At 34.3% G+C, this 61692-nt stretch overlaps 2 protein-coding genes and 2 long non-coding RNA genes across 4 annotated transcripts; 1 reads left to right on the top strand and 3 right to left on the bottom strand.

Annotated features, from left to right (window-relative positions):
* Positions 1-3518: 3518 nt before the first annotated feature.
* Positions 3519-6094, bottom strand: LOC128186189 (uncharacterized). The gene is made up of 2 exons (XM_052855959.1): positions 6014-6094; positions 3519-5915 (listed from the first exon to the last, which is right to left on the bottom strand). Exon 2 carries the CDS (start codon positions 5865-5867, stop codon positions 4194-4196), a length of 1674 nt encoding a protein of 557 aa, XP_052711919.1. The 5' UTR covers positions 5868-5915; positions 6014-6094; the 3' UTR covers positions 3519-4193.
* Positions 6095-19486: 13392 nt separating this feature from the next.
* Positions 19487-20437, bottom strand: LOC128186018 (uncharacterized). Its single transcript, XR_008243878.1, has 3 exons — positions 20141-20437; positions 19805-19914; positions 19487-19684 (listed from the first exon to the last, which is right to left on the bottom strand). It is a non-coding gene; the product is annotated as an uncharacterized LOC128186018 (long non-coding RNA).
* A 2030-nt stretch (positions 20438-22467) lies between these two features.
* Positions 22468-24371, top strand: LOC128184490 (uncharacterized). Its single transcript, XM_052853998.1, has one exon. It carries the CDS (start codon positions 22505-22507, stop codon positions 24170-24172), a length of 1668 nt encoding a protein of 555 aa, XP_052709958.1. The 5' UTR covers positions 22468-22504; the 3' UTR covers positions 24173-24371.
* A 12219-nt stretch (positions 24372-36590) lies between these two features.
* LOC128184738 (uncharacterized) lies at positions 36591-39937 on the bottom strand. The gene is made up of 2 exons (XR_008243775.1): positions 39806-39937; positions 36591-39208 (listed from the first exon to the last, which is right to left on the bottom strand). It is a non-coding gene; the product is annotated as an uncharacterized LOC128184738 (long non-coding RNA).
* Positions 39938-61692: the final 21755 nt, after the last annotated feature.

The following is a 61692-nucleotide window of genomic DNA, read 5'->3' as shown; positions in this document are numbered from 1 at the left end:
TGTGATGAAAGCCTGTTCCGAGACAGTTAGATTATTCTAACTAAGCAGAGTGTAGTGAAATTAATAGCATTTTTGTAGTCTTAAAGCATGGTTATGTAAATGTCAACATTCCGGTGTGTCGATGAATCTGTTTCGTAAATGTCCAATATCATATGCAATGTCAACCCGTGCACGCACGGGTCAAATATCTAAAATGCCTATACAGTCTCCTCCAAAACGGAATTAAACAAGCTCTTGACCACCACTTTAAAATTATGTCAAATTGAATATAGGTATCGGGATTACTTTTTACATTATTTAACATTGAATGTCAAGAAATTGTTTTAAATTTTCTACGTACCGGTAATTCCTTCAAAAGCCGTAAAATCATTTATGACGACAGAATGGTTATAGCATCACAAAATTTAGTAAAACATATCTTACATAAATGAAAATGAGACTGAAATGAGAAATGATTGTTTATTACAAGTACTAGATTGTCGTTTAATTGTTAAATAATCATGAGACTGGTGGCTATTTAGTTTTTCCTGAACAGCGTACTGACTCTTCATTAGCATTAAACAAAACACAATGCCACATATATAAGTAAAGAATTAAATAATGAAAACAAATAAACATTTTAAAGCAGATTTGAAGAGCGATAACGAAAAACGAAAGATATGTCAGCTATGACTCACTTACAAGAAAATTCTATTACTAGTATGCATTCTCCGGTACAGAAACGACTGAGAAAAAACGCTTCTTATCCTCTGTAAGTAAACTTATGTTTACCGTTTGGTTGAAGAACGTGTACTGCTTACATTGATAAACAAATAGCAGCATGGAAATTTTCGTCTACATGTAGTCTGTTGTTATTTCTATTGCTGAAATATGACCATGGAGTCCAATTGCCAAACAAGGGTGTTATGTATTGTTTGCATTCACTAGACTTAACTGAATCGACCAATTGCAAGATGTTATGATTCACACTATCCTATCAATATATAGATTGTCATCTTTGGTTGGACAAATACATGCAACTGCCATAGGAGCGACATCAAAGAATATCTTCGTCTGCGAATCTTCCAACATGTTTATTTTACTGAAATCATTTCTAAAGAAGACAATATTTGCATTTTTAACAACACAATTCTGGTTTACTTCAAACATTTTAGCTTTCAATATATCCATTTCGTTGCCACCCTCGTCATATTTAACGAAAGCATTTTTACCACTTGAATACGTCAAGTGAGCAATTAAAACAATCCCATCTTTATCCAAATTGAGATCCCTAACTATCTGCATAGACTCCTTTTCAAGTGATTTTAAGATATCGACACGGTTATAAAATCGGCCTAAAAGTATTTCTTTGTCAAACTGCCCTTCGATCGGATTATTTTATCATTCCTCGGATTGAAAATTAAATTGTGACATATTTTAATCTATATCAGTGTAAAAGATAAGTGCCATTCTCTCTTTCAAATCTTTATCTTGAATGTTGGCCATATATTTCCGCATATTTTGAGTGTAGCTTTGTAAAAAAGAATTCTTTGTCTTTGAGGACGTTGTTTACTCAGGGTTTGAGTTCTCAAATTCGAATTGTTCTAAAGTTCAATGTCATGTGTTAAATGTGTTCTAAACACTAAAAGTATTTATGAAATGAATTATTATTGACAAACCATTCGATATTTTTACTATATTATGGAATTAGGCTCAAACGAAGTTGGACTTTATGTACACATACAATTAACCGTAGGTTTAACGTTTTGGATACTATACACATACATGTATATTTACATCAAGATAAATGAAAATCATTACCGTAAACCAGTCAACGAAAATGTTTGCACAAATGAATGACGATGCGAAACATTATACACACACTGCCCTATTGCGCCTCAAGATCTTAAAGTATGGTTAAGGTTGTAAATTTCTCGTTTTATGAAGACAAATAAATTTTACTTAAATTTCCAATTGAAGATTAAGGGAAATTTACTCTTTTAATTTTTATTATAAAGTGTTATAGTTGAAATAAACTAAAAAACTTAAAATGTTTAAATATTCTAAGCCCGGAGTTGTTTTTTTTTATTGTTAATCCACAGAACCCTTGTTTACGCAACATTGTTAATTTTCTTTCTCATTTTATTATATTTGATGCATGATTTTCAGAGTATTGGTATTTTGTTGCATTAAAGGGACATGGTCACGATGTTGGTCAAAAATTATTTTTCCGATTTTAATATTTACAATGCTTCAAAAAGGCAATTTTAATAGGCAACAGAAATTTGAGTGTCATTTATTGAGTTATAATCGAGTTACAGAGATTGAAATCCCTCGCTATGTAAACAAAGCGTTTGTTTACATTTTGAACGTTGAAGTAAAAATTTCAGTTTTAAGCCTTAAACGAATGTGTACAACGCAAGGAACTGTTTATCTATGCTTAAAATAAATAAAAAGATAGACAAGTAAACTGGAAAAAGATTTTTTACTGGTATATTGAACCAATGTAAACAAAAACAGGGCACGAGCCTTGTTTACATGACAAGGAATTGTTAGCCCTTTATCTTGCTTGTAAATCTACAAATGACTTCTCAAATTTTATCTGATTATAAGAAATGCATTGCTAAAGCATTGTAATTAATGAAAGCATAAAAATAGACTTTGACCAATATCGTGACCATGCCCATTTAAAAATAAGAAAAAAAATATCAATTGAAATTTTACATCTCTGCCGATTAATTAAAATTCAAATGTTTGAAATGCTAGTGACACAGAAAACAAACAACCATAAGGACATACTTATTTTTAGATCAATACTAAATAAAGTGACGTATTGTAAAAACAATTTAATATAGCAATGGTACAAAATACTATTTATCTTTTAAAAGATATACCGGTAGTAGGGCACCTATGATTTGCTTATTACATTTGAAGAGTAAAATCGCGTCATATTTTACTTATTATAAAAACTTAGTGATGACATAATTTAAGTGTCAAAAACTATTGTAAACTATTTTATGATATGACACCGTAAAACAAGAAATTAGGAAATTTGACACCTTTTCTCTCCATATGTAAACGCACTGGATCGGTTTTATGTCGATTTTAATGCCCATTTTTTTCTTTCAAAATGAAAATGTTCTTATATTCATTTGCATTTCAAATATCAAACATAACCGAGTTATACATGCCAAAATGTTCTAAGATTCTAGTTAATTCGGTAATTAATAGAGAGTACAATGGGAAGTATTTTTCCCGCAAGGAAATTCAAAGTGCGTGCATGTTAAAACCGTTTAAACATATTGAAACGGTACGCCCAAGAAGGTACACATACAAATACATTTTCAAAAGAAATGGGCGTAACTTATGTAACAATTGACATTCAATACAAAGTTTAAAACGAAAAATGTTACCACTTCATACGCTTCATTTAAACAATAAGATGCTCACTTTGGTGATTCATTTGGGATATGAAGGTAGCGACATTGCAGAAAAAATACATAACCCGCGTTAGCGGGTTATGTAATTTTTTTCTGCAATGATCGCTACCTTCATAACCCAAATGAATCATCAAAGTGAGCATTTTATTGTTTATATTAACATCTTTATTTTAACTTATTAATAAATTGAGCGTAAAAAGTAAGTAAAATTCACTAAATTACTGTTAATGTACAAAAGTACGTTAGTTAAAAGAAACAGCCAAATCGTCTCCAGTGAGACTTCGAATCTGACATCATCATGGTTAGTTCGTGCAGTCCGTGATTTTTCATCGGTAGTTGTAGGTCTCGACCAGTCGATAAACAGGGCGTGGCAAATTCAATCCTGTCACTTTCTTGTCAGTTTCAGCCGCCGTAGATTTCGACCAATCGATAAACGGGGCGTGTTGATTTCAGTCTGGCTGTTTCTATGGAGCTATGAATAAACTATAAGTTTCCGTAAGAAATAGAGGGAATAATACTTGGTGGATGTAAATATTGTACAATGGCACACAAAATAATATAAAAATTGCGTAAGATAAAATTCATTTTAAATGTACATAGTAAGTGAAAAATATTCAGTTATCAAATTTACACAATGCCACCGAAACTGCATCTAGTAGAAACTGTCAAAACATTAGGCTTACCAATAAAAAAAAGTCTTGTTAGAGATTAACCGAAACTTAACAGTACTATATGTATACATGTTCAGAAGAACATTTTAAAACTGAACAACGACTAATCTAGATATTTCAAGATTCTTATTTTACCATCTCCCCAGCCAATACAGAGGTTATTTTGGCGGTCTATGCATAAAGAAATTGGACAAGCCTGTGGTTCGCCCGGAATGGTTATCATGGTAAGAAAACCACCGTCCTTATCCAGGACATGGATTCCATGGTTGTTTTCATCTGCAATGAGAATCTGACCAAACTCATTGGTACATATCCCCCGAGGTAAAAACGAATGAGATAAAGAAGCTTCTTTGCCTTCGTAAGTAAACCTATAGTTTCCATTTTGACTGATAACGTTTACAACCTGACTCAGATCTGTGTCACCTGATAGACAAATGTCCCCATTGACATTTTTGTCAATATATACACGGAAGTTGGTACCCGACAAAAGTGGTTTTGGAGTCCAATTTTCCATCATATGTGTCAACAGTTGTTTGCGTTCACCCTCAATACTGTACCGAGCAATTCCTAAAAAATTGGCCTTTGAATAAACTATTCCTACCAATATTTCACCATCGTTGGTTAAGCAAACACAAGCGATCCCCATATCTTCGAAGTCGATAAATAATTTATGCTGTGAATCTTTCAACATGTACAGTTTAAAAGTATCTTTCCTGTAAATTGCACATACTCTTTCGCTGTCAACGATGCAAAATGGCTGGTTTCTAAATTGATTGATGCTAACATGAATTTCATCAACACAGACGCCTTCCTCATTATATTTCTTATAAGTACTTTCATTCGATGAAAAAACCCAATATAACCCTGAATCAAAACAAAGTGATTTAATTTGTCCTCGGTTCAGGTGAATAGTCTTAATTACATGAACTGCTTCTTTTTGCAGAAGGTTGGTATTTCTAGGACCCTTGCATACAAAACCAGAAATTTTGCGCATAATATATTTCTCTATGCAGCCTTTTGAATATGTTAACATTCCAGGGCTTGAAAATGATGGGCACTTTTGGGGTATAATATCATCCGTTGAGCATATGCTATATAAAATGAAAGATAATTTCTCTTGTAAATCTTCATTTTGAATGTTAGCTATGTATTCTAACATACTTTTTATGTATGTTTGTAAATCATTTTCTTGATCCTTCAGTAAGCTAAGGTCAGCTGCGGTTTTCACATCAACACTGTTCAACAATTGTTGTTTATACGCTTCAAGAGTAGAAACAACACTTTCGTAATGATATTCGATTTCTTTTTTCACCATGTCCTTGTTTTCGGACACTTCTTTCTGCCTTTGTCTGACCTTCTCCAGATTTGATTCATATTTTGGAAGCTCAGAACGAACTTTGGATAGTTTCTCTTCAAGCTTCTCTTTCCTGTATTGAAACAGTTGAGTAAATTCAATCAGATTGTGACCATTATGCTCCCCAATAAGACATTTCTCACAAACTGGTACCTTACATTTTTGACATCCAATACTTGCACGAAATTTGGGATGCCACTTGCATACGTATGAAGAAGGACATTCAGGGGACAAAGTCAGGGATTCAAAAGTTAACAAAACAATATCGTGGTCAAAGGTGGCCTTGCTTTTGGAATGGATATCTTTGCATCTATCACATAGCCGGTCATGACAAGTTCTACACAAATGTATAGCATTATTTTCACATGTGTCGCATTTGATTGCTGTCTGCATTTGGTGGGATTGTTCGGACGCAGTAGCCATTATGTACACTTATACGCCACCGTACTTCTAGTATCGATATCATTTCATCTGAAAGAAGGGAAATTCTCTAAATGAAAATATCTCTAATATTTGATAAGGTTTGGAATATTATATTCATTTTTTACATCAATGATACATTAAATTACCGTAAACAGGCCATGGAAGAGGTTTGCAGGAATGGCCGACGCTGCAAAATAACATTGTCCTATTCCCCCATTCAGTTTTGCAAGTATGGAAATACGTTAAGTGCAATTACCAGTTAAATTTTTTAAATGCACAGTTTTATACAAAGGGAAATGAATTTAAATTAAATTGGCAATGTAAGTTCAATGAAAGGAATTTATTCATTTGAAAATTGAAGATAATTGGAAAAAAACATTGTTCCAATATTCTAAATCATAATTGTTTTAATACTGTATGCCAACCGAACTCTTTTAGTTCTATCTCTCTTTCTCTCTCTAGCATCGTATTTGATGTATATTGAAGCGCTACTTGTGTAAATTTTTTTTTTTTAATTTTTATTGTTTATTTACATTTGTTCTTAATACAATAGCAAAAGTACTTACTACATAATTTTTCAACATAGATGTATAGGATCTTTAAATATAAGTAGATATGCACATTTTCATACAGAGTATTCGACATAGGTCTTATAAGTAAAAAAAAGATATTTGAAAAAAAAAACATAAGAAAAAAAAATGTGTAACGTGTTTTGGGTTCGGTGATTGAGACCAGTCTGGGGAATGTGTTTATTTAATAATCATATATGAATACCGACATGAAACTATCACAAAAACTACGAGTCAATATATACAGATATAGTTGTAAGGATGACCTATCCTTAAGCATGCAAAACAAATAATTCACAAGTTATTTATAAGGGATGGGGCTTGAAGATCTGTGGGTTATAACCCGGGGCTCTATCCGAGGCACAGGTCTCAGCCTCGAGACCTGCGAGATCTGTCCTGATAAGGCTCTATGCCTATATCACATGTACAGGCCTGTATCTCTGCAGCCGACACAAGCTGCAGCCAGGTACACTCAGCTAATAAAATACGAGTAAATATTAACGCGCTATTTAAAGATTAACCCAATACGAACACTGTGCAGTCGTATTAACGTACCTACTCCTTTGACAGCCGAACACAGAATCAGCTCTTCTCTCGAGTGTGCTCTTATATATAGTAGTGTCATCCGGACTATCCTCGCACATTACCATTAGCATCAAAGATAACACCCGTATGATATAAAAATTATCTGAACCCCAAACCCGATCATTTGTTACATAACCCACGCCTCATTGCTTCATGCGTCCTCGCATGACAAAACGATAACATAGATATATTTTTTTTTTTTAAATTTTTATCTAAAAAGGATGACGTATCAAACATGAATAATGTACAGAATGAGTGATGGATGTATAGCACCTTCTTGGGGATGAACATGAATAAGCATACATACACATGCAAATAACAAAAATGTAAAATGAAACAAAATGTTCGTCAAACACAGTACAGCTACAATGTTTATAAGTATCTACAAATCAAACAGTTCTTCACTTTCTTTGATTCTCTTAATTTTCTGCCCATTTTCATGGTATTTGGTGATGGTGATCTCCTTCACTCTGCGATGATAGCCCTCTGTTTGAGTAGATTCATCTACCATGATCTTGGATAGGACAGGATCCAGGTTGTCAGTTTGAATCCCAAACTCCACACTTTTCTTCGACACGGTTTCTTCAACAACGCCAAGGTTGGTTCGTTTAGACGAAAACACTGGACTTGGCGCTGTTCTTTTTCGAATCACTCTTCCTGAGATGAAGTCATCCTGAGAGGTTGATGGTAAAGCTTCCATCTCTTTTTCTGCGGGTTCAGTCCGAACCTCACCGAGTTGAACTTCGGGGTCCACGTCCCAGTCACTGTCGTCTTCCTGATCATGACTTGTGTCCTTATGTGTTGAGGAAGGGGCATCGGGATGCTTTGTCCGCATGTGTTTCTGCAGATACTCCTTCTTCTTAAAGGATACATGACAGGCTTTGCACACCATCATACTGCTTGCACAGCTCAGCACATGTTCGGACCATGCGTCCTTACCATCCAGTTCAACAAAACACACAGGACATATTTCCTTTGCCCTCCGAGGGGTCGTCTTTGTGTTAACCATACTACAATGTAAAATAAAAGCTTTCATAAAAATCGATGATGCATCTGAGCATGAACATTCCTCTATATGAATAAGACTATCTATCCACTATACACAAAATCAGAATCATTCCAATAAACAACAAAACTAATATGTACAATATCTACTTGTTTTATTGAACAATTTATTCTGTCACATAATCTCTCATCCAGACTGGAGCACGTCTGTTGCGCTTGGACTCGAATTCCCCAGCTAGTTCATCTGTAACCTCTACTTTTGACTGACGCTCATCAATAACCTCTGACTCAAACTGAACATCAAGTTGGCTTTCCATGCTGCTCTCCAGAGGGGTCTGCAATTCGTTCTCTCCTTTCAGAATCTGAGCTTTGCACGTTTTCAAGCGGTCACAATGTATAACCTGGTCTTTACCATTCCGACCACAGTTAACTTTATACAAAACTTCCGATAGTTTTGTGAGTATCTTGAACGGTCCCCGCCAGTAGGACGTGAACTTCGGTGAGCATCCAACTTTGCGCTGGGGGAAGTATACGTATACATTTTCTCCTTCCTTGAACTTCTCATAGGACATTTTCATGTCATGATAATGTTTCTGACGAAACATTGCACCTTCTGCATGACGCCTGACAAAGGCGTGTGCTCTCTCCATCCGATCTTGCATTATCCAAACCCATTCACTTCTAGGTACTTCTTTCCAAGACGAAGGCATATCATACATGATATCTAGAGGTGTAGCGACCTCCCTTCCTAACATGAGCATGTTAGGACTATAGCCAGTGGATTCATGTTGAGACGCTCTATAAGCCATCATCACAAACGGAATGCTTTCATCCCAATCTCGATGATTCTCATCCACGTAGGCGCTCAGCATAGTGGCTAATGTTTTGTTGAACCGTTCCACCATACCATCTGACTGCGGATGATATGGTGTGGTTCTTGTCTTGCGGATCTGGAGAAGCTTACATACCTCAGTGAAGAGAATGCTCTCGTATTGTCTTCCCTGATCTGAATGAATTGTCGCTGGACATCCAAGCCTACAGATTACTTCATTAGTGACAATCTTAGCTACGGTTTGTGCTTCCATATTTCGCATCGGAAATGCCTCGGTCCATTTTGTGAAGTAATCTGAGATAACGATAATGTATCGATTTCCGTTTTCTGTCTCAGGAAATTCGCCAAGAATGTCTGTAGCTATCCTCTCTAAAGGGTAGCCTACCTGTAAAGGCTGCATAGGGGCTCTTTTTGTTTTGAGAGGAGCTTTCCTTCTGGAGCACACATCACAGCCCGAGATATAGCTCCTTACATCACTCTGTAGCCCTGGCCAGTAATAGTTCTGCCTGATTTTATTCAAGGTTTTTGTCATCCCTAAGTGAGCAGAAGTTTTTGCATCATGCATCTGCTGTAAGATATATCTTCGTTGGGATAAAGGAACAACTATCTGATATGTTGTCATGTTACTGTCCTCGACTTCCCACACCCTGCATAGAAAGTTATCCTTAAGGGTTAGCCTGCTCCACTGTGCCCAAAGTGACTTAACTAGATAGCTCTCAGAGGATATATCACTATATTCGGGACGTGTTTTATCTTGCAACCAAGACTTAACAAGTCTTATGTCCCTACATTCATCTTGCAATGTAGCTAAATCTGATTCACTATTTTCTCTTATTTTGTCCTCGATTATTCTAACATGTCCTTCAGACACCTCTGACTTGTCCCAGTCATCGAAATAACCGCATTGGCCACATGGCACTCTGCTGAGTCCGTCTGCATTCCCGTGAAGTTTACCAGCCCGATGCTCTATCTCCATGTCATAGGTGGATATAACCTCGATCCAACGAGCTAACTGTCCCTCCGGGTCTTTAAATCGAAGCAACCATTTCAACGAGCTGTGATCTGTTCTAACTAAGAACTTGTGTCCATACAAGAAAGGTCTAAAATGCTTAATGAAAGTGACAACAGCCAAAAGCTCCTTTCTGGTGACGCAGTACTTCTTTTCTGATTTACTCAGGACTTTACTTGCATACGCCACAACCCTTTCTTGGCCATCTTGCAGTTGTGAAAGAGCAGCACCCATAGCATACTGACTCGCATCTGTATCTAATATGAACGGCTTCGTAAAGTCTGGATGCGTGAGAATAGGCGCTGATATCAATCTATCTTTGAGGAGCTGAAATGCGTCCTGGCATTCGTCAGTCCACTTGAATGGAACAGACGCCTCTGTAAGTTTATGTAAGGGTTGAGCGATTCGAGCAAAGTTAGGGATAAACTTTCTGTAATAACTGGAAAGACCGATAAAAGAGCGCACCTGTGTCTTGTTTACTGGCTCTGGCCAATGTTTAACAATCTCTACCTTCTCAGGATCAGTCTCGATCCCCTGTTCCGAGATGATATGCCCCAAGTATTTCACCTGTCGAGCAAACAACGAACACTTCCTTGCCTTCAGCTTCAGTCCAGCCGCAAGAAGCTTTTCGAACACAAGTTCTAAATTTTGCAGCATGTCATCAAATGTCTTTCCATAAACGATTATATCATCAAGATATATAAGACAAATCTGCCATTGTAAGCCAGCCAGCACAGTCTCCATCAATCGTTCAAACGTGGCTGGGGCATTGCACAACCCGAACGGCATTACGTTGAACTCATATAGACCCTGTCGGGTGACAAATGCCGTCTTTTTCTTATCCTCTGGATCTAGCTCTACCTGCCAATACCCAGCATTCAGGTCCAAAGTACTGAACCATTTGGCGCCTCGTAGTTGATGCAGAGACTCGTCAATACGAGGTAATGGGTAGGCATCCTTCGTTGTTATACTATTTAGACGCCTGTAATCGACACAGAACCTTGTGGATCCGTCTTTCTTCTTTACAAGCACGATTGCTGCTGACCACGGGCTCTGAGAAGGTTCTATGATACCTCTTCTTAGCATGTCAGATACGTGATTTTGTACCTCTTCTTGCATATGAAACGGCAGACGCCTGGGTGGTTGTTTAATTGGTGCATTGACACCAGTCTCTATCTTGTGTCTGACCTTGGCGGTTCGGCCTACATCTTCATCTGTCTCTGAAAATAGAACTGCGTACTTCAAAAGAAGAGCCTTTGCTTTCATGACATCATCTTTATCTATATGACTTGTGCTGCTAATGAATAGCTCTTGCAAATGAGCCGGCAACTCTCTGTCCACATCCAAGTCTCTATTTCCCTCTGACACCAAAGAAAGAACCTCATCAACAGCATGTAACTTCCCAACAACAGTACCTGGGTAGATGGTCTTGCTATCATCCGAAATATTCATGATACGGAGCGGAATAGTGTCCTGTCTACGGACAAGTGTTTTAGCCAGCATACATGAATTCTGAAACTTTTCAGAGGGTTCTATCAGTCCAGCTTTGGTTGGAAGTCCTCCATCAGAACTTGCACGTATTTGCCCTTCAACTACCAGTTCTGATCTAGGCGGTACAGTCACTCGGTGAATAATGGCCACCTTATAATAGCTCGCTGACCCCTCAAGCTGAATCGGGTGTTCGATACCAGATATTGATATCTGATGCATCCTCATGTTAATGACGGCCTCATGCCTCACTAGGAAATCTAGTCCAAGTATCCCATCTACTGTCAAGTCTGCGACAATCATTTCTTGCTGTAGGGCAATGCCATTCAATGTAAAATCTACTGGAGTTCGCCCAAGCACTCGTAGTACTGAACCAGTAGCTGATAGTACATCCCGTTCTACCTCAGTCAACGCGTGATTTGCATCCCTTTTAATGTTCTCATAACAAATTGTGGATAGCAATGATACAGTAGCACCTGTATCAACCAATAGGTAAGCATCCATCCCATGTATGCGAGCAGTGACATAAACCCCTTTTTCATTTATAGAGTGTACTACTCTTGAATACTGATCACTAGAACATTGGTTTTTCTGGAAACTTGTATCAGTTTTGGGATTCGTTTCTCTTGTACTATTAACTTGTGTTAATTTGTCATCAGACCCCTTATTCAATTGTGGGCAATCTTTTCTCAGATGCTTGTCAGATCCACATTTATAACATTTCCTCGTCCGGTTACTATCTCTTGCATGTGTCTCCGGGCGAGGCATGCGTCTCTGGCTTTGAGACTGAAACTTCCATTGTTTCAAATCTCTCATATCGCGCTGTAACGACCGCATGTTTTTCTCGACGGTCTCTATAAAATTATCGAGTTTTGAAGCTTTGGACGAGTCTTCAGTATTTTCACTCATTGTCCGGACAGCATCTGTGTGGCGATTCTCTGCCCTATAATATGCTTCCAGCTCAACAGCTCTCTGTATTGCGTCATTCAAGTTTATGGGTCTAGCCTGCTTTATCTTAAGACGCATTTCCGATTTATGTAGCCCATCTAAGAACTGTTCAGTAGCTAGTATTTCCCGAACATCATCGGGGGCTGTCGGGTAAGCTAAATTCACGAGTCTCCTTATGTCCTGTCCCATCTCCGGTAAACTTTCAGAGGCCTTTTGTCTCCTTTCCCTCAGCTGTGCTCTGTATAGCTCAGTTTGATTCATAGGGGCGAATCTATCTTGCAAGGCCTTCACTAATTTCCTATAGTTCTGTCTCTCGTCTCTGGGCTGATTTCCTAACACACCTTGTGCTAGTCCCCTCAGGGATGCAGCCAAATATAGCCCTTTCTCAGTCTCTGTCCAGTCATTCAAAAGACAGACTGATTCAAAATGGGACAGATAATCATTCCATAAACCGGATCCGTCGTATGTTGCAGGTTTTACAAAGTTCCGAGATCGGACCGGTCCAGGATTCGTATTACTTGTTCTTGGGTTTGCGTTGTTCTGCACTGGCGGCCGGTCACTAGGTACAGGATCCTCATCATCACACAAGCACACATCTCCAGACACATAGCCACTCACACTATCTCTCCGTCTCACGTACGGGGTACTGGTACTCATGCCTGGTCTGGGTCTCCGGCCTCGGCCTGGAGAATTCGTAACCCGTAGAGAGTCATGTATCTCTCTACTGAGCCGATTTATTTCCCCCTCTAAATATTCTACATCGGCGTGTAAATCGCGCACGCTCATAATTAGTATTATATTAACAATTTGTAGAAAACAATTGACTGATCAAAATCCCACCGCTGCCACCAATTTTGTAACGTGTTTTGGGTTCGGTGATTGAGACCAGTCTGGGGAATGTGTTTATTTAATAATCATATATGAATACCGACATGAAACTATCACAAAAACTACGAGTCAATATATACAGATATAGTTGTAAGGATGACCTATCCTTAAGCATGCAAAACAAATAATTCACAAGTTATTTATAAGGGATGGGGCTTGATGATCTGTGGGTTATAACCCGGGGCTCTATCCGAGGCACAGGTCTCAGCCTCGAGACCTGCGAGATCTGTCCTGATAAGGCTCTATGCCTATATCACATGTACAGGCCTGTATCTCTGCAGCCGACACAAGCTGCAGCCAGGTACACTCAGCTAATAAAATACGAGTAAATATTAACGCGCTATTTAAAGATTAACCCAATACGAACACTGTGCAGTCGTATTAACGTACCTACTCCTTTGACAGCCGAACACAGAATCAGCTCTTCTCTCGAGTGTGCTCTTATATATAGTAGTGTCATCCGGACTATCCTCGCACATTACCATTAGCATCAAAGATAACACCCGTATGATATAAAAATTATCTGAACCCCAAACCCGATCATTTGTTACATATGATTGACAAAAAGGTAACGATAAAAGGTTTCAGAATTGTTCAAACATACATGTATATTTCACTTTTAGTACAGCAAGATATTGCCTATGCTAACATGAAGGGCCACAATCTACTAACTACAAGTCTCTAATGCCCCATGTTAGCAAGACAGCGACCACACCTGGTATGTGGACCTGTTGGCACCTATTTGTATAACAAAACAGATACAGAAAAGATATATAAATATATATAAAATAAAAATAAATTATGTATCCTATTATATGAATTATAAATTGCTTCTAATACGTTTTAAAAGGATTGCAAAACTCCTTTGTGACAACGATTTGTAGACTCAGAGAAAAAAGTTAGTACATATTTTATATGATTACATATTTCTTGAGGTTTTTCCTCTTTGTTTTCAATTCTACAATACATTTTATACTTATATATCTTACAGGCAATCAAAGAAATCAAACTGTTAAGAAATAGTGTTTTCTCATTCTTTTCAAAATAAAAACCTATTACTACTGTTTTCCATGATACATCAAAATTTAAACATTTTTGAACAGTGTCCCATATTTGACTTACATTCTTACATCTCAGAATGAGATGCTCGTTGTTTTCCTTTACATCTTTACAAAAGACACACATATCATTTTCAACAATTTTCCATCTTTTCATCATTTCTCTATTACATAATAAATTGTTTAGTAGTCTGTAATTAAAGTCAGATATTTTTTTGTCTTAAATGGCTAAGATTTTTTGTTCATAAATAGATTTCCATGATTCCTTGGAAATTTCAAAAACATTTTTATAGTAAAGTTGATGTAATGGTGCTACAAATTGTTTTTGTCGAAAAATGTCATAAATTAGCTTTGAATTAATATCACAGATGTATACATGGTTTTTAAAACACAGTTCAAAAGACGTTTTTCCGAATACAATGTTTTCATATTGAATATCTGAACAATCATATTTTTGAAAACATTTTGAAAAGATCGTTTTTATAATTACATATTCACATATCCAGTTTCTTTTACAGACAAGATGGTCATTAAACCATTCTGCAGGTTTCAAACCATTTTCGTTTACAATATCGTTTAAGTACTTAATACCACTTTTTAACCACTCTTTAAAAAATACTGGTTTTTTTTTTACACAAAAATTTTATTACACCATAGCGGTTCTTTTAATAGTGCGTTTAGACTCATGTCTGATTTAAATTTTTTACATTCGTTAAAAAAGACAAAAATTTCTTTGAAAAACAGGGGAAAATGTTTTATCATTTGATAATCATGTAAACATGTTACATTGGTTTTACAGAGATACTCAAAATCAAAAAACATTTCTTTACACAGACTGTCTACAAAAATTGATAAGGAACTGTTTTTTTTGGAAATGTGATTTATCCAGGACACTTTTATTGATTTAAGTTTCATCAGTATATCAACAATTCCTATGCCTCCATCTTCAATTTTTCCTATCTGAGTATTTCTTTTGATTCTGTCTTTTTTATTCCAAATAAAATTATATAAAATACTCTGCATTTTTTTCAGTATACCTTCATCTGGGAGGTTTAAAATTGATCCAGTGTATAAGAATTTGGGTATTGCCAAACTATTTATTACACAAACTTTACCAAATATTGTTAATTTTCTTGTTTTCCATGATTCAAATAGTTTTTCTAAATCGTCAACAATTTTTGTCCAATTTTTATTGTAACACATCTCTTTGTTTTGACCTATAAAGATTCCAAGAGTTTTTATACATGTCTTGTTTACTCTTACATTTTCTATTTCTTGTAAAACATTTTTCCAGGGACCTGTTAAGAGACATTCTGTTTTAGACATACTGATACATTACTAAAACTTTGTATTATCTCTAGGCAATTTTTCAATGAAGCTTCGTCTTTTAAAGGGAGAGTACAGTCATCTGCATGTTGTATAATCTTTATACTCTGAATCATTCCAGGTTTTTGAAAGCCTATTATATTTGGATTAGACCTTATGACGATTGCTAGGATTTCAACAACAAAAAGAAATAATATTGCTGATACCGGACACCCCTGTCTTATGCCTCTATACATACTACATGTCTTAGATATCCACCCATTGTTTTTTATTCTGAATATAGGTTTGTTATACAATATGTTAATCCATTTTAAAAAGTTTTCTCCAAAATTGAATTTTTTAAGAACTTTTAACATAAAATTCCACTCTACAGAATCAAACGCTTTTTGAAAGTCAAGGAACAACAAAATTGATTCCAAGTCATTCTCCTCATAATAATCAAAAATATCAACAATTAATCTTGCGTTTAACGCTATATTTCGTCCTTTAATATAAGCTGATTGATTGATATGTATTGTTTTATCAAGTATATTTTGAAGTCTGTTAGCAAAAATAAAAGCAATAATTTTATAATCGGTGTTTGTCAGGCTAATAGGTCTATAATTATTTAAGTTTTGTGGATCTCCTTTTTTAAATAATAGAGTGATTAGAGAGAGTCTCTGCGAATATGCCATAGTTTCCTTTCCATAAATTTCTTGAATAGTACAATAATAATTTTCTTTTAAGCTTTCCCAAAATGTTTGGTAAAATTCTGATGGTAATCCATCAAGTCCCGGGGACTTATTTTTTTTCATACTTAGTATAGCTTCTGTACATTCCGAAATCGTTGGAAATTTGTCTAGTTCTATTCTGTCTTTGTCGTTTAATATATATTCTAAATTTAGATTATCGAGATATTCATCTACTGTACTGTTATTTGTGTTGCATGATTTATATAATTTCTCATAAAATTCGCAAAGAGATTGTAAAATTTGGTCTTCATCAGATATATAATCATTTCCGTTTCTTAAAGATTTAATCACATTTGATAATTGTCTTTTCTTTTCTAAACTTAAGAAGTAAGCGGTATTTTTTTCTCCATTTTCTATCCAGTTTGCTCTCGACCTTATTTGAGCACCTTTTGCTTTTTTATTTATCAACTCTGACAATTCTGTTTCTAATTCTCTTTTTCTATTCATATTAATATTTTCATAAGGCAAGTTTTCAATAATATTTATTTCTTTTTGGATTGAGCTTATTTTGCTTTTATATGATTTAGATAACTTTTTTGAGAAATTTATACAGAAAGTTTTTATCCTTCTTTTCAAGATATCCCATGAATCGAGAGGCTTTTCTTTATCAAAGGCAAATTGCTTAAGGAGAATATTCATTTCACCTATGAAGTTTTTGTTTTCAAGTAACGAAGTATTGAATTTCCAATATCCTGGTCCTCTTAAATTTTCATTTGTAGTTAGAGAAAAAATTAAACATTTATGATCGGACATTCTCGTACCATTTGAATGAGACCCTGGAATGTTTTGAATTCTTATACTTTCACACGCATAACAAAAAGCATTAGATTTTAGAATATAGTCAATTCTACTTGCTGGGACATTTGCCCCATTACACCACGTATAACCTTGCTTGTTTCCTTTCATATATTTCCATAAATCACATAAATCGAGTTTGTTCAACAAAGATCGAAACAGATGTACACTTTTGTCTGGATTTAGATTATCTGATAAGCAGTTAAAGTCTCCGCATATCAAAATATTATCAAAACTCTGAGCATATTTTTTTATCCAGTCTAAAGTTTTCTTTAAAAAATCGCATCTATTATTTACATCGTTTGGTGCATAAATATTTACAATTGTAATAATTTTTTGGTCAAACTCTATATTTACCATAAGCTTTCTACCATCATTTGTTTTATGAGTATTAATAATTTTACATGACAAGTTATTTCTAAATAAAATTGAAACACCCCTGCTAAAAGGGGAGTCTGAAAAACAGTGCACAGATATACCCGACCATCGTGCATCATAATTTACAATGTTATTTTCGGTATAGTGTGTTTCTTGAATTAATATGATATCAAAATTACTATCATTTATCCAGGTATAAAATTTTAGACGCTTTTCTGCAGTATTTAACCCTCTGCAGTTAACAGATAAACAGTTAAGCTTGTCCATTACGTTAAAAGAACTTGTGTAAATTAATATCATAAAAAGAGGGGGAAATAATCAGAATTATACACATTTTTGTCGGTTGATTAATGTTCAAATGTTTGAAATTCATTTAGATTTTTATTGTTTAAATTACATATATCATTAGGAGTCACAAATACTTCGCAACCATATCATCTAATGAAACCAGAAAATAGCTACACTCTCAGACGCAAATAAATAATCTTTTTATCATTAAGAGTGTCACAATTTACATCCATGCTTGCTTTCTATACATTTTGTTTAACGTTTATAATGTTACCAATTTATTGCCAGAGTTGCTTTCCATAAATATAAGTTCTCTCAACTGGTTTTACTGGGCGGTTTCTAATCCCGTGCATTTAGGAATTCAGTCTGAGTGTAGCTAATGGAGAAAGGGGACGTTTCCAACCAGCTCCCTCATTTCATGTAAAACATTTCTTCATGTAACATATACATTTGTAAGTATTACTGACCAGAGTTCAACTATTCTGGGTAAGTTTGTTTTTATTATAATTGAGACGGATTAAACGGCGTATATATACCTAAAATGGCCAGATAACATTGTTTTATTTTTTCCGTGAGTAATTTAGAAGTATTTGGAAGTAAAGTGTGTTAATGAATATTTGCTCGTATGAAAACTATTTAGTATAAAATAAACGAATGTGTATTGTTGCAATGTTAACATGTACATGTATTACTGTATGGTATGTATTTATAGAATAATGCGTGTAGTACTTAGTCGTAAAATAAATGTATTTATGTAGTACACAAGTATACTAAAGTACATGCACGAGTCAAATGATTGTTTAAAAGTAAAATATATATAGTGAAGTAGTGAAGTTTTGTATAGAAATATTTGCAGATATAAGTGTAAATACAGGAAAATGAACTGAGTAAAGTAATGTGCAGTAAAATGCAGGTATGAGTTAAATAATATTTTCTGTGTAATATCCCAGTTAACACAACAACGTTTTCACAACGTTTTAAAAACGTTGTAGAAATGTTACGAAAACATTTTTAAAAACGTTATTACAACGTGAATCTGTGCGGGTTTTTTTTACGTTATAATAACATTTTCTAAAAACATTTTTAAGAAATGTTTACAAAACATTTTTAAGAAATGTTTACAAAACATTTTTAAAAACGTTATCACAGCGTAAATCTGTGTGGTTTTTGTTACGTTATAACAACATTTTCTAAAAACGTTTCTAAGAAATGTTAACAAAATGTTCGAGAGAAACATTTTGTAAACATAGTTCTGTGGTTTCATTAATTTTTAAGGGTATCAATTTTCGTGGATAAAGTGAAAATCACAGTTTCAAGGATACGTAAATTCGTGACCAATGACCTTATCAATACAAAATATTAGTAGAAATTTCAGTTCAATGAATATTCAATTTCAAGGATAAACTTAACAACGAAATCAACGAAAATTGGTATTCAACGAATATTGATGAAACCACGTGCACAGTATGTTATCATTTTGGGAACGATTTTAAAATCATTTCATTTCCTTATGAAACTTTCTTTCTACTTTTAAAACCTAAGGTTTTTAATACAACAGTTTTAAATGCTTTATATAAAAGACATGAGCCTTAAACATTTTCAGACACAACAGAACAACCATCTTCGCTAGCCAAGGGTTTTCGGTCCACTTTGCTCCCCATAAATGGGGAGCAAAGTGGACCGAAAACCCTTGGCTAGCGAAGATGCAGAACAACATCATTTAAAATTTTCCAACTGTATTATCACAGAACTATACTTCACAAAATGAACGATATAAATCCACAGTGTAATCCATTGTCATTAGATATCAAGACTTCACAGCATCCCAGTAGTCACAGTTACACAATTGTCTGAAAAGTTTTCACACATTTCGATTGTGATAGTTGCAACAGATGTGTTTCACTGAATTTCTTAGCCCTGAAACAAAAAAACAAAACAAAATTAATGCATTTAGCAAGTTCAATCAACAACTGCATGTAGTTTATATAAAAAAAAATAAATACATGTATATAATGCTGGGGAAAAAATTTCAAATACCTATATGCTTGATACCCCATGAAAGTCATATCTTCGGCTAACATCAACACAATGAAACAAAACTTCTCACTCTGGAGTGGAACACTGTAGTCAAGCTCTGGGAGCAGCCCCTATTAAATGGAAAATATAATTGTATTCAAAAGTTGAAAACAACATGGTATTGGAGTTGTATATCGCTAGCATATGTACACATATATCGATATGTACACATATATCGCCAATTAAATAACACAAGAAGTATATAGATATGATATGGCTTAGCGCAAAGCCGTTAAATGTACATGTGCACACAACCCAAGTTATTATTCTGCATTGAAAGATAAAAAAAATACTTACATTTACCGAAAATATCCCCCATTCCAAATCCTTGCTCTTTATAAAATGGCGTGGGTATTTCAAAAATTCTGACCCAGTAAGATACCAAATAGCGCGGAAACTGTATAACTGGGATCGGCTGCTTTTACCCTGGCCATGGCATCCCGCTGTAATATTCAATTAACTCGCAGTAAACACATTGAAAGGGAAAACCCAATGCCCTGCACTCTAAGTATTTCATATATTTTCCATAGTTAGATGCATGTTTAATCAAACTCATGCTCTGTCTTTTTAATATTTAAATTTTAAAAAAAATACAACAAACAGTAATCTGTTTTTTTTAATAATGATATTTAATATACAGTGTTCTAAAATGTAATTATTGCTTAACTTTTATTTTGTGCGTAGCATGCATAACTGAGGTATGCCAATCTTAAGCATTTAAAAGAGAAAAAAACAATTCGATTATTTAGATGTTTTAGAAACGTTCTTCAAACAGTGCCAGGTAATGTTTTTATTATGCTGTCTAATAACATTTTCATTTTGTATTATAAGCAGTTTTCTGACGATAAAGAAATATGCATTTGAAATACCAATACAATGAAAGCAATTTTGGTCAGGCGTTTCTAATTGACAGTGTTATAAAAATCACAAATAAAACATTTTTATAACATATTCTAGAAATGTTTTTATGCTAAATAACCATAACATTTTTAATAATGTTTTTACAACGTTGTCAAAACTAAACGGAAATGTTTTTAAAATGTTGTATTGATAATGTTTTCTTATAACACCCTTTCAACAAAAATAAAATGTTTTTAAAACGTTCTAAAAATGTTTTTATGAAAACGTTCTTGGAAATCAACCTTACAACCAGAATAAAATGTTATGAAAACGTTTTGTGCTACCTGGGTATCTCTATATATCAGATCCCCTTTTTTATATTTTTTATTTGAAGCCTAAGGAAAAGTAACACATCTTATTGTCAATTAATTAGCACCTGAATAAAGCCATTGTAAACTTAATGATAGTTATTATTTTGGAGCCGCAAATCCACCCGACGACAAAGAGTTGCATGCACACCTTTTAATACTATAAAATTGTAACAAAAGGAATATATCAATTTTATTTGTTTCTCCAACAAAGATTTTAACATATGCAAAGAATCAGAAATATTTTTTTTTTAAATACAAGTAAATACCGATTTTATTAACATTTTTGCAAGGTATGTTGCACCATATTTTACTGCAAAGCTATGGACGTGATGATTCATAAGCAAAAAAAAAGGTAAAAATCAGTGATAATTTTAATTGTGAAAAATGTTTTGTGCTCTAGATTTAATGTTAACATCATTGTTTGTATTTGTTGGTGGTACGAACTTTTACATTTTTGTTGGTGCGATTATTTCTAAACCATCGATTGAACTCGCTGGATGAGTGTGACCATTTTTAGGCTATACTTTTTTAAATATTTAATGAAAAATGTTCAAATTTTAAAGCTATTTTTTGGGGGATTATTTCTTCACTGAATTTTAGTTTATGGCCAAAAATATCATATGTCACAAACTTTAAGGTAAATCTGATGCTTAATTTGTTGACCATGCACGGTTACCTTTCTGCCTTAAATTGTTTCATTACTTTTAGGCCTATTTTCTCGTCAATAGTGATCATTTGAAAAAATGTCCCTCAAAACCAACAGTATGTGATTATATCATTGTAAAAAGGAATGCAGGATTTTATTAAATAGTTATAAATTTAAAATAAATGACAGTTTCTTCAAAATGATATCGAAAGTAGAAAAATGTACGATGAAACGTTTTTACCTCTTGTACAAATTATTTGTATATATATATATATATATATATATATATATATATATATATATATATATATATATATATATATATATATATATATATATATATGTTGACATGGATATAAATATAAATCCAATTAAATGTTTTTAAATGATTTAATACTAATTTCTATCACCCAACTTGCTAATAAAAAAGAAATATTTTGGAATAAAACTTGTGTTATTTCTTATTGCTAAATAAGTTAAATCCTTCTCTAAGGTGCATATAGAATTCTTGTCGGTGGGCAATGGTTTTTTCTCGGGGTGTCAATTTCAGCTGTTACCCCCAAACAAGCAATATTTTTATAATGTTGTTTGATACTGAGTTTTATAAAATGTTCTTACATTTTCGTTATTACGGTATTAATAGATGAGAAATAGGTCTTAAAAGGGTGAAAAGGGCTTACAACCGTGGGGGGTCTATACGTGGGGAGGGTCACAGTGGAACGGAGGTCGGTCCTGTCCTCAAGCACCTGTGAACAAGTAACATAAATTTTACTCTTGATATTATGCTATATCTTAACAGGTAATATGGCAGGTGTGTTAGACCACGAAGAAGTTCAAGTACAGAGTGTAATGCCATGCGACACCTGCGAAAATGCAGCAGAACACCTTTGCAAGACATGCCACGATAAGCTTTGCAGCAGATGCAAGGGCATTCACACAAAAAGTAAATCTTCATTTGACCACGAGGTAACTTTGCTAACATTTGAGTCCTTGTCACTATTGAACGAAGTGCCTTCTGTACAAGTCTGTAGGTCACATCCAGGTTTTCGCACTAACGTCTGCTGCAAAGAATGCGAGATTCCAATTTGTGAAAAATGTTTAGTCTTTGAGCACAATGGCCATAAGGTGATATTGACCGAAGAGCTTTATATTCAAAAGAAAAAGAAACTCGACCAAAAGTTCGAATTTCTGCAATCAGAATTACCAAAACATCAAAGTTATTTAGATGAACTAATAAAGGATGAAACGATAAATGAAAAACAATGTGAAACCCTTGAAACTCAAATTGTCGCTCATTTTAAGGAGACTCGCTTAAAACTTGAGTTGGAGGAAAAATGTCTCTTACAAACTGCTAAATCAAAACAGAAACAGGAACAATGCAGAATTCAAATTCAGAAGAAACATGTTTCAGAATGCATGTCCAAAGTGCAATCATTTATTTCAAAGTATCAAAATGAAATTGCGTCGGAAAGACATGCATTCATTTTGTATGCAGACGTCCCAGAAGAATCACATGATTCCGAGGCGTTTCAGCGTTCTCCATTCCCGCACGCACTGCAATTCATTAAAGGGACAGTGGATGATGAGCTCTTTATACAGTTGTCGGGTAAAATAACTTTAGATACTTTAAATACAGCAGGCACTCATCTTATTCATAACATGATGGAATTAGAGGTGTTCCGAGTTGGACAAGGATCTGTACAGTCGCTAACGTACGACATAAATGATGACGCATTTTGGGTATTTTCTGAAGGCGAGACGTCTTTTAAAAAGTACAATCGGTCGGGTATTGTTATCTTTGAAGTGACAACAGAGGTTGCCCAGCTAAGAAATCAACCGATTTGTCTAGCTGATGGAAGTGTTCTGTTTAGAAAAAAGAGATGCCTTTTGACCAAGTTAAACAAAAACGGAGAGGAAACCGTTTTCTTAGATTTTGATGCTGCTTATCCAATTTGCATGTACTGTCCCGAAGAAAACACAGGGGTCGTGATCGGAATCATTAATTCGGAACTTACGGAGGGAAAACTATCAAAATATGACAAACATGGTCACTGTACCAATGAAATAAAAAATTCTTTATTGTTTAAGAACTTAGTGTCAAGAAACACAAAATGTCGTGCAACTTATTACATTGCGGAAAATATAAATGGAGACATCTGTATTTCTCACAAAGATGTAGATGTATTCGACAAAAAAGGAAACTTTCGTTTTTCTTACTATGGTCACAGGAATACAAATCTCGAATTTCAGCCAAGAGGTATTTGTACTGATACACTAGGACACATCGTGGTGGCGGACGCAGGGAATCATTCTGTACATGTATTGGATGGTAATGGTAATCTTCAGAAACTGTATGACGTTTCATCGAAAGAAAACGACTTTCAGCCAATCACGCTGACAGTTGATGCCAATTACTCCCTTTGTATTGGATGCTCGGATGGAAAAATAAGAATCTTTAAATATATTGAATAAAAGGATAACATGCTGTAAGGAAAACACTTACATGTATTTGTTGTTTTGATCTTGAACTTGAGAACAATGTGTTGTAGCAATTATTGCAAGTATAAAGCATTTTGAAGCTTGAAAGAACTGAGTTACTTGTACATTTATGTATTCAAATATACAATGTATTTTCCTTTAAGAAAATTAAATGCTAGCCAAGGATGCTTCTAGACAAGCGAAAGTCTTTTTGCTTTTTCCATAGCTTTATAAGTAAAAAAATTGACACCTTCCCACCCCCCTAATTTTGGCCAACCCTACCTCGGGGAGTTATGATTTGAACAAACTCCACCCGAGGATACTACTACACAAATTTCAGCTTTTAACAGTCCTTAAGATTTTTAAAAAAACAACTTTTCAACCATTCTTATTTATCTCCCCTTAAAACATGGTGTGGTCCCTTATTTCAACCAGTCTGAATACCTTATGTGTGCCATGTTTGGTTTAAAAGCCGAAGGATTATTCTTGGACTAATTTTATCAACGATTTGATTATGAACCAACTGTAGGCCCAAGCACGTAGCATGGGGGAGGGGAGGAGGAGCGGGGATGGCTGGCGGGGCCTGTCCCTCCAGCTTTATAAAGGACCATGTTAAAACTTGAATTCAAAATAAGGAAATTTTCCTTATTTTGAATTCAAGTTTTAACATGGTGCTTTATAAAGCTGGAGGGACAGGCCCCGCCAGCCATCGGCGGGGCCTGTCCCTCCAGCTTTATAAAGGACCATGTTAAAACTTGAATTCAAAATAAGGAAATTTTCCTTATTTTGAATTCAAGTTTTAACATGGTGCTTTATAAAGCTGGAGGGACAGGCCCCGCCAGCCATCCCAAATGACCAATGAAATTGAAGTTGCAGGCATACTACCCTAACACCCCCCCCCCCCCCCCCATTTACGATATTGGGAAATTGCCACCCCCTTTTTATTTTTGGTTATTATATCACACTCTGGTTTTCACCGTCGTGATGTTTGGGGAATAGCTCAGCAGATTTTGTGGCTATGTGAGGAACTCACGTTCACAATACCTGAGGAATCAAAATCAAAATCCGTAGAAATTAATGAAAAGATGTTTATTTCGATGAGCCGCAATTGGAAAGTGATATAATGAAAATGAATGAAATACACAAATAATAAAAGCATGTTATAAAATCGAAGAGATAACAAAAGTTCGGAAACACAATAAACAGATAAACAATATATAGACATATAAAAAAATCAAAACAAGATCAAGCACACGGCTTACCTAAAAAATGTTTCCTTTGTAATAACATGATGGATCGAAAATGAATTATCGAAAAAACAAAATAAGTACTTAAGATTTTGACATGTTTTAGAATTTAGCGGATAAAATTTCTATTTTCGTTTTGTAAACGTTAACTTGTTTATCTCTTAGCACAGAAGAGTTCTTTTAATTTAGCGCGGTAAAATTTAAAGTTGAAATATGAAACTAATTAATATATTAAGGATAACGAATTACTTACGTTATTTAGTTCAATAACAAAATTAATACTAGAAAACTGACCAGTCAGGAAGGGCCCCGCTATGACAATTAATATAGAGAAGTGAAAAAAAATTTGAATTCCATCCTCTTTATATTAACAATGATGAAAAATAAATGCCCGGCAGAAGATGTAAAGAACTGGAATATATAGGATCTCGTGATTTGTAGTTGGATATGATTTTCATCCAACAATTAAAGTGTTTTTTTCTTGAGCCTTAGTGAGGGGATAAAACACACAAGTTGGATAAAAATCATATTATACTACAAATCATGAGATTCTATTTATCCCATATTTTATACACCGCAATCAATGTTTACACTGTTTATAAAACTCTACATTATTTTACTTCATTATGCCTAGGCAAATCCCATTGTAAAGTCACAACTGTGGGATATCAAAAAAATATCCAATGAGTCATATCCACGGGATAAAGTGGGTTAACATGGGATGAAATAAAATTTGTTAAAAAAACAAAGAATTGATACCAATGCAATGATACCTAGGCTTTGCCTCTATTCAATAAAATTATTATAAATCATTGTGTACGGTATTTTAACCAAAATAAAATATGAATATTATATTTTAAATCCATATTTCAAAAAATGTACACAATACTACACATCATTCAAAATTGACCTTAACTTCAAAACAAAGTTCATTTGCAGACACAGGCAGTGCAGTAATTAATCTCAATGTGACAGATAAAGATAAAGCTTAGGATTTTCTTCCTGTGGAAGGTTAATTAATCCCAAAGGAAAAATATTGCACAGCCTTCCATGTATACAATGGTAACATTCTCAGCAGTTATCTCTCTTTGCCCATTCATTCTCAGCAGTTATCTCTCTTTGCCCATTTTTCTTGTGCATAGTTAGGAATCTACCCCACTACCCCAGCTCCAAACCAGAAGACATAGAGAACCAAACATAGCATCAAAATATGTATTTCTGCCTACTGAACTACCATACCAAATTTGAACTTGATTGGGCAACCATAAAAAAAGTTATTAGAAAAAAACAGGAAATTTGTGGACAGAAGAGTGACAGACGGACGGACGGACAGAAGGACGGACGGACAGAGTGATTACTATAGGGCACCCGCAAATTCTTGCGGGGCCCTAATAAGTTGAACAGAATCTTTATAGTTAGGTTTGATAATTTAAGAATTGTCATGATTTATTAATCAAATTCCTTTACAAGTAAATAATTAAAAAAACTTTTCAAAATAGTCTTAAAATAAGATTTCCTAAATAATAAATATTATTAAAAAGTACTTAGAAATAATTTTGAGCTTACCTGAGGAATCAAAATCAAAATCCGTAGAAATTAATGAAAAGATGTTTATTTCGATGAGCCGCAATTGCAAAGTGATTTCGTAAAAATCACTTACCAACGCGGTCACTCTACGGACTTGAAATTGACCAATCAGGTAACTCATTTTAAAAAAAGGTTAACGCCCAATTTCGGCAAAATTTCTTTGATGCTTGACACTGTTAACTAAGCCAAAAAGGTGTTACAACAATTACTCGCATTTCCGCAAAGAAGACCTGTAACAAAGACAGGATTAACTTGAAGCCGAAACAAAATAAATAAGTTTATCCACGTGGAATTTCGAAGTGTCAAGCTAATGCGCCAAAGAATTTATTTCCAAAGAAACCGAAAAACGAAATGTTTACATTACTACCCAACAGCCTGTCAAAAATTCTTTAATGTAAAATGACATTCTATGTGTTACATAAGATGTGCTAGTAAACCTTGGGAGTGAAAATTAGTCTAAATAAGATTTATGTAAGAATACCATTTTAAGTTAAAAGAATGTATAAGATATTTCATCGCACTAAACAAAATAAATTAATTAAACTAATTTCAATTATTAAATTTTGATACGTAATTAAAGGTCATAAACGCACGAATTTCTATTTCAAATAACAACATTTTTCAATTAATTGAACAGTGAAATATCATGAATTGCTGATTCATGTTACTTATAACTGTTACATTAAAAGTTTAAAATTTATCAATTTAAACTTAACTATAACAGTTTTAAAACTGTTATAGTTAAGTTTAAATTGATAAATTTTAAACTTTTAATGTAACAATTATACCCGCACTTTCAAAAGAAAGTTCGGATATATTGTTGTTACCCTGTTCCGTCCGTCCGTCTGTCTGTCCATCCGTCTGTCCGTCCGTCCGTCTGTCACGTTTTACTTTCTCAAACTGATCTTACATCTTATAAACCAGCAAACTCAACTCTTGGAGTTTGATTTGGGGTATCATGTTGTTTTGTAAAAAGGTTTTAAAAATTCTCTGTTAGTCCTGGGGGTCAAATAATTGGTAAAAAATGACATTTTTTCACACAAAAAACTTCTTCCTCGAACTCCTCCTACATTTTCAACAGTAGACAAGTCATCTCTTGGAATATGTTTTAGGGTATCCTATAGATGCGCAATAAGGTTTCGGAATTTTCATTTTTGTCCTTGGGGTCATTTAATGGCTGAAAAGTGACGGTTTTTTTGTTTTTTTTTTTTTTTTTTTACAAAAAACTGGTTTCAAAAACGTCATTTTATTTTGGCAGAGGTCAAATGATCTTCTAGAATATGATTGGGGGTGTCATATTGAAGTATGATCAGGTTCCAGAATTTTTCTTTTATTAAGAGGATCAGTGGGCAACAAAAAATGACGTTTTTTTGCAAAAAAAGTATGGTTCCCAGAACTCCTCTTACAACTTTTGGAGTAGCTACGTCATCTCTTAGGATATAATTTGGGCTGTCATATAGATGTGCAATAAGGTTTTAAAAAGTTAAATTTCATCCAGGGAGTCAAAAAGTAGCAGAAGTTGACGTTTATCACTAAAAAAAACCATAGATCCAAGAGCTCCTTTTATGATTTAATGGATAGACACATCATATCTTGGGATATGATAGGGACTGTTCTATATATGTGCAGTAAGGTTTTAAAAATTTAAATTTCATCCAGGGAGTCAAAAAGTAGCAGAAAATTGACGTTTATCACTTCAAAAAAACAGATCCTAGAACTCCTTTTATGATTTAATTGATAGACACATCATATCTTGGGATATGATAGAAACTGTTCCATAGATGTGCATTACAATTAAATTTAACCTTGAGGCCCATTACCTACATACCTTTTGATGCCCTTTAAGGATCAAGAATACATATGGTTAAGGGGTGGGGATCTCAACCGTTTTCGAGATATTCGTGCACTTCCTGTTTGAGGGGGGTCATTGACCACCCCGGGGCCCATGACCTACATACCGTTTAATGCCCCTTAACACAAGAAACAAGAATATATATGGTTTAAGGGTGGGGATCTCAACTGGTTTGAAGATATTAAGGGATTTGCTGTTTGAGGGGGTCAGGACCACCCACAGGGCCCATGACCTACATAACATGTGATGCCCCTTGACATCAGAAACATGAATATATATGGTTTAGGGGTCATGATTATAACAGTTTCTTAGATATATGGTAATTTCAAATTCCTGGGGGTGGGGATGACCCCAGGAGTAAGATCTAATAAACCCTATATATTGCCAGTAACAGTCAATATATGATTATGAAAACCCTATATTATTATCTTTGTCCGTTTTCAAGTTACCATTTACAATAGAGTCTACGATTCTTCCTACAAGCCTACAAGGTTCAATGTTAGACACCCCCCCCCCCCCCCCCGGAAAGTGGTTGTCTAACCTCAAATGAGTAAAATCAAACCAGGGTGCACAACTAAATATGCAGGCCTATCATATCCTAGAGTTTTATACAATTCTGTTTAGCCATCTCTGAGAAACAAGTTCAGAGCGGGAAAGAAGAAAAAGAAGAAGACGAAGAATAATTATACATGTATTAAGAACCGTACAAAAACAATAAGTCTCCAAATTTCATTCGGGAGACTTAATAATAAAGATTAAATAGAGATAGGATCATCAAACATCAATAATTTAAAGATAATTGACAATTTCTGATTCTAAGGGGGTCATGACTTACATGCCATAATGATCTGATGCGACATGACCTAAGGAGGAATAATATCTTAGGATTAAGGTGGGGATCTCAATGGTTTTTATGATATTTGTTAATTTCAGGAAGAGCACTTGGGATCATGACCTACATACCATCTGAAATGTCTTGAACAAAGAAACAATAATATAATATGTACATGATATATGATTCAATTTAAGAACCCAGATATAGATCAATCATCTATGTTTTGTAATACTTCCTATGTATATATATACATGTATTAGTTTGTGTTTTGTTCTATACTATTCATGTTCATGACTGTAGTATGGCTTAGTCTTATTTTAAATTACATTAAAATATTGTCAAATATATGACTTCGAACCCCCACCCCCAAACAAACTCAAATATAAACTATTCCCCCCCCCCCCCCCTTAATTGTCGAATGATCTATTAAAATCAAAATATAATTTGGGTGTCTAAAAACTTTTATAAACTAGTAAAAAATGTTATTCTTAAAAAAATTACATTACACCTTGCATAATTGACAAATGATCTATTGAGATATGATCAGAGGTCATATTTCTACCTTGGGATCAATAACTAGTATTCATTGACAAGTTAAAATTAATAACAATAAATGATTCAAATTATAAATGTTTATACTCCACATTCACACCCCCCCCCTCCCCCAATCTAATCTGGTTCTAAAGATTCAGTCTTCTTAATACATTCTTACATGTGTACAGTAGCAAATTTTAAATCATTTCCTGATTGCTTTTTCTCTCCTGATGCACATTAACATTTTGGAAATTGCTTAATTCAATTTTTCAGATTTATAAACAAAATGTTTTATTACCTAATCAAAGGGATTTTGTTGTTTTATTACAAATTAAATATTTGCGTCTATTTTGAACTGCCGGTCAATAGACTGCGATCTATTAGACCGCCGGTCAATAGACTGCGATCTATTGGACCGCCGGTCAATAGACTGCGATCTATTGGACCGGCAACGTATTTCAGAACGCGGTTATGTTAATGTTACATTCTTTCGATAGTTCTCAGGGAATGAATATTCCTTTACATAGACGCTGTTTTTAGTACTTGGTGAAACCAAATTCAATATTATCAAAATAGAGTATCAAATAATCAACAGTTTTAAAGCCTCATATAAGGTAACAGACTATTTAAAATCTAATGGGTTGAAGACTCCCCCTTCTTTGTGTGAACTAATATTAAATTGAGATGTTGTAATGCATGTAACAGGTTTTGTGCATGTAAAAGATGAAAAAAAAATCTTAGTATATTACATAATGGCACGAAAACCATCTGCAATATGCAAATTGTAAACCCCGAACACTAAAAAAGGAATTAGGTAATAAAACAATTATTTAATGCTTGAACAGTCAATAGACCAGAATTTTTTCCCTTGGTACAGGGAACAGCTCAGTATGATCTATTGCCCTCGGCCGTTGGCCTCGGGCAATAGATCATACTGAGCTGTTCCCTGCACCTCGGGAAAAATATTCTGGTCTATTGACTGCTCAAGCATTAAATAATTGTATAATATGCATGTGTATTCGCCTATTTGGGGGCAATTGTAAAGTCTCCAAAACAAAGCTGTGTCATCATTAGGCTAGGAATTACCCACATGGATCAAAGTACACGACATATGAATAAGATAAAATACTTTATTATTTCTAGTTCTAGAATGTCAGAGTGTCTCCATGGGGGCATAATCTATATACAATTTTACGTGCAATGACACAAAGAGCAAGAATAAATTATATGGTTTAGGGATGAGGATCTCAAATCTCAGAAGTTAACAAAATTAATATACAGTATATCATCATTTCCTATTTCATAAAGGCGGGGGGGGGGGGGGGGGGGGGGGTGTTAAAGACAACACCTGGTGGTCATTAATGTACTTTACACCATATGATGCATCATAACATTACAAGATATTTTGTATTTTCCTGTTTCGTGGGGTCAGAACAGTCCCATAAGGTCATGACCTACATAGTATTTGATGCATTATAATACATTAAGAAAGAAATACTCCTTCCTTCCTATTATAACTCATATAAAAATGATAAGTGTCTACACTTACTTACATGTAATACACAAATTTAATATGAAATTATTTATACAGGGTCAATATGGGGTCAACTCAATAGTGCAAGTCTGACATTTAAATGAAAAAAATAACTTTTGCAATTAAAATGACAGAAACTTTACAAATGCGGTAGGATAGGTAACGATGATAAGCTTATTTAAATATTAAAAGATGATGATACAGTATGCTGTCAAAGGGAGATCACATTTAGAAAGTGAAAGTAGAACTTATGTATGCTAGCTGGCATCTCATTATATTGTGCTACTGCTACTTCATGTATTATGCTTACCTATATTGGTCAACATCATAATGATAATCCAATTAAAACACAATAATGAATTCCTTTAGCTGATCTTAACTAATCCTTTTCTGCATATGGAAAACACATACATGTATGTATACACGTGAACCGGCCATCTAATCGAAGAGCTGGGTAAAACTAGTACCCGCTAATGAGACCTGCAGATCTGTGTTGTGTACGTAACTTCAGACAAAGATCAGTTATTTATAACTTGCATGTATTTTTATGACCTATTCTTCAAATCCACTTGCACTATTTTATTAGGAAAATAACAGCGTTAAGATGGTGCAGGACACCTGCATTTTGTGATGTAATAATTATATAGACCATTATACTTTCTATGACATGAAATGTTAAGTTATTGATTAACTGAAAATTCACAGCAAACAGTTCAACCCCAAATTGCACATAAAGTGCTGCTCATATTATCATATGGAAGGGATCTCATCCTTGCATGTGGCCTTCATTTTTAAATAAACTGGTACAAAACAGTGTTATTTAGGAGCAGACACTTAAGCTTGGTGCGGGTATTACTGTCTAATGACAGCATCTAGTTTTTGCTTGTCAATATATTTTGGATGAGGTTGGACCCCCCAACACATTTTCAAAAACAATGCTTTGCCCCTACGACCTACTTTGAATTGGACACGTCTTGAAATTCTAAGATTTATCAGCCGTAAATTAAAAAGGTTTAAGTTTATTGATTCTGAAAATTAAAGTATTAAAAAAAAAATATGGATAAAATAAGTATGGATTCAAAGTCAATCAATTGACAGTGTTTCTTGATTTTAAGCTTTTAATATAAAAAAAATTGTGTAGTACGATATGATTAAAAAAATGAAAAGGTCAGGCTGACACACTGGTACTTGTGGGTCAACATATCTTCAGGACCCGAGATGCATCAAATGACAAGACAATAAAAACGGGCAAAAAAAGAAAAATAAATAAAAATAAATCATGAAATGTCAACTTTAGTATAAACAATATTTTATTACAATAGAAAATATAATACAATACAGGACTGTTCAGCAGGTTAAGTTGAATTACAATAGGATTCTGAACCAAGTTATGAATCTTATACTAATCTGTTTCCTTAAGAATCAACTTAGTTGCGATTTGGACCACTTTTTAGTTCTAATGAAAAGCCATTGGGCCAAAGAAACCCTGTGATAAACTTAACAAAAAGTGTAAAAGGGTTTAAAAGATATGGAAAACATGTATATTCCAAAAAGTTTATCCACACCATACAAATTAAGCCACAGCATTAGAGTGAAGAGCTAAAATTGCATCAAAGAATCGCCAATACTGAGCAAAAGGTGAATGGGTATTCAGTGAGATCAAGTGCATGACCTGTTAGATTCTTAGAAAAAGCTTAACTTATTCAAACGTTAATGCATCACATACATCAATGGCCAAATGACAGAATGGGTTTATTATCTGATTACCTATTAAATTAACAGCAAAAAAATAAAATAAATAATTAAAAAATAAAATAGTGAAAAAGGATATCTTAATATATATCTTGATTTTAGAATTCAATAAAATTATCATAAATCATTGTGTACGGTATTTTAACCAAAACAAGAGGCCCATGGGCTACATCGCTCACCTAAGGAACAATAGGTATGATAAAGTCAGCTTAATGGAGTCATAATACAAACAATCTGGACAATGTACAATAATACATGTAGATCCTGTATAAATAAAATCCATTTTCCCCCCTGGATATTCTTATGTTTATAATCATTAGTCCCTTTTCTAACAGGATGATTTTGTAACGTGCAAGGGGGTCACTGCCTGTGATCCCCGCGGGCCCGTAAGGGAGAGAGACTGGGATAGCCCCGATTGCTGCCAATATTTACAAGAGCAGACTTTAATCACCGCTCCTGCACATATATAGGGACTCAACGTTACGCAGGCAGAGATGACCGCACACCTACGCAACTCAACATGTACCAACGTTTACGCAAGCAGGGAGTGCCGCACACTGCGCTAGAAAGGCCAGAACACCAGCAGGGATAACCACACACGAGTGCTCCGCCGCATCCACCACCATTACAAGCAGGGATGAACGCACTCTTGTATCAATGTGATACAGGGCAGGGATGAGCACATACTCTGTATCGTAGGTTAGAAAACACAAAATTAGATAGAGCAGGGATGTCCACATACTCAATCTGTCCCAACCTGTTCAAGTTTAACCCCAAACAGTCACTCAATGTAACTCAATACACACTGTCCCTATATATGTGCCGGCCTAAAATAATTCATAGTATCTAAAAATTGGAAATCAAAAATAAACAAACTAATCCGTCCTAACCCAAAAATACTTATGCAGAACAACTTATATACATTGAATATTTATTATTGTATAAAAATAATCATCACAATAATTGGATAACAGTGGATGCATTAATTAAAATAATCAAGAATCAATAAATCAAGGGCAATAACTCAATACAGTAATACAAAAAGATTCTAATGAAAAAATAGCTGCCTGCTTCAATTTTATAGTCATATCACATGTTGAGTATTGCAGTTCTCAAAAAGATCCTTTACAATTGTTTATATATGGGATATTTAGCTACATCAAACTCTGAACCTTCTTGTGAGGCCAAAGAATTGTCCTGGAGCCAAAGTCTTAAAAATTACAAAGAATCATCTTGCTGATTAGTTTCTGAGAAGAAGATTCTTAAAGATTTACTCTATATATTCCTATGTAAAACTTTAACACCCCCCCACCCCAAGTGGCCTCACCTTACCCCCAGGGATCATGATTTTCACCACTTTGAATCTACACTACCTGAGGATGCTTCCACACAAGTTTCAGCTTTCCTGGCTGATTAGTTTCTGAGAAGAAGATTTTTAAAGATTTACTCTATATATTCCTATGTAAAACTTCGACCCCCCCATTGTGGCCCTACCCTACACCCGGCTGTCATGATTTTCACAACTTTGAATCTACACTACCTGATGATGCTTTCACACAAGTTTCAGCTTTCCTGGCTGATTAGTTTCTGAGTAGAAGATTTTTAAAGATTTACTCTATATATTCCTTTGTAAAACTTCGACCCCCCATTGTGGCCCCACCCTACCCCCGGGGATCATGATTTTCACAATTTTGAATCTACACTATCTGAGGATGCTTCCACACAAGTGTCAGCTTTCCTTGCCGATTAGTTTTTGAGAAGAAGATTTTTAAAGATTTACTCTATATATTCATATGTTAAAATTCGACCCCCCATTGTGGCCCAACCCTACCCCCGGGGGTCATGATTTTCACAATTTAGTATCTACACTACCTGAGGATGCTTCCACACAAGTTTCAGCTTTCCTGGTCTTATGGTTCATGAGAAGAATATTTTTGAAAATTTCTCGAAAATTTTCATAAATTCCTAATTATCTCCCTTTGCAAAATTTCACTTTGCAAAATTTTCACTACTTTGAATCACCTTAGGCTAAGGATGCTTTGTGCCAAGTTTGGTTGAAATTGGCCCAGTGGTTCTTGAGAAGATGTTGAAAATATGAAAAGTTTACAGACAGACGGACGACAGACAAAATGTGATCAGAATAGCTCACTTGAGCTTTCAGCTCAGATGAGCTAATAAAGTATGAATATTATATTTTAAATCCATATTTCAAAGAATGTATACAATACTACACATCATTCAAAATTGACATTAACTTCAAAACAAAGTTCATTTGCAGGCACAGGCAGTGCAGTAATTAATCTCAATGTGACAGATAAAGATAAAGCTTAGGATTTTCTTCCTGTGGAAGGTTAATTAATCCCAAAGGACAAATATTGCACAGCCTTCCAAGTATACAATCTTTATGGTAACATTCTCAGCAGTTATCTCTCTTTGCCCATTCATTCTTATGCATAGTAAAGGAATCTACCCCACCACCCCAGCTCCAAACCAGAAGACATAGAGAACCAAGCATCAAAATATGTATTTCTGCCTACTGAACTACCATACCAAATTTGAACTTGATTGGGCAACCATAAAAAAAGTTATTAGAAAAAAACAGAAAATTTGTGGACGGAAGAGTGACAGACGGAAGGACAGGCAGAGTGATTACTATAGGGCACCCGCAAATCCTTGCGGGGCCCTAATTATATAAAAAAAAAAACAAGACTTTACAATAACTATTATAATAGACAGAGAGAGTGATTACTATAGGGCACCCGCAAATCCTTGCGGGGCCCTAATTATATAAAAAAAAACCCAAGACTTTACAATAACTATTACATGTATAATACGTACAAAAAGATGAAAATAATCACAAAGTTTGACGGAGATGGAGAATGGGCATATATCACAGATAAAAACTCTTTATACTTTGTTAACAAATAGAACTCAGAGACTTTAGTCACACGACTGAAAAGTGAAGACCTATCTGCATGAAATTCCAACTGCACAAACAGACTCAAGAACATGTACATCAATAACATCCTCTCAACACACTGTATAAAAAATAAAAAACAAACAAACATAAAAGCATTGTGGAATATGCATTATCAATCATACAATCTACAACCGACATATTTCTAACACAGAGGAATGATTGCATGGTTGTGAATTGTCATGGAGCAAACTTGTTGTGACTTACCCCCCCCCCCCCTTTCCAAAACAAAATATCAGATACATGTACATATCTTAATGTATTCCCATATAAATCTTTACAATAAGCAATTATATCAGATTAAAAGGGGGTGGGAAACACAGCCTAAATATGATAAATGGACATTCCAATCACATTTGAATACATTTTGCTTTGTCAATCAAATTTGAATGTTAATTTCTATTAAGATTAATTCTGAACAATAAGAAGTTATATATTTCATTAATAAAGGTAAAATCCTATGCCAATTTTTTTCCCCCATGGATTACTAACTAGAGGTATAATTTTTGAAACATGGTATTGTTATTCAAATAAGGGTATTTTCTCTCAAGTTTTATTCAATTTACATTGCATTTAGGTATTTCATTTTTTTTTTATGAAAAAGAGCAAAACCTGTTTTGGTTGCAAGTAAGACACTGTAGGTCGCGAATAAATGCATGATTTTAATATCTGATAAATTATGTTGAAATGTAAATAAGGCAATTTTTTTAATTCTAACCTGTAATACCTGTTTAAATTGTGAAAACTATGGAAATAGAAAAAATCATTGGTTCATATCATTCTAAAAAATCAATAAAAACTACTAAAAAGGTGTGTCTTACAGAAAAGGTATGATAGGCAATCAATTGAAACAAATTGCAATAAAAAAAGATTCAAAATGTACATCATTAAAGTAAATTAATTTGTGCATATTAAGAGTATTTGTATTCAAAAATTGAGGGAGGGGTGGATATTCTAGATAATATCTGCAAAATTTATCTACGAACAAAGACTACAGTAATAAAAATGGTTATCAACTCAGTTACAATTATGAATTTTTTTTGTTTGCGGAATAACTCTGATAAATGAAATTACTTAAATCACTAAATTGACATAACAAAATATAATATACATTTTGACAACAATAAAAAAATAATGCAATACACAAAATCATTCAAATTTAAAAAACAAGGATTTCATTGGTCATTTACTGCTACCATAATATAAAGTACAACTTCAATTATGAAATACACAAATTAAGTTCATGATGGAGATTAGAGATGGTCATATATCCCACACAAAATTTGGTTTACTTTGTTTACAATCAGATTTCAAGGCAGTAACACTTCTCATTAGTTTAGTCACTTACAGTGATTTAAGAATACTATCAAATATGGTAAAGATCTAATATATCTAAACTATAGGGACTCAAAATTATAAAAACAAACTCAAGAGCTTGTTCAACAACAAAACCATGTAAACATCACATACATTTAGGCACAACATCATAATAAAGGGAAGATCACCTAGCAATTAATATTAAATTTACCTAAGCATTGAACAAAGACTGATAAAATGGCAATGGGATCTCCCTTGTTTCAATCAAAATTATTTTAAATCAGAATAACTTTGACAAATTAAACTGAGACAACACAGTTGTGAATGTCAAAACTGAATCTGCCAGAAAACACAAACATATACATGACAAAATTAAATGCCTGCTAAAACACAATAACATAAATCATGTAAAAAGTGAACTTTTGCCAGAGTCAGGCCGACAACACAATAAACACAATTAAAATAGATACATAAAAATAAGAGCAGTAACATAATTTGTAAAACAACTTCTTTTAAAAAAAGAAATGAAAGACAAAGAAAAGGAAACTACAAGAATGTATCATTCTCAGTGTCGATGGCAAGATTTTCTAGGTCATCTATTTCCATTTTACTATTTTTTAAAGTATCATTGTCAGGTCCAGGTTCATCAGTGCTCTGAAAAGGTTGTGTGCCTCGAACATGTCGTTTGCTGCGAACATCGGTGTTGGGCAGTTGTCCAGGCGTAGAGTCTAAAATCACATCTGTGGTCTGTGGTCTTGAATACAACCGTTTGAAAGTACTGAACCACAATTTCCAAAAATCTCCCCAACTTACTTTATTTATACCCATTTGAATACAAATAGGAATTATAAGTATAATAAGTAAAAACACGATACAGGGACTTGCAAAAGAAATCCCAATGTAAATATAAAAAGAGTAATCTGTTTCCTGCATGATTTCTATTTTTGGAGGAGGAATTCCCCCATATATTTCAAAACATTGAAACAATTCATAGCTCTTGGTGGAAGAATAGTCATTACATGGTGTCAGATTAAAATCACCACATGGAGCATAGTTGCTTGGTTGCATTATAACTGTACCATCTCTCATAAAATTATACTCCAAACACTTCTTGACGGTCACTTTCATTTCACAAAAACAGCCTATACGGGTTTCGTTATGAAAGGGGCTAATAACATAGGTGGGATGGAGTTTACAGCCTTCAGAATGTGCACATTTCAGGTTTTTTGTTTGCTCTATAAACTCCCTTTCGTTCCTCGGAATAAATGTTACAATGTCCTTCAGTAAATATCCCCCAAGAAGTGGTGGTGAGGCTACAAAAGGAATGACATCAATCCACCAGATAAGAATAACTTTCCAACTGCAAGTGAAACACGCCATATTGTTGAAAGTTCTCTGTAAAAAAAGAAAAAAAATGATATTAAATAATAATAACTTTAATGAAATATAATGTACAGTGAATATATATATACTCATCACCTTTTGCAATTTTGCTTATTCATTATATATTTACATAAAACCAGAGACATAAATAACATTTTATTTATGTCTCTGATAAAACTTACAGTACGGCGTGCGACCAGAGGCCTGTTCAACAGAGCGAGTGCTCGCGAGCGCTAGCCAAAATTCCCTATACCCGCCACACAAATTTTGGCGAGCGATCGCGCCGAGTACCATTTCTCGCCAGTACATTGTGACGTCATTTTATCAACACATAAAATTATAGACGAAAAATGACTTCACAATGTACTGGCGAGAAATGGTACTCGGCGAGAACTGGTCGCATGAATAAATAAATTGTCAGCTTAAGGTTGAATATGGTACCTTTCTTATACCATGTATACTATAGATATTCTGTTAATTTTAAAAATGTCTTCCACTTTAGAAAGTTCTCTGATCTATAATATCTACGGTGCAACAAGTTTACTAACTTGTTTCTCTCCATTTGAAAATGTAGCGATTGATTTGGCTGAAATAAACACAAATACTTACATTTCCGTTATTTTCAAAGCAGTTCACACCTTTGGATTTTTAAAGGACAAATCAATGTATGCAGTCAAAACAATTACAATGATTTTCTTGATTCGAGCACCACGATAGTTCCTTCCGACCGGCGACCTTCACCTTTTCTAAATATACGTCATACGACGGTCCTACTATAAAACAGAAGTAGCTTTGGGAATATTATAAAATTTAAGGAAACAAAGGTAATAAAAGCCATTTTGATCTGTATATATTGAATAATTTTATTTTGTGTGAATAAAATCATAATATTAGATTTTATCATTTAAATAAAAATAAATGTTCAAAAAACATTACATACATGTACTTCACAAATTTCGATCCCGATGTATTAGTAATATAAAGAATACCGCACGCAACCCCAAACGCGAGGGAAGGGTGGGGGGTGCCAAAAAGTATGAGGGAATCGCCTTCAACCTATGGGGGTGTTGATTTTCTCCGCTTCGGAGACAGGAGAAGTTTAGGTCACAGCTTTTGTCATCTTTCTGAGTAAGGGTATATGTAAGCGGAGCGGATCAGATACTTTTGACTTGGAAAGAAGGCCTTTTGTACATATTTATAACAGGTATGTCAAATAAATCTATACCGCACGCAAGACAGCAAAAGTCAAACTTTATGTTGGTCTTTGATCCGAGTGCTTTATCAAATGGCAGATTCAAGGGGGGGGGGGGGTGCACCCGGCGCGTACCCCTTGAAATTGTCAAAATAAAGTTAAATAATATGGTGGCATATCTCTGCCCCTTGTGTGCAAGTTATTTTTCTATCAAATATGTTGACATGCAAGATAAATATGTTGACCTGCAATATAGTTATGTCAACATGCAGCATGACTATGTTGACATGCAAGAAAACTGCAATCAGATAAGAATTATACAAAATCTCAAAAAATCTAAAATATCACCCACCTGTTACATCCAAGACGCTAGATGCTACCTTTTTATGTCGACAAGCAACTTATTTATGTTAACATGCAAGATAAATATGCTGACATGCAACTTATTTATGACAACATTCAACTTATTTATGTCCACATGCAACTTATTTATGTCAACATGCAACTTACTTATATTGACATGCGAGATAAATATGTTGACATGCAACTTAGTTATGTTAACATGCGATATAAATATGTTGGCATGCAACTTATAAGTTGTATGTCAACTTAACTAAGTTGCATGCCGACATAAATATGTTGCATGTCGACATAAATATGTTGCATGTCAACATAAGTAAGTTGCATGTTGACATAAATAAGTTGCATGTGGACATAAATAAATTGAATGTTGTCATAAATAAGTTAATTGCATGTCAACATATTTATCTTGCATGTTAACATAACTAAGGTGACAACTTCTCGGGCCTTTCCGGCAAGCTCGGAAAAACACCTCGAATGTATTACCTAGGCGTCCATGACAACCCCCCTTTTTGTAAAACTTGAAATAAATAGAACACATTTTACGATCTGTAACAGTTGAGATGTGAGCTATACTTCATTAAAGTAAACGATATACACTAAAATAATATGTTTTACGGTGTGACCGTTGGGGCGAGCGCAGAAGGAGTCACACATCTGTCATCATTGTTAAATGCAACCCGTGGACTTAACCAAACCAAAAAACTTTGGCTTTGTCTCGAAAACTGTTACCACCGCAAGGAACCGGAAGATATCAAACTTTTATTCCAATGGTCCCTTCCTAGGTTTATACACTTAAACAAAAAACTACCACTGCATTAATAAAATGTTAAACAGACTTATTAAAATATTTTGATAAACACAAAGCCGTTTTTTTTTTTGTTTTTTTTTATCTCTTCTTTACCTTTTAATAATGATCATTAAAATCAATAAATTGTGTGTCTGTGTTATTTCTCATTTTGTTCCTTGTTGTTACTGGTGTTTTAATTTTCCTCTGTGACATCAATTTTGTTTTTAATCTTTTTAATTTTTGTACGCTATATAAGCGTTGTAGACATGTGCCCTCCCCCTTTTTTTAGTGTGTGATATCCAATATTATTGAAAGGTTTGACCACATATGCAACTAAAACAAATACATGTAGATATTTTAACAGTTTAATTTTTTTCTTTTATTTATTCATTACAAAATGACGTGGCTACACGTAGATCTAATAATGATTTTTTTTTTTTTTAGTACCTGTATGTATAAAACTTCCCTCTAAATCCTATTTACAATAAACTTATTTACAATAAACTAAGTAAAATTAAGAGAAAATGCACTCAAACATCATTCATTCGTGTACAGAGTACAGTAAGTCAGCGTCTACGTCCACATGTCTTCTTGATACTGTAAGAAAATTGTTAGTAATTAGTGAGCTGCATGCTGGTTGGGATTTTTACAACTGCTGCCTCTAACTTTTCAACTATAATAACTACTCTGTAATAAAACTAATTAAACATAAACAAGTCTCATGAATTACATTTGCTAATCAGCTGTTGTCTATGTGATGAAACAATCACTGTATAAAAATGAATGTATAATATACAGAACAGCTGACAATTAAGACACCTTTATAAACAGTTTAAAAAAAATTGAACCTGGTGCACCAAAAAAAATACCTTAACTAACTTAAACTACCTTAACTACTCAAACTAACTACCTGAAACACAGTATTAGCTAAATTAAATTCACACAAAATATTTACATGTGTTTTCTAAAAATAGAACAGTAATTCTGGGAAATCCCCTATTTAACTCGAAGCTTCGTCAGATAAACAAACTTTGTGTAGGCCTACTAACATGAAACGACAAACAGACAATTTGTTTCACACGAACGCACACCACATTCAGCTGAAAAACTTTGTACAGTACCTTCTATCACTTCTTTGAATCAATCCACGTTGTCTGAAGTTGCCGGGTGTTTGTTTCTTGCGCGCAATCCGGAATATGAATTCGGAACTCCTCGGCTACGTACATAGACTTCACAGGATCCGCGCCTCGAGGTGGCTTCACGCTCCCCAATCGGTTTTCTTCTCCAACATGAATGAAACAAATTTCATATCTATAAATTTACACTTGTTGAATAGCTGTATCCACCAGAAATACGTATTACCACTGTGCACAGTATGTCCTGTAGAGTTGGATAGGAATATTGGCTCTCTGGCTCTCTCCTTCCGTCTCAGTTTATCGCCGGCCGGCTAATAAGGACTATCTTGAAGAATGTGGATCTTCCGTAGTGTCTGGTTTTTCAAATTTTACGTGGGCGCCATTTGTAACCCAGGCAGTAGACAGAACACCAGTGAGGGTCATACAATGTATTTATTCAATATATACGAAAAACCTGAAACATACAACATTGACTCATTTGACAATTATCTCAGAATACGGTACAATAACTTGGATAAAGATTATTTAATATAGAGCATGGAATTGTTAAATTATAAACATAGAATATATTTATAAGTAATAAATTACACAAGAACTACCAGACACCGGCAGCTAATCGCAGACAAAGCTTGCGCTTAATCTTCATGCAGGTCTGTCCCCTCTCAAGGCAAGACAAAGTGTGCGCGGGCCTGGTTAGTTAGGCGGGAAGATTGGTTAGTAGAAGTTAAATTTAGAATGTTGTCAGACAGGTCAAACGGGTAGTCGAATGGTCAAATAAAAATAAACAATTACACGTGGACAATCTCACCTGGAGATGTAAATAAAACACACACACATGCACACAGAAACAATTACGTTTACAAATAGACAAACATTATATATTAATTACTTACACGGGTTACAAAAGTTTTCTTTTTTAATAATTTTTTGTCACCTACCTAACGTATACAATGATTGGATCAATATGACAATAAATTTAGCATGGAACTTGCATGTGTATTTACTGAGCAAAAAAAAAATCATCAAAACAAAACTAATCAGCCAAAAAGTCACCGTTAATAGTGAGCGCAGTATCAGTATTAACGGTGACTCCCTACTGTGTACTTCCTACACGTTACATTCAGTACAGATGCTTGATCCACCTCTAAATGTATCGCGGGAATATAAAACGCGAGATCACTGTGACGTCATACTTAACTTTTTGCGCTCGACAGTTTTCGTAAATTGTCGGACAAATTCGGGGAAGGAAATGACGTCATAGGTACAGTTTTTTACGTAGCATATGTGTTGTTTACATTAATATTTTTAAAAGGATTTTTTATGAAAATGATGTATCTCAATTTTCCTTAGAAACGCTTCCTGTTCCGCCAAGTTGCTATATGCACCGCAAAGGATCACTGGGATAGTAGAACGTTTTCACGCGGGTCCACAAAATTTTCTTTGAACAATGTGCAGATTTCAACTCGAATTTCCTCCGTTCGTACACGTTGTCTATGGAGCTCGCTACGCGAGCGGCGCTTCGCGCCGCCTCGCTGCGCTCGCTAATATGTTTTACGGTGTGACCGTTTGGACGAGCGCAGAAGGAACCACACATCTGTCATCATTGTTAAATGCAACCCGTGGACTTGCCCTAACCAAAAAACTTTGGCTTTGCCTCGAAAACTTTTACCACCGCAAGGAACCCGAAGTTATCAAACTTTTAATCCAATGTTCCCTTCCTAGGCTTATACACTTAAACAAATTACCACTCAGTGGCGTCGGAAGCAAATTGAAAGTGGTGGGGCTAGACTAATCCTCAGAAATCTTGAAAAGCAAAAAGAAAAAACCTAATTCACAAAATCATGAAAATCCTAATTCGGGGGGGGGGGGTGGAAGTATACCTATAGTTCCAAACAAAATTTTTACCTACCAAATCCCCCCCCCCCCCCTAAATCATGAAATACCTAATACCTAAGGCTAACCACGCCCCCCCCCCCCCCCCCCGGTTCCGACGCCTATGCTACCACTAAGCATTATTGAAATGTTAAACAGATTCATTAAAATATTTTGAGAAATACAAAGCCGTTTGGGGTTTTTTTTCATATATTTACATTCTACTGTGTTTTTTCATTAAATTCTGTGATCTTCAAATGCCTCTAAATGCAACAAGTAGTCAAAGGTCAAATTGACGAGTTTTATTATGACGTCACAAACGCTGAACGCTGCAAACTGCAACGTCACAAGCGAAAATCAAATTTCACGCTTGTGGCTGTTACTGTGGCTCTTCCATTAATATTAACTTACCCTTAGAATAAGATAGGAATTTTAAGGCATGAATCACATTTGCAGACAAGGCAAGAAGTTGAAAAAATGTAAATATAAGCATTAAATCATGATTTTTTGAAGTATACACTCTCATAACTGCCGCGGTGTGTGCATACAAATTTTCATAACGCGCTAACGCGCGTTACTCAATTTGTATGCACACACAGCGGCAGTTATGAGAGTGTATACTTCAAAAAATCATGATTCAATGCTATAGTAAATACAATTATGTTTTATCATTCCTTTACCTTTTAATAATGATCATTAAAATCAGTAAACAATAGATTGTGTGTCTGTGTTATTTCTCATTTTGTTCCTTGTTGTTACCTGTGTTTTAATCATTTTCCTCTGTGACATCAATTTTGTTTTTAATCTTTTTAATTTTTGTACGCTATATAAGCGTTGTAGACGTGTGCCCTCACCCTTTTCTGGTGTGTGATATCCAATATTATTGAAAGGTTTGACCACGTATGCAACTATAACAAATACATGACTGTACAATGTAGATATTTTAACAGTTTATTTTTTTTCTTTTATTTATTCATTCAGTACAAAATGACGTGGCTGCACGTAGATCTAATAATGATTGGACTTTTCTGTTTTAATTATTTTTTGTCACCTACGGTACCTAACGTATGCATATATGATTGGATCAATATGACAGTAAATTTAGAATATGGAACTTGCATATGTATTTACTAAGCAAAAACACCCATCAAAACAAAACTAATTAGCCAAAGAGTCACCGTTAACACTGATACCGAGTACTTCTTACACGTTATATCCAGTACAGATGCTTGATGCACCTCTAAATGTATCGCGGGAAATTAAAACGCAAGATCACTGTGACGTCATTCTAAACTTTCTTTTGCTCGACAGTTTTCGTAAATTGTCGGAAAATTCGGGGACTGAAATGACGTCATATGTCAGCAAGAGTTCAGATAGGTACATTTTTTTAACGTAAGCATATGTGCTGTTTACTTCAATTTTATAAAAGGATATTTTATTTAAGAAATAAGGTATCATTTTTGGATGTCTATCGGGATATAGATACGGGTTGGTCACGTGATCAAATCCCATAAAGCCCGAAGGGCTTTATGGAAGATTTGATCACGTACCAACCCGTATCTATATCCCGATAGACATCCAAAAATGATACCTTATTTCTTATATTTACATTTGTTGCAAATTATAACACTAACAATGCTCCATACTTCCTCTTTTGTGATGACCTAGAAAGCCGCTTCGATTAAAATGACGTAACAAAAAATAGTGCAACAATGTTGCAAGCATTTGATTATTGTGATAAATGAATATGACACTACTTTTGAGGAGACAACACTTTTTTATCATTAAAAAGGGAAACAGAAAAGAAAATTCACTTGTACAATTGAAAAACCTGATTGAAGCTTGGCGGAATAGTACCACCTGTGTTGAAGTCGCAGAGCGGTTAGAAATTTAAAAACAGGCGATTGAAAGTTGAGTAAGAGTATATAATTAGGCATTTTCAGGGGGAAATCTATCGCAGAATCAGATTCAATAGCCTAATGATTTCCTCCGACATTATAGAGGAAAGCGATTTTAACTTTGATGAATTTTTTACGGAACAAATCGGACAGAAAACACAAGGAGTTTTAAAATTTGACCGTGATCCGTGAATGCTACACACGAAAGGTCTGTAATTTTGCGTTTGCAATTTTGACTGAGGCTTGTAATAAAATCAGAAATGAATTTTAACTGAATTAACTCCTTTGACAAATTACGATTGTAATTTTCAAGAACGCCTCGTTACGATGTCGAACCATAAACATTATGTTTACATGCCTAACGTGTTATCTAACATGAATCATTTATCCCCGCGATTAATGGTTTTTTTTATGAGAATGAATGAATAAAACTTCGTATAACAAAATTCAAATACATGTACGTTTATTTTTTATGCCTAAATTATGTTTTCATTACGATATCTAATAGGTGTGTTTCAGCACAAGTCGATTAGTTTGTGTACATAGAAAAAGTAGTGACCTATATTATTCATGCGCTACTTTGACCTCTTGACCCATAATGATGTTATGCAGAAATAACAGCGGATTGCTCAAACAGTGTTATATAAGGGAAAACATTTGCAAGTGTAAATATTGTTAAATGAAAATGATGTATGCGATTTAGAGGTAAGAATTTTCCTTAGAAACGCTTCCTGTTCCACCATGTTGCTATGCACCGCAAAGGATCATTGGGATAGTAGAACTTTTTGACTTGCCCTCATAAAAATTTCTTTGAACAATGTGCAGATTTCAACTCGAATTTTCTCCGTTCGTACACGTTGTCTATGGAGCTCGCTCACCCCTGCGAATGTGTTCGGAATGTTTTCTTTATCGTTGCTAAGTATGTAATAAATCCAGAGGTGCTCGAATAAAAGTTCACGAGACTTCACCAAGATTTGTTCAGTTCCTGTGAAATTTCGAGCGGAAGTATAAGTGTTCGGATAATATTCTCAAAATACGTAAGTACTGGTCGTTTCTATATCATATCCTACATGGATTTATGTCAAAACGTGAAAACCTTTTAAGATGTATGTCTAATTTCACCATCTAGCGCTTATTTACATTAAACGATAACATTCAGAACAGAGTTATCGTTCGTGTTCAGCCACGTGTAGAGTGGTTGACAATATAAACATTGGGTTGCTTAAAAAATCATAGCCATGTTTGATGCTTATGGTGTGCAATACCATGTTTTTAGAAAAATAATGGGTGTCTGTTTTGCATAAAAACTTAGTATATCGAGCCATTTTCAAGGGACATTCTGCATAAAATAGTATAGTCTGTTTCACTATTGATGCTATTACTAGATCAGGCGCGGATCGAAAATTAATCCTCAGGGGGGATCTTTACAAGCATGTTAATTGTTGCAACATCAGACAAAAACTATATTTTGTATTGTCGCATTTATTTCTAGAACACATTTTATCCAACATAATGAATATAAAGTTTAAAATGAATAAACCTCTAGATTTTATATTTGCTTACAAGTACATGTACCTAGATTCTATGAAATAGACTATAAACACGAGGCATGATTTTTACTGCGAAACTGAAAGGGTCAAATAAAATCACGTGGTCTAAAATTTAAATGACAATAACATTCGCAGCGCTACGCGAGCGGTGCTTTGCGCCGCCTCGCTGCGCTCGCTATAACACAGAAGCGACATACAAGACTGTCTAGCCGATACTTATTTTAATGGGAAGCGACTCCATTTTGTATAAAATTCTAAAATCCGGTGATGTTAATACATTGGAGGTGTTTTTCCGAGCTTGCTTGAAGTTGCAATTGCCAAGTTGCATGTTGACATGACTAATTAAGTTGCATGTTAATATTAACATAAATAAGTTGCATGTTGACATCAATAGGTAGCGTATCTTGCATCTTGGATGTCACATGTTGGCGATATGTTACATTAAAAGTTTAAAATCAAAGATTTCTAAACTTATCTATAACAATATAAATCGTAGGTTAACGATTTAAAATTTACAAGCTGCTATGAGAACTTAAGTTTAATTTTTTTTCTCTCAAATTAATTACGCAATTTAGTTTGTAACAAAAAAAGAGGAAATAACCAAACAATTTAACAAACGGAGATGCTTTCATGTGACAAAATGTTAATCCTCTTGACACTAGTCATTGATATCTTCTTTACTTAATCTCCAAGCAAATTAAATAATTGTTAGACAATAGAAGTGTGAAATTATCGTAACAGCTGCTATATGTGTGAATGTTTACTTTTCTGGCATGCCATTACTATCCCTTTGTCATAAAAAAGCAATGTCTGTCAAAAAAAATAATTGTAAGAGAGAATGTTTTCAGATCGGGAAGAGAACGGTTGGGCTAACTGTGCTGGAACCCCGCACGTTAGTGGAGTGTGTGTGATATCGGGCTAGCTGTGCTTGATTTCCGCACGTTAGTGTCGATTTTGTGCAAAGAATTATATCGGACTGTCGGTGCTGGAATCTCCGCACGTTATCAAGATGTTATCTCGGAACTCCGAGAATCGGTTTTTATCGGTATACCATGTACCGTTATTTCATCAACTTAAATACAACTTGTTGAACTTTTGTTTCGTTTTGGAGTTTTTATTCAGCGTAAACTTGAGCGAGTGTAACGAATTGAGCTTTCCCCTGAATTCACCATATGGATTTTAAGAACTTTTACATTACAATTTACAGTTTACAATAAAAATCAAATACGAGATACGTTCGTGAAAGTTTGGTAGTGTTTTTAGTAGAAAGCCGATTGGCATGCTACCAGGCTAACCGCAACTTCACGGAAAGTTCGCGATAGGAACTTTACACTTAAAATTCATTGGTGAAAGATATTTGAAATTTTTTATAACTCTTATTTGGTTGCAGTTTTCTTGCATGTCAACATAGCTATGTTGCATGTTGACATAACTATCTTGCACACAAAGGGCAGAGATATATGGAGGGTAATCGTGTTCAAAAATCAAGACATGTAAACTTGTAAATCCGAATATGTAATCGTGTTGATGTGTGAGTCTGAGTATGAATATGTGTAATTCTGATCGTGTAACCTATAAAACTCGGGGATAAACACTTTAGAGTTGACCCCGCAGGCCACTATAATACAAACTTTCCATCTCTAATCTCTGCATTTGTATTTCCGTTTTCTGAATTATCACGGCTGACATCTTACAAATTGACAAATGTAAAGTCTACAAGTTTGTCGAATTTTGACATGACCATACATGGAAACAGTGACGTCACCGATAGAAAAAGGATAGCTGCAGGTAAAGGCATGCCGTAATCGCCGGAATAAGGACGGAATAAATAAAAAAAAAAATATTAGGTAGGCCTATAATCATAATATCTCTGAATAACAACATTTCATAGAAAGTATCATTTTTCGGAAAATTAAATTATGAGATTGGTGTACATTTTATCAAGGGAATGTATAAAAGATGCGAGTAAAGAATTCGATCGGCTTCAGATATCCTCTTAGAACTGAAAAAAAATACATTTAATGACTTTGTATGAATACAAGTGTATAAAGATATATACGCATTTTTATTCATAGGCGTCGGAACCGGGGGATGGGGCTAGGGGGCTTAGCCCCCCCCCCCCCCACTTTTTTGCCAAGTTAGACCTAACCATTTGGAACATAGCAACAGGGTTGATTCAGCCCCCCCCCCCCCCCACTTTTTCCTCGCAACAAAGAAAATTGTTCCTGAAAAGAACTTAAAGAGAATGAAATATTAATAGTGATAGTAGGTATACTAGTAGAGTCATAGTAGGTATACATGTACTAGGTAGGTATTTTTCCGCGAGAAATTACCAAATCTTTGCAGGTCGTTTTTTCTAACTAATTTAGAAAAATAACAAAAGTACAGCTGTCAATGTGACAGCAAACTGGGTTTTCTTTTGTGTGAACATTATCCATAATCCATTTTTCAATCCTGAATTGATAAATACTACATATCCAAAGAAATGGGGTACTCTATATGCCATGTTTTTGCCCAATAATGACTAAGTTCAACAGCTGCATGATATTTTTTCATAAATTATCAGAAATCCAAATCCTAGCAATTTGCATACCTCTGATATATGTATAATTGATCTGCAAAAGAACAACTTCCTATCTTGAAAACTGTTCGAGGAGTTATCGGTACAATAAGGGTACCTTTTTGACAGCCACTCGCCCGCCCGCCCGCCATTTTTACTATTTCAATAATCGGAAACCCGGTTAAAAATTCTCTTTCAAAATTCGTAGAATTCAGAAGCAATGGAGTTACATGGGACCTCACGGCGGTCTTCGAACCCCATGCCGCTTAAAATATATTTACCCCCTTAGGAAATTTCTTGATCCGGTGTTATATAGTGCCTTTTCCCCCTAGTCATCTTTCCCCCCGGAAAAATGGCTATATAGCAGTCCCCCCCCCCCCCCCCCCCCGGAAAAATGGCTATATAGCAGTTTTTCCCCCACGGAAAGCTGACTATATAGTGGGTTTTCCCCCTTTTTATAGCCAGATTACCCCCACGGAAAACCTACTATATAGTAGATTTTCCCCGTTTTTTTAAATTCCGGTCATGTTTATGGCGGACCATTCGTGGCAATAATTTGCAATAACTGATACGCTTTTAATTTCTCATAATAAAGGATAATTATGGCATAGAATAAAATACATGGTTTGTTCACCCCTGATATGAACAAAGGCACACGCCTTTATAACATTCCCGTGTCATCACCATTTATTTCACCTTTTGTTACACCTTTTTGGAACACCTTTTACACCGATTTCGGAATACCTCGAATATTTTCATCTAATCGATGCTTATCTACAGTTTTGACTTCGACGTTATGACATTGACATTTTTCATAGAACACGTCAGAATACATTTGAGTGAAACTATACCGGTTTGGAACTCTAATTTTCCCATGTATTATCATCTATGTATTAGCTCCTCCCAGGAAACTAACTGATCAATCTTGACTTAATTTTGTAGAGGAAGGTACATGTAATAAGAATAAATTAATAATCGTATATTTTTACTTCTAACTATCAAACGAGAGAAAGGGTGCAATGATATGATGAGAAACTGAAATGTTTTACTTCGATTGATGGGGCCTAAATCATGGGTAAGGGGTATTGTAATTGATTATGTATTAAAGGCTTGTGTAAAGTTATTATTTACAATTTTGTTTTAAAGTCTCGCATATTCATATTCATGTTTTTAAGCACATTTGTTACGAAAAGCGAGGTTTTATGATGTATAAACGTATTTTTAATGTAACTTTACAACCTGAACAAAGTCGGTATCTTTGCTGGTTACCTTGGAAAATGTGAAATGGAGCCTGAACTAACCTCATGTATATATATATTATCATTCACTGCGTACTTATTTTTCCGCTTTTTATTTTGCAACGTGATTTATAGATATACAATTTTGAAAACGATGCAACGTGATAAATAGATATACAATTTTGAAAACAATGCCATATAAAAAAATATACGATTCACTTACCTTAAAATCGTATCATACTATTTATTTCATATTTTTGCAATAAAGATTTACTTGTATACCTTACTATTTTTTCGAACAATGAAACAAGGGTAAATAAAAATTGAAACTAACACATTTTTTTTTTTTTGATGAGCTGACTTATTTTTTTAATATAAGATTGTTCTTCTACTCAATTGGTAAGTATAAAAAGCCGTTTATCAAGTGCGCTTTTGTTGGTTATTTATTTTTATTTTTCGGTTGCTACTTTTATGATTAAAATTTATTCATTTGATTTATATATTTAGTTATTTATTATATCATTAGTCATCTTATGAATCGATTAAATGTTTTGAAGAATAATGATTTTACCCGCGTACCTTTTTTAATATTTTTGTTCGTAAATTTAAAAAAGAAAAGCAGGGTTAAACGTAATTTTTAATCATTTTGATAAGGAAATATATGAGTGAGTGTGTATTTTTAAATGATGTTTTTACTTTCTAATGACCGTAAAAATATGGTGATGCTGTCATCTCTAGTTTTTTTTTGTTTTTTTTTTTTAGATATATGGCCCTAAAAAATACACTATTTATTATAATTGGATTTTAAACATCGCGCTCGGAAACATAGAGGGCCCCCTACCCTGGGGGCTAAAATTTTCAGGGTCATATACTAGTGCTATACCACTACCACTGAGAAAATATGGTTAAGTGGTCATCTCTAGAATTTGATATTCGGGCCCCCACTTATAGAACACTATTCAATCATTATAATGGGGTTTTAAACATCGGGCCCTGAGGGCTCAAATTTTCAGAGTCATCTACAAGTGGTTAACCACTGCCACTGTGAATATATGGTGATGTGGTTATCTCTAGTTTATGAGCTATGGGATCATAAAGAATATGCACTATATTCATTATTATAGGATTTTAAACATCGGCCTCTGAAACATCGGAAACAAAATTTCTCTAAAACAGAGGTTTAGCCTGGATAAAATTTGCACAAACAGACAGACGGAGTGATAGATTTATTAAAAAATTCTCAAAACATTTTTCTTTTACAAATTCAGAACACAGAATTATGCATATACATGTAAGTGTTTATCTTGTGAAACCAAGTACTTTTTTCAATTAATTACCTAAATTAATTAAGTTCTACGTATTATTCCATTACACACATGTTCAATTTTCGGCATTGTCTATAAAAATAATAAATCGGCAAAACGAAACTTAACCTGTACAGATGAATGCAGATATACAACCTGGGAATGTAGAGACATTGATTTTAATCATTACTGGGTTTCCATAAATATTTTTTATAAAATCTGAACCAAAAACGTGAGGGAGAAACCCTACTATGGGGGAAAAGCTACTATATAGTAAATCCCCCCCCCCCCCCAGGGGGAAAGGCTACTATATAGTAGGTTTTCCAGGGGGAGAAGCTACTGTGGGGGAAAAACTTCTATACAACACCGTCTCATTTTTAGAAAAGAGTACGCATTAACTTATATTCCAGTTTAAATTACATGTCAATTTTTTTTTATAGAAATAAGATATTAGGCATTTCCTTTTATAATACCACGAGATTTATATTACGGAAATTAGCGCATTCATCACATCGACAACGATTTTTTTTCTACATGAACCTCTTCCTGTTTGGTCCAGTTACAATCATACCTCATTTTTTTTAAATGAAAATAATACTGGTGTTTTCGATAGAAAAGGTGTCGTTCATTAAAAGCTTATTGCAACAGTTTAGCTGAATATTATGTTTATTTTTCGTTCATTCCGGCGGTTACGGCATGCCTTTTCCCGCAGCAAGGCAGTTGCCATATAAGGTCATGTCAAAATTCGACAAACTTGTAGACTTTACATTTGACAATTTGTATCATGTCAGATGTGCTATTGCCGAGCCTGGAGTTACAAATGCAGAAACTACGGATTGAAAGTGTGCAAAGTTGAAGGTTTAATTAACTAATGTAAACAATTAAGTTGCAAAATGTGCATCATGCGAAGGAACTGAGTCAAATCTTACACGTATGTATGCCCGAGTTTTTTTAGGTTACACGATCAGAATTACACATACTCATACTCAGGCTCACACATCAACACGATTGCATATTCGGATTTACAAGTTTACATGTCTGGATTTTTGAACACGATTACCCTCCATAGAGATATGCCACCATAAAATCATACTCCTTCTGGAAAAGAAAATGTGCAACTTGCGAGTTTTAATTATATCAACTTTTCAAAACTCATGGGATTTTTCTACATTAGAGTGATTTCAATGGTGTAGTATGAAGAAAACCCGTGGGTTCAGTGCCGTAACGTGCTTAATTTGAAAGCCCATTTTAGTCACGCTCTCCTTGCGAGTGGGTTCAAATGTAACCATTCACCACCTTAAACACTCTGCTTAGAAACTGGCTATACTAGCTTGTGTTTTAAACGACTCTTCCATGTTTATTATTATAAAAGCAGACATCACTACCTTTTTAAACGCCGTTTACATCGTCCCATTGAAACTGATTCTTTTAAACTGATTAATTTACAACCATTCCTGCAATAATAATGAAAGGAACTGTCTCTTATATTTCTGCAATGCAGAGGAATTTGATGGGATTATTGCAGGTCTTAAATCTACAAACCTTAAAAAATTGTTAATGATCTTATTGATATTTATGTATTATCACGAAAAGAACTATATTCAACAGTCTATATGGTCTATATTTAAAAAGTCTAAATCTGAAAACATTTTTACCCTAAAAATCTCTAGAATTCAGGAGCTTCCGGGGGCCTCGACCCTGGGCCACCACCAGGGCTTTGCCCTTGACCCACTGGGGCCTTAAGGCGGCCCCCAGACCATCTGCCTAAAACTGATGCTCCCTCTAACTTAAAATCCCTGATACAACCTTGTCCTATGCGTCTAATATTCTCCAACACTTCGAAAATATATATAAGCAGATTTCAAATTCACGGTAATCGAATGGTCAAAATAAACATGATTTGCAAAATATACGTTTTACTGGTTTTTACTGGGTTATAGACAGTTGAAACAGTCGAAAAAATGACAAACGTTTTATGTGCGATTGTTAAATCATAATAAAACTTAGGAAAAATAAACAATCGGGGCTTTTTTTCGCCCAGATATTATTGTTACGTAGACAGGAAAAGGGGAGTCATTTTTCGAAAAACTGAACAAACGGGGGAGCAGCAAGTACTGTATGTAATGTTTGATTTGAGTTTGAACTTATCTCGTTTTGCAAATTTAATATATTATTTAATTTTGATATCATTACATATCGTATATTATATATAAAGGGTTTAATAAATTGTAGCTAGATTTAAATTCAAACCAACATGTGTACAAAGAAATATGTGTATTGATAACTTGACCTTTTCTCTTTTTTTATAATTTGTTTATCTCAAACCATACCAAAGGCACATGAAGTACAAAACAACAATAACAAACAAACAACAAAAACTCCCAAGAACAAACAGTAAGAAGGATCGAAATCCTCATTTAACTGTTGTAATTTGTCATTTTACTGGTTTTTGTTATTTAGGTGTTTTAAAACCAATATGTTTTAATTTTATTCATAATAAACTAACTAATAAAGAGAATGCATTTCAACATGCTGTATCTTTTTTCATCTGTATTTCATATTTCCTATCATTGTTGGTTATTTCCGCCTCGTTCGTCTGTCTATCACACTCTAAATGATAGTGAGGGGAACAAAGCGTAATCGACCGTGGGCCGACTTTCCGTCCATAGGTAAAATCTTATATAGATCTAGCTTTTTTGTAAGGGGGGGGGGGCATCAGGATGTTACAATAAAAATCCAATTAAATAGATGTTTCTCAACATTAGCAAAAATTGTTTGTTTTTAAATTTATGTTACGTCGACAAGACAGTTCACTTTATACCACACATATAGGTGCAACGTACTCGAAACAAATCCAAAAATATCCACATCCCTAATTTGACCTAAAATTCTTCCGTCTCCGAAGCGGACAAAATAAACTTCCCCTTCCGTTGAAGGCGACTCCCCCATACTTTTTGGCGACTCTCCCGCGTTATGGGTTGCATACAGTGAAAACATATAATAAATGATGGCAGCGATATAAAACTGTACAAAAAATTTTAATTGAAATTTGTATCAACACAAATGAACTAGCATATTTAAGATCTCCGACTTTATATCTCGGTAAGCTGAATAATGAAAATGGGACGTATAATTTAGAAAAAAAAATTAAAAAAAAAATTTCCTCTTTTTTATCGACAAACGTTTAATATCTATTCGTTGGATAATATTCAGTAATATATTTTACAGTGAGAGTCAGACCGTTGGGGGTGGGGGTGGGGAGGGGGGGGGGGCGCAGCAGGAACTACACAGATCTCGAACCATCGTCAACTACATCTCAGACTTTCCAAACCATAAACAGTCCTTTACGCGTGTGGAGAATTTTATCAGTAAAATCTGTAAACGATGTATTGCTTGTCGGTTTTATTTATTTCATATTATATTTTATTTATTTTCTTTTGTTCCTTGCTGTTATCTAAGTTTAAATATACGTTGCTGGTATGTTACCGGTTTTTTTCTTTTGGTTTGTAACTACGCATTACAGGTTTGACCATATGCAACTTCTACATGGATCTTTTGATTGTTTATATTTCTAAATCTTAAGCTCCGGTTGTTTCTGCTTAATAGTTTCTGAAATACTTCTCATCCGATGTCCACTGTGTTCTGGTAGACATATTTTGCAGATAGGTATTTCACTATCACCTCAGCAAATAATGATTCGATAACCGGCGTGCTTGCTACACACCTGTTGCAAATTAATAATATTCTGTTTTAACGGAGAAAGGGCACTGGAACTCAACAAAACAACTTCATGGTCAAACGACGCCCTTCTCTTGCCGTGAACTTGTTTGCATCTTGAACAAAGTTTGTCCTGGCAAGTTTAACAGACATGTTCTGCTGTTTCTTCGCATATGTCACAAGTGACCACACTTTGCATCTGACCATTTTAAGACGTCGCCATTTACAGTACAATACAGATGACATTTACATCAAATTATAGGTTGGTCTGTTTCAAAGAACTTATCAGTAGATACTAAATTTTGGAACACCGCTAGTATGTTATAAAATAGCATGTTAGGTATGATTCAAGTCAACAAAGTAACATGTTGGTCTAGAAGATGACAAAATTCTTATTTATCGTGTGAGATCGGTCCGATAAAGAGGAGATGACGAAGAAAGGAAGATTAATGGGTTAATTTTCATCGTCTGAGAGAAAACAAGAGAAAAACTGTCATTGAATGTGGCAGAAAATAAGGTTTTCTTTTTTGTGACAAGTATTCATTATTCATTAGTCAAACCTGAATTGATAAACACTACCAAACTATGAAATGGGCTACATTCTATATATGCAATATTTTGCCAAAAAAACTAATGAAGTTCAACATTTACTTTTTAATTTCATAAATTTTCAAAAATCAAAATTCAAGCAATATGCACATCTCTGCAAAACAACAAGTTCCTATCTTGAAAACTGTAGGTGGAGTTTTCCGTACAATACGGGTACCCTATATGCAATATTATTGCCAAAAATAAATGAGTATATTTTTTCATGAATAATCAAATCAAATCCAAGTAATATGCACATCTCTGATATATGTACAATTGATATGCAAAACAACAACTTCCCTTCTTAACAAGAGGCCCAGGGGCAACATCGCTCACCTGAGCAACAATATCCGTAACTCTGATTAAATGATCAATGACTATAATTTAGGCGGCTAGACAATGCTACAGTTCGCACATCTTTTCTTGACAAATTGTTTTTGAGAAAATATCATCTTCAGTAATTCTAAATTATCTTCCCTTTAACGGCGTGGGGGACCACTAACAAAATTGCAGTGGTGGATCTTATTTTTTTTTACACCTATATTAATTTGGAAATTGTTTTACTTTGTGAAAAAAAAATGAATAATTTGATAGATTAATTGTAACTTAGTGCTAATTCATTTTAAAGTTATACCATATATTGCCATTATATTTTTTAAAAAATCACAAATCTACAAATCAAATGCTTACAAATTTAATAAAACTTTTTAAATTATTTCATCAAATTGCTTTTTTTTGTCAGACACACATTAAACAGTTAAACAAAGTGATAGAGATTTTTCCAAAAAAAATTTATTTAATATCTTATGTGTGTGCTACTCTTTATTATTTTTTTTTAATTTAATTTTTCAATTTAAATAGGTTTGTATAATTTTTGTGTGCATGTACAAATCTTGATATGCATGTACACATTTTATAATGTTTCATCCCAAATTCTAAAACATTTGTAAAATATACTATAATAACCCAATTTATTTTTCTGGTATTCTTACAAATTGATCATCTTTAAATTGATGATTTTAATGTTAACATATGAAAAATATGAAGATTCTGTAATAAAAGAATGTGCAACATCCCTGGTAATCCCTTCTTTTTATGAAACTATTAAATGATAAATGCACCATAATGAATCGATCAAATACACCTCCCATTTAATTTATTTAGATCTACTAAATTCATTTGATAAACCCGACTCTACCTAAATTTATAAAGTTATGTTTCAATGAAATGATAAATTACAGAGTTTACTGTCAAATCTAACTTGCCTTACTTCTGAAAATACTTATAGCATCATACTTTGTGCTGGATCTTTGTGGCGTCTTTGAAAATGAAAGATTTAACAGATTACGACTTTCATGATGTTTGATTTGATAAGAGTTAAAGGTATTTAAAATTGTCTGTTCATTTACTTTTAAATATAAATATTCAGTATGGATATTGGATAAACAATATACACGTGTATTGCTATTTATCACCCTGCTCTGAAGGAGAGAGGGATTTTACTTAGGCTGTTTTACCTTTTGTGTACCTTTTAGTTATAAATACAAAAAAGGAATTAAATATGCATGCATATTAAATCTAAATTTGAAGAGGGAAAATTTACAATAATTAAAATCAATAATTATATACATGTGCATGTAGTCTTTGAATAATCTTATTAGTTTTTCCATTATTTTGCGTCAGATGCCTGGTAAAAAATCCTAAAAGTGCTTCCTTTGTCCTCACATTACAAAAAAGACTGACAGATTTGCCATATCAAAAAGTCACAGACATGGGGTCAACAGAATTTCAGGACGAACACCAAGTGATGGGAATTTTCTCTGCAACAAGTGTGAAATTAAGGGGAGGTGAATTTAACAGAGTACTTTCAACTCTTTTCAATGTATCAAAGTCCAGTATTCGAAGATGCATTAGTTCTGTAAGCTCAGCCCTTTCCGGCAGATTTGTCCATGAAAACCTGGGTTTCCAGCACATCTCACGTGCAGAGATAATACAGCACCTTACAAGACAGATAGCTCAAACTCTGTTCGAAACCAGCTAGCCCAGGCAATCAAACAATTTTGGTTATGAACGGTACCTACATCTACATTAACAAGAGCGGAAACTTCCAATTCCAAAGGCAATCATATAGTGTGCACAAGGGACGTCCTTTGGTAAAGCCATTGATAATTGTTTCAACGACTGGCTACTACTTATCAGTTATGGACCGCTACCTTGCAAGGAACAATGACGCAGGTATCCTTAAGCACGCCATGAAGTTCAACAGAGAGGGTTTTTGCAGCTGGGTGGAGAAGGATGATATTTTCGTGGTTGATCGGGGGTTTCGAGACTCACTAGATTTTTTAGAAGAGCTTGGGGTCCATGCCCCCGTGCCTTCTTTTATGTCCAAAGGAGAGAAACAGATGACAACAGAGAGTGCCAATACAAGTCGTCTTGTTTCAAAGGTGAGAGAAAAAGACTCAGTTGTGTGTAAGAGAGAGAGAGAGAGAGAGAGAGAGAGAGAGAGAGAGAGAGAGAGAGAGAGAGAGAGAGAGAGAGAGAGAGAGAGAGAGAGAGAGAGAGAGAGAGAGGTAAAGTACATCTATCAAGATCTGCATGTAAAATGATATATCACAATTTTGAATGTAAACATTGCTTAAAATTGAATCCTCTATTTTTGATCGATAAGGTGGGTTGTGGAATCCGCAAACTCCCGGATCAGTATAAATAAGACAGATGAGAATGCAAAATTTAACATGTCTAATGTCCTCATCACACCTGCAATATTTTATTTGATGAATCGATAAAGAATCTTTTAATGACTGAAATACGAAACAGAGGCCAATATCATCGTTCAATTATCTAATGAATATTTTTCAATTTCTTTTCAGTGAAATGGGAATTTTTTTTGGACTGCAAATGGGTATTAATATGTATTTTTTAATATATTGCAAAATCTTGAAATATATGAGAGTTTTGCAATATTTTTTTCAGAGTTCACTTCATAATAAACCCTTTCGAAATAAAATAATACAAGAACTATTGTTCAGGTGAGCGATATGTGGCCCATGTGCCTCTTGTTGGGAAATGCGAGGCACAGGATAACAACTGGGGAGACTTTGTTGACGATGCAAACAGCATTCCAACCCCAGTTGATGAACGTGAGTCCTCTGAGGGAGAACTCAGTGGGACGGAAGAATGACATTTAACTGTAAACATTGTTAGATTAAATGTTAATTCGTATATCAGCAGCTGCTTAGCCTCATATTCTATAATACATGTACATGCAATAATAAAAATAATGTTCGAAAAATTTTTCCCTGCAAATCAATAGAATTTTAACGATAATATATAACTATTCATTATTTACTAACACGTTATTAATGCACTACGCACACAAATGATATTTTTTCAAATATCTTGGATTGCTTATTTTTTTCTATTATTCATAATCAAATCATTTGTATGTGCTCAAACCTATACAGTTTCTAAAAAAAACTGAAGGATCTCCAATTATGCATGCATGTAACAACATGTTTGATGAATGGTGTTAAAATGTAGTTAATATTTGAAACTTATTTGAGTATAATGCGTTATATAGAATTTTATAATAAGTTTGTATTGTCATGGAAACTTATTTGTGTGTGTATTTTAATTTCATGAACTACATTTATTTATTGATCTTATACATTTTTTATTTGTTGTTATGATACTTTTGGAATATAGATTTAAAAAATGCCATTCACAATCTTCAACTTCAACTGCTATTAACATTGAAAAAAATTGTAACTTTTTGTTGTCATGGAAAGTATTCTTTTTCTTATCTTTAAGATATATAAATATATAATATACATGTAATGATGTAAAAACATTAAAGAGACAATGCTCTGTTTGAAAATATTAATATTTAACTTGATCTCGTTAGTATGGCGAAAAAACTACTCTATCAATCTTGCTCTCCAGAAGTTGGAGATTTTGTAATGTCTGGTTGCCATAGAAACACCTTAATACATGAATACAAATGTGTTATATGTTTTTCTCATAATGTTATTGTTGATTAAGTTGTTACAGTATTAGAATATTTATCAGTTTTATATTTGATTACAAGTGTTGTGTTGATAATTATGTCAATGCTAAGTTTTGCACTAAGTTGACCAATCTGACACCTAAAATCTTAGCCCACTGAACGGACCCCTAGCGACCCAAATCTCATTATACTTTCTACGATATGAAAGTAGACTTCCTAAACAACAGTTATAGAAAATTTCATTAAAATCGGAGAATGGGCTATTTTTGGGTGTTCGTGGTTCAA

Source organism: Crassostrea angulata, chromosome 5, assembly GCF_025612915.1.
Source record: "Crassostrea angulata isolate pt1a10 chromosome 5, ASM2561291v2, whole genome shotgun sequence".
Lineage (NCBI taxonomy): Eukaryota > Metazoa > Mollusca > Bivalvia > Ostreida > Ostreidae > Magallana > Magallana angulata.
The sequence above is the reverse complement of the archived record's forward strand: the minus strand, read 5'-3'. Positions and strand labels throughout refer to the sequence as shown.

Coding starts and splice junctions, on each gene's coding strand:
- LOC128186189 (XM_052855959.1), bottom strand. CDS start 5,867: ATGGCTACTGCGTCCGAACAATCCCACCAAATGCAGACAGCAATCAAA.
- LOC128184490 (XM_052853998.1), top strand. CDS start 22,505: ATGGCAGGTGTGTTAGACCACGAAGAAGTTCAAGTACAGAGTGTAATG.